The sequence below is a fragment of the Xyrauchen texanus genome, chromosome 36, assembly GCF_025860055.1.
Source record: "Xyrauchen texanus isolate HMW12.3.18 chromosome 36, RBS_HiC_50CHRs, whole genome shotgun sequence".
Taxonomy (NCBI): domain Eukaryota; kingdom Metazoa; phylum Chordata; class Actinopteri; order Cypriniformes; family Catostomidae; genus Xyrauchen; species Xyrauchen texanus.
This window is the reverse complement of record NC_068311.1, coordinates 23806752-23878840: the sequence shown is the minus strand read 5'-3', so window position 1 is coordinate 23878840 and position 72089 is coordinate 23806752. Positions and strand designations below refer to the sequence as shown.

The following is a 72089-nucleotide window of genomic DNA, read 5'->3' as shown; positions in this document are numbered from 1 at the left end:
AACTAATGGCACAGCCTGGAATTTGTTGTTTGAAAAACAATGTACCTACTAGGTTCATGTTTTGTGCATGAAAGTATATTAATGACAAATGTCTTTGAAACAACAAAAAACTGAATTGCACAAATTGAAAAATAAAAGCATTGCATTAACAGTGGTTGCATTTTTGGGGATGCAATTGCACATGGTTGTATATTTAAGCTATGAATATTTAAATTTAAAAGTTTTTTTTTAATGTCATTTTTATTATTAAACAGGTAATATTTGGTTCATTATATTTTGCTTTGCAAATTGGCCTCTAAAGTTTCAGCGGTTAAAATTTAACCTTGTAGATGCCTCACTCTCAGATACTGTTGTTAAACGGAAGATGACACATATAGTAAAACTGGCATGTCAAACTGATGAAACAGTTTAAAATGACTTTATTGTTTAATGTCAAGTTGCTCTTGGTCTTCATCAACACCCAATTTCATGACCTAGCAGGGAAGGCTATAGATAAGAGTAAAGATTGTGTATTGGCACAGAATTTAAAGACAATGAAAACTAAATGACTTGCGGATATATACTTCTTACCATCATTGGTTCACTACAATTATCTACATTACATAACCTTGAAATTCCCAGAAAAGTAATTAATATTTTATTCACTATGACCTGCTTGATAAGCAGCAGGCTGGTGTATGTGGCTATGAAGAAACTGTCTGCAGATGAAAGGACATTTGAGATTTTAGTGGATAATTAAAGAAAACGGGCAAGTGTATTTTAGCATGTGGCTTTTTAGAATGCAGACATACTGTATTCATTTATTTCATATTTAGATTCCCAATTTGTGGTACCTCTCCAAAGTATTCTATAAACCTGACAAGCTTGATCACAAACAGAGGTCACTGAGGTAACAGATACTGTGCAATATACTGGTTTTCTGCTTGTCATTTTGTAGGACTTGCTTTAAATTATGTACTCAGTTTTAAGTTTATGATGTGTACAATAGCCAATTTACCTGTTGTCAAATGAGCTATTTAGAACAGAGAACATGATCAGGGTTTCCCCATTATAAAATATATATATTCTCAACCACTTGATAACAATCAGGCTGCATTTTAAATGTATTTAAATGAGTGATTTCTCATGAAAGCAGTCCCTTTGCTCAATTGACTTGATATTGGTAAATGTTTAACTAACAGGTTTACTTGTCAGTCACAAAACACTGATAAAACAACTTATACAAACAATGCACCCAACATGGTAAACATTAATGTGCCTTCCTGGTGTCATATTTTCCAAGGTGGGCACTGCTTATCTGTCCAATTGCTAGTTTATCATATCGCTGATACTTTAGCAAATTACAGTGCACAGTTATCGCATGCCTATGAGAGTATGGAATTGTTTAAGGCTACTTGATGTACTTGCTGCTACTAATCAATGAAATTATATAATATAGTAACATTGCATTGAGCAAACATCAAAAACAAGTTCTTCATTCAAGAAACATGATGTTTGCCATGTTTCTTGAATGATTTGCTCACCACCTTAGACCTTATAATTAACCTGTGGTTTGGGTAGGAGGCCTGCTTCCAGTGAACACTCAACTGTATTGACTGAATGGGAGAAACAATATCCATCTAGTGATGGTATAAAAACTCACCAGGGATCCTTTCTGTGCCTGGCAGCTTTTCAGTGCATGCTGATTTTGAAAAACAAGGACTGGGTGATAAAGACCATTAGTAAGTGCTCTTTGCAGACTGGAAATACAATGGCCACCAGCCTACAATAAGCATTTACAGAAGCTAGAGCAGAATCATTGGTAATCATTCCATGGCATTTATTAATGAAACCATCATTGTAACATTGTTCTGCCGCAGTACTTCTTTGTAAAAGAGCAACTGTTGTAACTGTGGCCATTTTGCTGAAAATAGTGTTTAAAATGATTTATCATCTGCTCTAAGATGAACTCTCAGCTTGTCCAAGCTTCTGCTTAGCTGGTTTAGCTTGTCAGCTAGCTGGTATCCAAGCCTGACCAGCTGACATATGACCCAAACCTCTGTAAAAGCAGCCAAAAGACTCGGTTTAAGCTGGTTCCAGCAGGGATAACCATGCTGTTTTACCAGGAACATTGAATGATCAGCAGATCAGTTGCCTGCTGGGGACAAACCAGTTTCTTAGCATTCAACACATAATACTGTCTCATAAAGATGCACTGAGATGGTTGTTAAAGCTTGTGAAAATGTATTAATGCTCACAAGTTTTTATCATCATGTGAATGTAGGATAAAATCAGGTGTTTGTATGTAAGTTCTTGATATGCATATTGTGACTGTTGTATCTCTTCTCAGACTTAGTCTATAACACATAGCTAACATTAGATGGCAGAATAGCGACAGAATTCATTTGGCAGTAGACCTTGGTATGAAACAAGATTTTTTTCAGATTCATTTAAAGTACATTAAGAGCTAGACCCAATATTAAAATGATTTTGACCGATTATTCTCATCATAAAACAGTGGTTAAATGAAAACTAAAACAATTTTGAAAGAAATCACAAAAACAATTGACACACCTGACTGCAGTTGAAATATTTTGCACTTCATACATTTGATTTTTATCTATTGTCCTGAAAAGGAAAACTAAAACAAATTAGCTGAGATACAAATAATAAAAACACAAAACTTAAACAAGACAAAACATAAAAACCAAAACAAATGTGCTGTTGAAAATTATGATACATCTGAGTGCAATGCGCAGATCTCACAGTAACGCAATTTGCTAATCTATAATTCACATACACATTTTTTAACTTATATTTATGCTTCGGTAAGACATTAAGGATTGTTCACTTAGATGCTCTGAGCTTATGAACAGTGAAATCACACAAGTTTATGTAATAAATGCATGGTTATGATTGTAAAGGTCTGGTTATGATTGTAACACTGGTTCCCTGAAAGGAGGGAATGAGACGCTGCGTCAGTAGCTGACGCTATGGTAAACTTCTACCAGGAGTGATGATCTCTGAAGCCCTATAAAATCACATCAATCTATTAGCAGATGACGCTTGAGGCTTCACCCCCGATGCACGCATCATTGCAAGTATATAAACCAGAGCATAGTGCCATTTCATTAGGATGTTTCAACTAAAGGGAAGTAGAAAAAAAGTTGGTAGAAAATGTTTTAGTGCAGCAAATGCACGTCACGCATTCTTCCCCACTTTCAGGAGCCAAGGGGTCACTTCAATGCTCTGTCACACTTCATGAAAAGAGTAAAATCTGGAAAATCCCATTTAACTTCAAGTTTGTCAGATGTATTAGGGAAAAAATGGACACAAGTAACATGTAACCGTTAATGTTTACAAAAAGCCACATACCTCAATTCAGCAGACATGTTAAACTAAACACCATGAAATTAAAAACTGTTAACCAAGCAGTGGTGATTTGTAAAATTTTTGACAGGCATTACAGAAAAAAACTATTATTTTAAAAAGAGATTTATTTTTGTTTATGTACATTTTTAACACCTACATGTGCTGACATAATAGTTCATTTAAATGGCTAATAGATCATTCATAATAACTGCCTAAAGACTTTGGTCAGTAGCCATGATCACTTGGTCAAGAAATGTCAACCAAACTAAAGATACTGAATGCAAACAATTGAATCTGTTCAATTAAATATATTTACTGCATGGAACAGTAGTAAAACAAAATTAAGAAGTTAATAAAATAATTAAAAATTTTTAAAAACAAACAAAAAAATCCAAAATTATAAAATTTCTGTTGTTAAAAAGATTCTCTAATGTGGCCATAAATTTTTTTTTTAAACTTTAGGAATCATAGAGTCCTAAATCTCAACCATTGTGCACAGTGGTATTCCTACTAACACCTTCTCTTTTGTCTGGCTTAACAGCACAGATGAATTAAGTACACATCTGCCACAGGTAAACAAAATGACCAGCAGAGTCTGCAGAGTCAGTCTGTGAGCCCTGCATTCTCCATACCTCCTAGGGCTCCCAAAAAATTGTCTGTCTGGGTGAGGGTGCAACCAAATTACCTTTACAACAACATGCTCTTATTGCAATGTGTGCTGCAACATGTGTCTTTTTCCTGGGCAATAACGTGAAGGGTTCAATACATTGTTTTGCAGCTAACCCTGCTAAAAAAAACAGCTTAACCATTATGTCAGCAATTCCCATGCTGGCCTAGGCTGGTTATGCTGATTTGGTGTTGTGTGTGGACCAGCATATGGGGCTTTTCCACTGCACGGTACAACTCGACTCAACTTGACTCTGCTCCCTTTTTTGGGGTTTTCCACTGTAGATATTTCCTGGTTCCTGATACTTTTTTAGTACCACCTCAGTGGAGGTTCCAAGCGAGCCGAGCCGATACTAAATGTAAAGTCAAAATCCTGCAGATCACTGATTGGTCAGGGAGAATCGTCACTACCAGCATCACTGGATTTCCAACACGTGACATCAACCCACTAGTTTTAAAGTTAGCAACAGCGATAACAGCATAATTTGTTCATGCAACTTTCGAATTGTGAAAAAAGAAACGGCTGTGCGCAAAACCACGGCGTGGTCAATAAACGAGGTGCAGATGGTCCCCTCGTTATCGATGAGCAGGCGCGAATTAACGCACAGGCTTGCGAAGGCTGCAGCCTAGGGGCCCCACGTATGCAGGGGCCCTGGATTGGCCAGACTCTTATTTATTTTAAATAAACTTACTAAAAATAAACTTTACTTCAGCATGAACAAAAAAGACCCTCATTGGCCCATAAGAAACATAAAAAAAAAAAAAGCAGGTGATTGGATAGATGGGATTTGGGTGACTTCAGGTTTTGCACTAAGGAGCCGAGAATGAGGTTCGGCCATAACAGTGGCTCGGTTCAGCGTCGTGGCCGGGAGGACACAACGTCTCGTTCCCTCCATTAGGGAACGGAGGTTACAACAGTAATCTAGATGTTCCCCGTCTGTCACTCACTTCAACGTTGTGTCGAGGAAGCAACACTAGGGGTCCCTATTCAATCACGCCATGCGCTGAACCATGTAAGTACACTACTGATGCAGGTGCAGGCAGGCAGTTGCGTGCCAAAGCGACAGGCTCCGTCAGACTGCACGTACCCTTCCCCAACGCCCCATAAAATCTTCATAAATCGTCATAAACTTTTTAGGTTCCTGGCACCTCAAAGGGGGAACAAAACGGCGTGCCAAACATGGGAGCCAGCCACGCCTTTTCTCTCTCTATGTTTCTCGCATAGAGTCAAAGCGGCTGGGGCCATCTTAACGCTATCACACGCATCGGGGAAGGCATTCTTTTCCAACGCCTATTCTTTCAGGAGGAAAAGACCCCGCGGAGACCACCACCTGCCCAGGCTGGGGGGAAGTAAAGAGTGGCAGAATATGTCACATGGGTTTTCAGGCCACATGTGGGAATGGCGTGGTGGTAGATCCTACCTGCTGCAAGGGAGGAGTTGCTACAAACACGGCGACCAGGGGGCAGTGGAGACTGCACAAGGGAGACACGGGTCAGCCTGTAGGGGGACCATACCATGGAAAATACACATAGAGGGGTCTGGTCAGGGAATTCCTCCGCTGAATTTGCGGACCAGAGGGCTAGGGAAGACTCAACTCATCATTTTATATTATAATAAATTTACATTCAAACACATCAGTTCTACCAAGGAGGTCTATAATACCTGGAAAAATCTATCTAATTATTATTGCAATCTTTTAAGCATCCTGCAAGAATTATAATAAGACTATGAGGATGACGTTTTCCTACCTTCATCCCGGGAAAGGCAGAGCTGATAGACTTGATCAAGATTGTTGCAAAGAGAGCAAAGAGTAAGATCTATTATAGATTTAAAATCTATTATCTATTAAGTGTGTGTTTTCAGCGGTTAAATGACTGTTATGTTTTGCAGTTGCTGGAGACCAGGTCAAAAAATTTTGAGAAGCTCTGTTCCAGGAGCTAGAGAAGAGACTTGACCACAAATGTCTGACTGTTCCCTCGCAGAGGCTGAAGCTTGACCATTCAGAACTAACATACCAATTTGAGAACCCCTGATCTAATACAATGAAATTCATTCATACAAAAGTGTCTAAATACTTTTTGGGGCCATTGTAACAATAATGGAGCAAGCAAGCCAAAAGACGTGTTACAGTCCCTCTCCCCCTTCTTTAGACTGTTTAGATTGTTTATCAGACACTTTATTACACTATAAATTATATTTCCATTTCCATATTTTACCCATAACAATGTTTCAATTCAATGGATGCTACAAAATTTGGTTGAAACGATATTAAAAAGTAATTCAAAAGAACAATTATTGTTGTAAAACAATTACAGTAATCTTTGCATCTGTTCTAATTTTGCTGCATTAGTGAAGAATTAAGATAATTATCTCATCTTAAGTGTTAAATATTAAAATTTTGGCCTAAAGCAAAATTGATTTCTCATGATGATATCTCTTGGGCGGCTTGCATGGGTAATTGAGGACCTCACTACAGCAGAACTTGTTTCAGTAATGCTCACTGTGAGTCCATTCACATCTGGATATGGACATGACACATTTAGAGTTGTCTATTGATTCAGGGTTATATTATTCTCCTCAAGCACTCTGTGTTGCTTACATTTCTATTATATTAAAGGAGAAGAGGTATTGTCTGGACTGTAATTTACAGTGGGGCTCTGTAGCCACCAGGGGCCATATAAATCCACTTAGAGTACATTTCTAGTCATAAGTGTGTCAAAATTCTAAGAATGACACAATTTTACTCTCATTCCTGGACTTAATGGAATAATTGTGATTCACAAAGGTTCACAAGTTTTAAGATTTGGTCTCAACTCCTAAATTGTTTAAGAGTGCTGGATACCGTATTAGGAGTAGCACAATGACTGAGTTCCAAAGAGATAACACACTCTAAAACAAAGAAAGAATGTGTGTGTGTTGAACTCAGTGGCAGGGCGTACATTTTAAGTCTAGGCCTTCAGTGTGATTCATGCCATTAAGAAAACACAGTTTCACAATGAATAAGACACCCTATGCCTTTAGGCATTGTACATTATGTCGCAGCTAACTAGTAATAACAGTTGACCTTTTAAAAACACGTCCACGAACAAAAGCCAGAATTTGAAATGACACTTAATGCTCAAGCAAGCCTAATTTTGACTGTTTTGTGAAATAAACATCTCCTGAACAGACATTCAAAAAGCATAGTTTTTCATATGAATCTACCAAAGAAGTCTATAATACCTGGAAAAATCTATCTAATTATAATTGCGATTTAAATGTTGCAATAAATGTCGTTTCGTCAGGGTACACGGTTATGCTGCGTTCCATTCATGTTGGATGTGGGATATTCATAAATGCATTCCATTCCCCGATATTCGGAACTGCAACGCTCCCATTAGCTTAGCATGTCTTAGATGTCTCCTAGCAACCCAATGCTGCAGCGATAGCATTTGTGCTTCAGGTATACGATTATCAAAAGAGATTATAATGTTTTATACAACTGTTTCTGCAGGTGTTTATTAAACAAGCTTTAATATCATGTAATGTGGAAACAAACTCATTCATCGATATTACTTAATAAAGTGAATGTTTATCACTTTGTACAGTTGAGAATTTATGCACAAGCCTAAACGCTTCTAAAATTCTGAATTAAAGATGCATTTCATTGCACATTTCCTAGTAGGAATTGTAAAATCAGACTTTCTGAGTTGAATGGAACGCAGCACTACTTTTCAAAACTTGATCCGACGCTGAATGCTCATTATATTAAATCATGAATGACTGAATGAATGAAGTCTTACCAGCTGAGACATATTAACCTTGCAGGCACATTATAGGCTGATTCAGTGTTTAAGGTCAGCCATTTTGGGTCAACATCATTGTAGTCCTATTTTACAGCATTTCATAGCCTTTGCTTTAAGTTGCTTTTAGCATCTTTATAAAAAGTTCCAACTCTTACACAAGTTCTACTCTTTGCTAAGATTTTTTTGACACTTAAGTCAAAGCTTAAGACTATTCTTAAGTGCATTTCTCAGAAGTTTTACATACAGCCCCAGGACTCGTTTATGAGTAGAGCATGATGCTAGCAGCGCAAAGGTCATGGCATCAATTCTCCAGACTCATGCCAGTTTGCCAGAATCAGAGCCTTGAATTTGATACGTGCATCAACCGGCAGCCAGTGACGAGAGACATTAAGTGGTGTAACATGCGCTCTATTTGGTTCATTAAAGACCAGACGTGCTGCTGCATTTTGGATCATTTGCAGGGGCCTAATTGAGCATGCAGAGAGGCCTGCAATGAGAGCGTTACTGTCGTCCAGTCTAGTTATGACAAATGACTGAACAAGAAGTTGTGTGGCATGTTCAGAGGAAGGGTCTTATTTTCCTGATATTGTAGAGTGTAAATCTACTTGATCATGATGTCTTTGAGATGTGGTCTGTGATATTGAGTTGGTTATATCGATGGTTACCCCTAGATTTCCGGAGTGGTGGTGGCGTAGTGGCTAAAGCACAGGGCTGTTAATCAGATGGTCACTGGTTCTAACCCCATGGCCACCACCATTGTGTCCTTGAGCAAGGCACTTAACTCCAGGTTGTTCCAGGGGGATTGTCCCTGTAATAATTGCACTGTAAGTCGCTTTGGATAAAAGCGTCTGCCAAATGCATAAATGTAAATGTAGATTTCTGACCATTTTGGAAGGTGTTATTGCAGTTGAACCAAGCTGAACATTGTGTTCAACAGCAGGGTTGGCTGGAAAGACGACGAGCTCAGTCTTCTCTAGGTTAAGGTGCAGGTGGTGTTACTTCCTCCAGGCAGAGATGTCTGCCAAACAGGCCAAGATTTGAGCAGTCTCGGTGTCGAGCACTGTGGTGTCGTTGGGCTGGAAAGACAAGTAGATTTGTGTGTCATCGACGTAACAGTGGTTAGAGAACCCATGTGATGTTGTGGTTTCTTCTATCTGTTAGGTGTGTGCGCATATAATGATTTCAACCATATTTAGCTAACTTGGGTTTCATCTAGCTAAGGCCACAATTAATTCACCAACACCTTACAACAAAATGTATAGATGGTTGTGTTCCCAATACAGAAATTAATGCTAATCTTCTTTTATTGATTTTGGAAGTTGTTTCTACAATAGAAAGATGGGATCTTAGTCCATGGCACATCACAAATCCTTGGCATTCAGTTTTATACAATGGTACTGTCTATGTGTTATTGAATGTTCTTCTTGTATCTTTCTCCTGATTAAATTTCAAATGTGAACACCCTTGAGGGGCAGAGAGAGATATATTACATACTATTTAATTGGAAATTAATTGTCCTTGTTTCTCATATCAAATCATGAAGTATGAATTTAATTAAACATCAAATATGTTACATTATTTATAACAGAAATAAATATTGCTGCAAATACATATTACAAGATAATCTACACTGACCAATCCTCTGCTACATAAGGTTATCTGAACAATTTAACCAGGGCAAATGTATTAAAATATTCCATGCCATATCTTGCATCCGATCAGAATGCAGCAGAAAATGGTGGCTTGCTCCTTGTGTCTACAGGAGTCTCAATGTGAATACATGCATGGAGACATGCATGTATTCACATTGAATTTTAATGGTTTCTCTGATGTTCTGATGTTTATCTCTTTGCAGGTTGTTCTAGATGTCTGACCTGTGCCAATAGGAAAGGGGATGTTTTCCTCCAGCCATAGCAACATGCACTGGATTGGTGGATAATATGACAGTGCACTGTGCCTGCTATTGGCTGTTATTGTGGAACATTTTGAGCTGAGAAATTCATCTCTTGCTCTACTGGGTGTGGGTTGGTGAAGGATGCTGCAGAAGAATGCTGAGGGATCTAGCATTTCATGGTTTACATTCGTAAGATGCTGTCCAATCTCTTAAATATGGAATAAAAAGAATAGCTAATAAAACAATAATGCAAACTGTAGCTTCAGATGTTCTACATACAATGTTTAATAACATATCACATTTATTTAGAAAGATCTGATTTGAGTTTAGCACTGGTAAGACAATTAGGCTATTCAAATTAGTCATGCTGATAATGAATTTGAATGAATACTGCATGTTTAAAGGCAAACAGATTTGTTATGTGACCTTCAAATGATGAAAGTCAGCTATTTCTTTGTGCAGTTGTAATTTCTTTTCTAAACATGAAATAATGATTCTGAGTCAATAATTTTCATCCTTATTGAGGCATATTCATCTGTCAAGCACTTTATTATGTTGTGGAAAGCAGGTGAGCTCTGCAATGCAGTGGTGAACACTAATCACGGATACTAGGTGTGCTGCATAGAAAGATAATTTGGTCTTCTTAAATTTAGTTGTGGATTAAACACTGGGTGTTTTAACCTGTTGACATTTTGGCTGCAACACTCTGCTTTTAAAGAAACACTGGTGGGTAATAGTAAATCTGCATTGGGATTTGGAGGCTGGATGACAAGGTGCAATTAAAACAGCAAATGGTAACACTTTACACAAATGGTAACACACAATATTTTTTACAGCATTTATTAATCCTGTCCATTGCTATTATACTGTTCATTGTTGTTACAGTTCATAATGCATTAACTAATGTGGCAACAATTTACAATAAGGTCAAATTTGTTAACTTTAGTAAATGCATAAGGTCTCATAAATTAACAATAAACCTTGTTAATTAATTTTGCATGAACTAATAGTAGTTGTAAAATGTTAGCGATACAATGCCAAAAAAGACAGGACTTCGGTTTTATCACACATTGCAAATATTGAATGAACTTTAGTTTAATTATGTATTTTCTTTGTTGAATAATTGTATTTTTTTAGATAAGCCAAAAATTAAGAACAATACAAATTAGCTAAATTGACAAGATGCATCTACAGTATCGAGGCCTATCTTCTTTTTTTGTCTTTTTATTGTTATTATATTTATTGTTATTCTTTTGGCTCTTGTGCAACTGCAACATAATAATTCCCATTCAAGATATTTGTGACCCAGGAGACAGCTAAAAGTCAAACAAGAAGAAAAGAAAAAAGAAAGAAAGAAAGGGCAATTAGATTAATTAAAAAACACTGCCAAATATTCTGAATCGGTCACGGAAACACTGATTCTGTAACTTCACTGTTGTTTAAACCACACATGTTCGATGTGCATAATGTGACAAGAAGAGCACTCATATATTGTTCAGAGAGCAAAACATTGCACAACGTCATGGTAATAGTTAACCAAGAAAAACACTGGTACAATTAAGTGATCAGTAGTGTTTTCCGAAAGTCAGCCTATAGCTAAAGAAATAAACATTCCATGTCACCACGGCAACGGCCATAACAGATCAATTTATTGTTAACAATCACAATTTTGGAATAGCAAATCAAAACAAAAACTAATAAATTATAAATAAACAATATGAAGCCAGTTTACTTTTCAATTATAGGAATACATAACATCTAAGATATAAGTTAATAAAGTCAAGCTATTGTATAAATACATCACCAGCATGCACAATATTGAATCACTGATAGTATCATTGTAATTATATTACACTGACAAAACAGTATAATTGGCAAGTGCAAAAATAAGTTAAACACAGAAGTAAACCACAAACTTTGAAGCTGCAATATTTTCTCGTTTTCTTTTCTTTTCTTATTTTTTTATTTAATTTAAATCAGACCAGTCTGTCTTCTTCCTAACCTGTCCTTCAAAATAAAGTGAATGGTTCCAGTAGTATCACACTGCAATGATTATATGGCAATGATTTTTGTTAATTTTTATGCATTCAAAGAATACTTAATTTCATTCATCACACTTCCATTTAACAGCTAAATGACAATGGGAGATAAGCCTTAGTATATAGATTTATGTTTGTTTAATTACTGCATACAGGACAACTCTTAACAAATCAACTCATGACTTATACTGGAACCATTTAAAACACCATTTCTCCTTCAAATGCCGTTGCTCCAAACCCTCTATTTGAAATGCTTTACTACTACCCAAAAGATAAATAAGCAGCATTCCTTTGAAATGCATCAGTCCATTTGCCAGTGTGAGGCTGCCATTCCAAACCAACAACGACCACTGCCGGCTCATTGACTGACATTTCAGTGGTTTTGGCAAACGTCAAGGAGAACCAAGAAGAGGGAGGCCCATTCAACTATATATATTTCTGTATATATTCAAACTAGGACTTAAGCCCCCCAAACCCCCTTTGATATTTTTTCTTTTAACTCGTGGAAAAATAAAGAACTGCTGCTGCAGAGGAAACCATGGCAAAAGCTGCTGCCAAAGTCCACCAGCCATTTTTTGTTTCTACATAGGGAGGTCTACTTTTAATTGTTGCCCTCCCCAGCCTCATCATCTTGCTGGTCACTCGTCCACAGTGTTAAGTTGTCTCGGAGGAGCTGCATGATGAGGGTTGAGTCTTTGTAGGAGTCCTCATTAAGCGTGTCGAGCTCGGCGATAGCGTCATCGAAGGCAGTCTTGGCCAGATGACAGGCTTGTTCCGGAGCATTCTGGATCTCGTAGTAGAACACTGAGTAGTTGAGGGCCAATCCCAGTCGGATGGGATGGGTGGGCTGCATGTGCTCTTTGCTGATCTCATGAGCCTCGTTGTAGGCCTTCTCCGAAGATTCCACCACAGTGGACTTCTTCTCACCGGTGGCCACCTCGGCCAAGTAGCGGTAGTAGTCTCCCTTCATCTTCAGGAAGAAGACCTTGCTCTCGTGCTGGGTGTCGTTGCAGTTCTTGATAAGGAAGTTATCCAACAGGTTGAGAACATCTTGGCACACTGCCTCAAGCTCTTTTTCGATCTTCTCACGGTAGGCCCTCACCATCTCGATCTTCTTCTCGTTGCCATCTGCAGAAGTCTTCTGCTCAATGCTAGAGATGACTCTCCAAGATGAACGGCGTGCGCCTACAACATTCTTATAAGCAACGGACAAGAGATTCCTCTCTTCATTCGACAAGGCCTCGTTCAGCTCAGTTACCTATAAAAGAGACAAGGCAAGTAGAATGCAAGTTGAAGGAAAGGACAGAACACTGATCAAGAAAATTACAAATATGATTTCCCCTTTAAGACCAATTTATACTTACTGGGCAAACAGGATTTTTTTTTCACCTAAAAATTAAGACAAAATTAACTGATGCTTTTGTTCTGCTAAGATGTTAATTTGGTGATATTTCTCCTATTCATGCACATCCCTTAAATTCTTGACCTAGAACACTAAGCTAGTCAAAAAACATTGGTGACTGGTTATGGTGATTGGTTAAAACTTATCATGGTTGTGGTTTGGAAGTGATGTTCTTTTTTATTTTCCTAAACAAACTAATGGTAAAACAATGCATATCATAAAGGCAGGATTCGTTCGCCTAGGGTGCTTAAGTACATTCAGGACAAAATGTTTATCTTCTTCCATTGTATAAATTAGGCTCTACTTTGTCAAACTATAGACAGATATTGGTGGAAACTTGTGGACTGTGCAAGTGACACGTTGAGCTGTGGTTCCCCTGGGGGACATAGATTAGAGTCCAGCCTGGGTTATGTCCTATCAACCTGTCTCACTCTTAATACTTTGTTTAGCAATATATAAAATGGAGCAAATCTGCCACATCTATAAAAAAAATAAATAATTAAATACAAAGAATATACAATGGAGATGACTTGCTTTCTAAGCCTTACTTTTTTCAGTTGCATAATGCTAATATCCACACAGAACTCCATCAGCTGGCTGAATGCATTGTGCAGCCATGGGGATGAGCAAGAGCTATATGCCAAGTGCAGTTTCCATGGCAATCATCTCATTTTGTACATGAGTCCAAATCTATCTACCACTGCTACTGTGCGGCAGACTAACAGAGCACTGCTACACAATACACAAGTGCAGAAATCACTTCAGCGATACTGAGGGTGGGGGCAGGGTAAAGGGGGCGGGAGGCAAAATGTTCCCACATACCCCCCAGGGCAGCTGCAGTGTAAGTTAAGACGATCTCTGTGCAGCAGTTCATGTGTTACAGTGGCCTTCTCTGTGACCTTTCTCTCTTGCCAAGTTGGAAAGATCATACTACACATTTGCTTATCTTTAAAGAAATTACATTTTGATTCCATATTTTATATATTAGATATAAAAAGATATTAGAGATAGCTCGTGGTCTTCGCTTTGGTTTTTAAGGCCACAATGTCAACCCCTCCTTGTGGTGTGATTACATAATGTCAGAGGTTACTATGTTTTTTATGCAATTGGTCATGATATCAAATAAACTATATGTACCCCTGTGCAATTACAATGCTGTCATAAACACTTTACAGACCACAGCTGCTATGTGCCTCGGATCAAGAATTCTGATTTTAGATTTTGGTCACAAAAGCTAGATGTATTGCATCAGTTGGTGAAATAAAGCCCCTATCTCCTGAGAATACCAAAGGCAAGCTGATTCGAAGATAGCTTAGAAAGATCAATAAAGATCAGAGTTGAAAAGTGGAACACTGGTAGAAATCCCAGAACAGAAAAAGGGTAAGTTTATTAAAAAGAGGGAATACTGAACTCATGACAATTTATGACCGGATTCACTGGTGTTAGTTATGTCTAACACTGATTGGCACTCCATTTGAGACGGAAAGTGACAGTGGTGGTGGGTACTGAAACCTTGTTACATTGATAGTCATGTCAAGTCATTTTTATTTGTATAGCGCTTTTCACAACACAAATTGTTTCAAAGCAGCTTTACAGAAAATAATGCATTAACAGAAAATTAAACTGTAATGTATATAAAGTCTTAGAGTCATCATTGTGTAGTTTGATTAAATATGATTGTAATTTGTGTATAAAAATAAATAATTTAATTATAATTGTATTTAGAACCCCAGTGAGCAAGCCGAAGGCGACAAAACAAAAAACACAAAACTCCATAAGATGTTGGTTAATGGAGAAAATGGATAGCCATGTTGCAATTAGATGCAAATATTTAAAGATTGTTTAAGGCTTACCTCACCTATAGAGCCCTTAACATTTATTGACACGCATTGTAACTAGCTTGATGATGTCGATCCATTCTGAAGTTTTCAGTTTGGACAATGGCTGCTTGTCTCTTTGGACAAACACATCAATAATGGAGGGGCTTTTATCTATGAAACCGAAGCAACTTTAGAGTCAAACTGCTTTTAAATCTCCCCCACTGATCCATGAAGCTAAAAGGGCCTGTTAAGCATTTAGATATAAAACAATCCCCACAAATATGTGTACTTTACCTTCTGTGAACAGTCAGTTGGGATTTAGACCAAGGTAATATGGATGTAACATAATACATCCATTTCAGCTAAATTGATCTTGTGGATTATGTCTGTCACTACACTTATTAATTTTAATGAAACTTTCCAATCAATACACCGAAAAAAAATCTTGTGTCAGAGTGCTTTTTAATTTGCGGCCCTCCATTGAAACAGTCATTTTGTCAGGAAATAAATGGTTAATCCCAGCTAACACATCAGCTCCACATTATAAATGACTAATCTATGTCATTTACACCAATGTACACCATGTATGTTACAGTTTATCTGACTGAAAACAACTAGATAACCGTGATTTATTTCCATTTTTATATATATATATATATATATTTCCAGTTACTTGATTATTGCTTAATCCATTTAAAAGTATATTGTATTAAGGCGAGCATGTCAACTTGTCATTTGTAATAAAGTCAGCGAGGTATGCCATGTGTAAAAAACATTAAATCAAACAAGACATAAGAGAAGAGTAAGATGACACCCATCCAGAGCAAAAAAGTGTTACGTCAACACTTGACAAAGCAAAAATGGAGGGGCCCTCCTTAATCTCCCTAAGCCTGGGCTGGAGCCTCCTTAATGCCTACAGTGAAGGTGCAATGGAGCTTTAGATGCAGATATTTTCCTAGAGGCCTTGAATGATTTCATAACGTTGTCCTGTATGTCCAATCCTGGAATACTGTTCAACTGGAATATTCAAAGTAATACACACTATATATATAAACCCTACAGTACATCCTTTAAAAATACATAAGGTTTAGAGTTTAAAGCCAGAGAGCAATATCCAGTCTGAATCCTGGACCTTACTGCAATATGACAAGGATGGAAGTTTCTGGAAGGAATTCTGCTGCCTCTAACGTTGGTTTAGAGGAAACATCTGAATAACTCAGAAGGACAAGGAATATGGTTAATAAGTAAATTATGAGGATGCGTGAGAGAAAATAGAGACAGCTGAATTAACATATAGCTACTGATAAATAAAAAATGGACATTAATGCATTTACGACAATACACCATGGTTGTGTAATGAACAGTAGCGATAAAACGCGTATTTATAGTATTCAGACTCAAATATTAGAATACAGATTGAATTTGTGAGATTTAGTATGTAATGTGTTTTGCAAAGCAACGATTTAATCAAAGAATAAATAGCATTTTTATTCATTTAATGGAAATCAATGGTGAATAGCGATGCTGAAACAGATTTTGATGACTTATAATGTCGTCTCATTCATTTCAGTGCTGGTTCGGGAAAGACATGAGGCACCGCCCAAGATCCAGACAGTCTGCATTCTCATTAATAAAGCACTGATTTATTACAGATCAACACCACAAAAAAAATCCATTATACGACACTATATAAACATATTCGACCAGTTCTTTGCCCTATTATACCACAAATCAACCTATGATCAGTCACTATTTCACTTTCAAGCTGCATAGATGATCTAGTCTGCATAATAAAACACTTCTCAATTTAAATAATTATTTTAGCGATAGCTGGTCAAACTATAATATTCCACAAATGAAATAAAATGAAATCATTGTAAAGAATGACTTACCGATTTCATGGCTGCTGCCATATCGTCATATCTCTCTGCTTGCTCTGCCAGCCTGGCTTTTTGAACCAGCTGCTCGCGGTCAACCATGTTGGATGGTTATGGTTTGTACGATATAATTTGTTTTGTTTTGTTTTCGGGGGGAATAGTTATATTGTATGAGCTATGCTGTGCAATTCAATGAACGAGAGCTTCTCTGCAGCTGTTCCTCGCTGTCTGCGCTCGTGCCGACGGGCCACCCTCACCCCTCCTCACGAGCTACAGGGCTACGTCACTTTTCTATAAACGTGGGTGCCTCATTTATGATGTAACAAACCTTATAAGAGAGTCCAGAGGCCCAGATTTCAGGGAAGATGATGGCACATATCAGTGGTCTTTAAAGAACAAATACAATGTGGGAGAATGAGTCACCCCTATAACTGCTTCTCTCACTACTGTATGTAGGGGTGACTTTTGGGGGGCTTCATAGTTATGTTAACATTTTAGGATTATGCTTATGTTTTGTCCATGTTCTGGGTAGCTCTGTTCATGCTCATGATGGCTAATTTAGCCATTCTTAGAAAGGTTAAATTACCCATGATACTATAATAAACAACTTGAATGTTGTTATGGGCCATTCTACAAAATGGGTACGAGTTTGAAAGGCTCATTATAGGCTACAGACAATCCAGATAGCACACGTACATCTCCGAGATGTCTCTTTTAGATCTTTTTATCTGGAAAGCATCACAATCAAATTAACATCCGCTAAACATCTTAAAAGTATAGTTCACACCAAAATGAAAATTCTCTCATCATTTACTCACCCTCATGCCATCCCAGATTTGTATGACTTTCTCTCTTCTGCTGAACGCAAAAAAAAAAAAAAAAACATTTAGAAGACAATTTCAGCTCTGTAAGTCCGTACAATGCAAGTGAATGCTGGCCAGAACTTTGAAGGTCTAAAAAGCACATAAAGGCAGCATAAAAGTAATCTATATAACTCCAGTGGTTTAATCCATGTCTTCAGAAGAGATATGATAAGTGTGTGTGAGAAACAGATCAATATTTAAGTTATTTTTACTATAAAGCTCCACTTTCACATTCTTCTTTTGTTTTTGGTGATTCACATTCTGTGAGGATATTGCCACCTACTGGGCAGGGGGAGAATATTTAGTAAAAAGGACCAATAAATATTGATCTGCTTCTCACCCAAAACTATTTTATACTGTATCTTCTGAAGATATATGTTTAACCACTGGAGTCGTATGGATTACTTTTGTGCTGTCTTTATTTGCTTTTTGGACATTCAAAGTTCTGGTCACCATTCACTTGCATTGTTAGGACCTACAGAGCTGAAATATTCTTCTAAAAAGCTTTGTTTTCATTCAGCTGAAGAAAGAAAGTCATTCACATTTGGGATGGCATGAGGGTGAGTAAATTATGAGATAATTTTCATATTTGGGTGAAAATAAAGATCACATTTTCAAACATTACAAATCATAAACATCTCGAAGACATCTGCTGAACGTCTTATTGACATGCGAGACACACTTATTGACAAACACTGTATAGATGTATTGCATATGAGCAAACAACTTTAAAAAAAAAAAACATCTTCTAGATGTAAACACACATCAAATAGACTTCTGGGTGATGTACATGTGCTACTGTATCAGGGAATGGCTCCAAAAAGAGTTTGGACATTTAAAGGGATAATTCACCCACAATTAAATGCTAATTCTGTAATTCTTTGCTCACTCTTATAATGATTCGAAACAGTATAGTTTCTTACTTCAGTGGAATGCCATTAACTTTCATTGAATGGAAAAAACATATATGCAATGAATAGAGACTGATTCTGCTTAAACTCCAACATAATGGTGAATAATTGATAATAGAAGTTTCTATCATTAACTATCCCTTTAACTGTGCTCTTAATCATTTTCGTGTTTATGTCATCTTGGATTTACACTGACACCTGGTGGATTGGATGCAGCGTCATTCAAACACAATAGTTTTCAGTTACCAATGCCATTGTAGAAATACACTATTTACAGTCAGCCATAAGTAATTTAATCCATGAGTGACAGTGTCAAATAACAGGGTGGTCACTGAGATTAAGCGAGTAGATTTGGCTGGTCGTGTGGTCCCCATGAGGGGACCCTCACCATGTAGTAATAAAACTGCCTTTATATGGTGACTGATATGACTGGAATCTTCATTTCATGTGTGTGGTCATGATTTTATACATATGTTTCAAAATTACAATTCACTTCTTTAGGAGTCAAACAATTTTATTGAGTAAAAAAATGACAAAAAGTCACAATTACAATGTATTAATGTTTTTGCATTAGCATAATGGCAAACCAAATTACAATAGGTGTCAAATTATTAAACAATTTATTGTTCAAAAGTATTTGGACTCTTTCTGGTTGTCAAATGTTAGTTGTGATGAACTACACAGTGAAGTTTTGTTTTTAAAGTACCAAAAGCAACTGGTATGCCTGGCAAACATACAGTATATGATTTTATGACACAATACAATAAGATTACAGGATTAATTTGTACATAGTTGCTGTTTTACCTGACCAATCAATAGCAGAATAATGAGTCATGACTCTCCCATGATGTCCAAGACATCTTGTTTATACAGCCACAAACATGGTTCTCCTTGCACCCTGCTGCAAAACCTTTGTTGTCCACAATTGACTGTCCTGAAAAGGCATAAAGGGCATACAAGGAGTAATCCATGATGGTAGTGCAGTTAACAGCAAGCTCTACTTGGCACAGTTCAGAACGGATGGCTCAGTTTATCGGTAGAACTGGGCCAAATCCAATATCAGAATATTATTCCTTCTCCTCGATGTTTGTTTAAAGCCACTCCTGTATCACCAAATCTTGTCCATAATGTGGAATTTGTCTACTTACTAAAGATATTTGTGGACCATTAATTAAAACTAAATTTTTTGACACGTCGAGTTTCTAGATGGGCACACGTCTTTGATTATCCATTTCCTTCAAGAGGATTAGTCCAAGGCAAATTAGCTTGTTTACCTCTCTTTGTGCAAAAGCTGTACAGTGAGCATACAGTGTTTGCTAACCTCCTGTCTGCTTACTTAAGAGATATCAGTTGGAACTCGGACCGTCAAGACATAAAGGAAGACAACAGGAATGATTGGGCTTGATGTGTATCTATATCCAGATGGTCTTAGGGTTGCTACACTGGAAGAAATAAGGAGGTGGGAATCCAAGCGGGAAATATATGGCTCAAATATGCGCCTCTTTGTGGCAGTAAATAATAAGTAAATAGCGCAGTAAAAGTACAGTTACAGCACTTAAAGTATACTCAAGTAAAAGTAAAAGTATAAAATTTTTAAACAACTTTAAAAAAGTACAATTCTAGGTAAAAGTAGTTAATTACAGTAACGTGAGTATTTTTTATTCGTTACTTTACTCCCCTGGCAATACACTAGCATCTATCAAAGTCCCTTTCAAAGCAAGACAGTCCACTCGTTGGCCATCTTAAGAACGCTCCCTGGCAGCTATTTTCCAAGGATACAAGCAGAGACTATTTAGCAGTGATGAATGGGAGAAAATTAATGGGAGAAATTGGAATGCCCAGTGGTCAATGGATGTAGAAAATACTGCCTTACAGGTAAAAGAGCAGATAACTTTTATATACAGACAGCGCCTGTCAATCAACTCGAGAACGTGCAATACAATACAAGCTATACAAGCTGGGAAAATGTCATATTAGCGTTGAAAATGAAGTCCCATCTTACAGGTAAAAGAGCCATTCAACACCTTGATGGAGACATCAGCTGTCAGTTAAAGATGCTGTAAGTGATTTTAGCCATTCTAACTTCCACAAGACTGAGCAGTTGATTTAGCCCCACATACTCTTTCCAAAACACTGCACCGATACCATTGAGACAAACACAAAGCATGCTCCCACAGTTTTCAAACACAACAGTAACTCATCTGAAAAAATATGGATCAAAATATGGCATTAAGCCTCAATAATGTGCTGCAACTACAACAGTATTAGAACGCGCAAAATGATTGACAGGCAGAAATCGTTAGAGACCACGGCCCGCGGTCACATTTTTGTTTACCGTTTACACAGTCTAGTAATGTAACAGAGACCAGTGAGATATCTCACAACACTTATTTCAGTTATATCATTCAGGGAGAAGGAAAATCTTTTGCATATCTTTCCATGCAAAAAAGAAAGAAAACAAAACAAAACGCTTACAGCACCTTTAACTTTAAAATGTCCATGCGCCTGCCATTTGTCTGCATGATCTGAGCTAAAGAAGCACAATTTATAAAACCAATGTTGTCAGATTGAAGTGGAGATTTAGGTCTTTTCCCATTCAAGTAGATCAGAGCTGCACTTTCATGACTGGTAATAACTTCCTAGGATTGCCGCCGTTGGACTGACTTGCAAGAAAGACTTTGATACAAGCGACATACAAGAACAGCTCCTATCTGCTTGAATGTGGAAAGAATTTAGATAAAATAACATTTTTCAACATAAATCAGCAGTTAAATCTGACAACAACTGTAGAATAATCTGTGCTTCTTTAGCTCAGATCATGCCAAAAAATGGCTGGTCCAGCGCATGGACATTCTTGAGTTAACTGACAGCTGATGTCTCTATCAAACAGTTGATTGGCTTTTTTTACCTGTAAGGCGGGACTTCCTTTTCAACAATCACCATATTAGGCGTTCCAATTTCTCAAATTCATTTGAATACAAGTGCTCTGTCTCAGGTTTAACATTCTCTGGCAGCCAACCGAAACACCCTAGCAAACGCATACCACTTTCTTCAGAAAATTTTAAAATCTTGATTTTATTGTCCCTATTACTATACAAAAATAATAACTGGTTAATTGCAATACCTGTATTGCATACAATACCGTTTGTACCATTTACGTATCTTTATGTATCATATCAAATGGTGAATTGTTGCCATTGAATCATTGCTGAAATCTCCTGAAGGATGAGATTCCCTTCTGCACTAGAGACTTTATATATGTTTTTGGAGACATAGACAGTGATGGATTTTATTATGTAAGTATTAATTTATGACTCATAGTAACACGCATGCATGTTGTGAATTGTGAGTTCAGCTCAGGAATGAAAGAATTCATGTCTTGTGTTGATTCCAAGGAGATCTTCGCGGTTATCGTGCCATCAAAATGTTTATAACCACTGCCTTGGGATTAAAGGAAATGTGTAATCAGGTCCTGGGACCTCACTGAATCGAGTTCTCACTTGTACATTTCTATTTCTTCTTCTACTTCTTTTTTATATTAAATTAAGTGTCTTGTTGCCTGTAATATGACATGACAGTTGTTTGCTCCTCTTTTAAATGTATGTTTTATTACCGTACATACTGTATTGCTTTTTATGATTTTAAGCTATTTTGTAGTGACTTCCTATGTGCATTTACTGCATTGGTATTATTTTAACAATTTTGTATCACTTATTTTGAAATAACTTTTATGAGAATAGCTAAAAACAGTTATAAGCATTCCACTCTATGACCTTTTCATGTTCTTTACACTTATTTCTATTTCCTTTCATTTTAATGTCAAGATATTACACCTATGTCATGATTTAAGAGTTGTTCAATATACATTAAAGTTGACATTTATATACTGTGCATGCAGGTTAACATAAAAAACATTACAATCACTGCAGTTTCACAATCTTTATTAATATTTTATGCAGTAAATGGGACATTTCAAGTACATATTCAGCATCAGTGGAGCTCCACAAGATCATGATTGTCCATCGCAGTCAACAGTACACTCATCCATAAAGTAGGAAACACTACACCGTGTAAAAACCTTTAGTAGTGCTGTCTACTTTATGAGTGACTGCACTGTACCTCTGAAGTTCCCGCCTCATCTCTTTGTGCTCTAATCTTACTTCCTCTCTCTCCATGTGGTCCAAATGTTCATTTTCCTGCAATTTGTTCAACCTGTTTTTTGAAGAAAAGCAATTGAATTGGTGTTAGTTCAAAAGTCAAGTCATGTTTAAATATGATTGGATGTCCAACTGCATGAGCTTCAAACATTTTCAACTTGTTCAAAGTGCGTCACAGTCGACCACGATGAAGTTTAGAATCACCCAAGTTTTATTGTCTGGAAGTAGGTAAAAGTTAAACATTACATCTGAATTGTCTATTCTGCTGTAACTGAACCTGGAATAATGTCATTTACCTCAAATGTGTTGTTCCCAATCAAGAATGATGCATTTAACATGGATAAGAAGAATAAAAGACAAGATGAATGGAAAAATTTACATTTGATTGTGCAATATTTATATATATAACTTTTAATTTGTATTCTAGCAAATTCAACCAAGGTTATATCATACAGTATACTAAGCAACTCATATTAATAAAGAATATCAGTAAATAGTAATATTAGTGCAATATTTGAGATTAAACCGAAGAGCAGTGACTTACCAGTTCTCTGCCTACTTGATCCCGGAAACAACAGAGAAATGACAAAGAAGTTGTGGCCTTTTAACACTTTTTACACCACATGGTGCAAACCACAGGAAGAGGCCTTGCAGTCTCTGTCTTAAAGTAGCAAAAATGCATGCCTATTGGACTACAGCAGGTTTCGTTCTAAGACAGGCCGAAAGCAATTCCTTTTAAGGGCAACCTAACTGATAAAAAGCTACATCAGAAATGACAGAATATCCCTCTTGGTCTTTCATAAAAAAGCATTCATAAAAATCAGACAGAAAAATAAAGAGGAAGTCTAGTAAACATGTGATCAGGTTGCATCAGGCTTTCACATACTGTAGACTGACATTGGGTCTGTTAACATTTCCTTTGCTTACAAAACAGCTAAACAGAGCTTTAAGAAAATCCCATCAATTACAGATGTTAAATATTTTTTTTACGGATTAGTTTCATCACATTTGCTAAAATTGATGTAACACATTTATGTTGGCCCCACTTGATGAGCTCTTTAGTTCCAGGGAGGGGGAGGGGTGGTTGCTATGTTGTGCAAAACCACAGTTTCATCAGCACATTAGGTGTACTTTTTGTCAAATATGAGAGTGTAGTGTGCTACTAATGTGTGCATATGATTTTTATATTCACGTTTATACTGTGTCATTTAAATGAGAGCTAAGTTCCCATTGCTTTATTGGTTAAAGGTATGATCCAGGTTTAAAACCAGTTAAGCTCAGATAACAGCATTTGTAGCATATGTTGATATCCACAGAACATAATTTTGAGTCCCTCTTTTACTTACAAAAAAGCAAAAATCACACTTACAGTGAGATGCTTACAATGGAAGTGAATGTGAAAGTGAAAGTTAATGGGGCCAGTGCATAAATGCTAAAATACACATAGTTTCAAAAGTATGGCCACAAGATGTTAAAGTTAACATGATTTTAGTGTAATACAATCACTTACTAACTTTATCTGGGTAAAGTTATATCCAATATTACAGCTTAATTATCATCAACAAAACCCTGTAATTACAGTATTACTTATAACTTTATAAGGCTATGTAATTGGTTTTATCATACTAAAATCATGTTAACATGTATAATGTTTACCTATTTTGGCTAGTGTGTAGAGTGTTTTAGTGTTTATCGACTAACCACATTCATTTCCAAAGTAAGTGCCTTACTATAACTAAATAAGTTTTGTGGCAATCAATATTATGCCAAAAATGCTGTTGATTGAGCTTTACTTGTATTAAACCTGGAATATTAATGCTCCGGGCTCAATACAAGTAACGCTCAATCAACAGCATTGTGGCATAATATTTATCACCACAAAAAATAATTTTGACTGGCCCTTCCTTTTCTTTAAAAAGATGCAGAAATCTGGGTTCCAGTGAGGCACTAACAATGGCCTTGAATGGTGCCAATCTATAAACATTAAAATATTAATTGTTTAAAAAATATAGGCACATGACATAAACAATATATGTGTTAACATGATTTTAGTGTGATAAAATCACTGACTAACATTTTCTGTGTGAAGTTCTAGCCAATTTTATTATGATTACAATGTAATAAACTAATTTAACAACTAATTTAGAAATGAAGAAATTAAAATTTTGTAAAGATATAGATCATGTCAAATTATGAGTCTTTTAGCCTAAGAAACAGCTGAAAAATCACCAAAACCCTGAGACAAAAATGTCCTTTTTTCTTATTTTTATGATTTTACATTATATCTCAGGGTGTAAATGAGGTAGCTCCAAAAAACTGCTTTTGTTTTGTTTCCAATAATGTCAACTGTATCTGAGTAAAACTTTGCATTGGTACGACAAATCAATATAAGTTATAGCATTACAAAAATGATTTATACTAGTGTCCAAAAATGTCTCCAAGTGTCCAAAAGCCTCTCCAAACAAATAAAACATAATAATTGTACAGAAAACATGCAAATACAACAATGACTAAAGGTATGCTCTCTCTCCAAAGCATGCAGGCTTGAGTAATGAGATATCATTCAGTTCCATTCTGTGTCATTTGAGTCATCATTGAGTCTGTGTCATGTACTTGACACACTCTCCTTGTGGCCATATGCAATTCGAGTGAATGATCCTCTCTGCCCATATTTGGATGACTTACACCTCTGGTTGCAGAGATCTGAATCCTAATACAGTTGGTTTTGCATTCCATGACGCTGGACAACGTACTACATCATTTCCAATGAAGTCATCTGATCCAGGAAAGATAACATGTTTTTAACCAGATAGCACATTGTGTGGTGTGTGTGTACAATGTGCTTTTTGTGGATTATCTAATGATCTATGCATTTGATTATGTTGTTTGTGGGCTCGTTTTAACGGGAATCCCCTCCTCTAAGTAATAGTATGAAATATTTAAAATATAATTTTCTTGAAATTTTAAGCACAAATGTGGCTTATAAGCAACACCTGTTTACATGTATTATGTATGTCAAAGACATACATATAGATACTGTATTACTTGCTACATGTTTGTCTGTGAGTTAAAATTTTTTTGTTGTATTCTACCCTTTGAGAGCTTTCCAACAAATATAACACATAGCTATTTGATCAGTTTGATCACTTATTCAGTTTTTGTAATATGACCTACATGCATTGTAAAGTACGTCTTCTAAGATGTAAAATAATAACTATTTTGAGTTGGTCAAGACTGTTTTGATAATTATTGTTTTCTCGTTGGGCCCGCCGGCTGGCCCAAATTACAGACCTTTTAAAGCATTAATACATTTATTTACATTTCTGCAGATGCTTTTATCCAAAGCGACTTACAGTTCACTTATTACAGGGACAATCCCCCCAGAGCAACCTGGAGATAAGTGCCTTACTCAAGGACACAACGGTGGTGGCTGTGGGGATCGAACCAGCAACCTCTGATTATCAGTTATGTGCTTTAGCTCACTACACCACCACCACTCGCGTATTGCACTGAACCTATCAACTGTGAAATCCAATGTTTATCAAAATGCAATTAAAGACAAGCTGAGAAAAAAACTCTCTTTTTTGGTCCTACTTTTGTTAGAAGCTAGAATTCAGACACTTGTCAGACTCCCCTGAGTTTATGGGACTTTGATAAACAGGAGGTGACTGTCTCGTCTCAGCAGAATTTCCCCGAACACGATGTACACTAAATGGTTGTCTAGACAACACAAATCTCAAACTCTTGTTTGTCAAACAGAAAAGGAAGTTGGGGCTGTGGGGAGACATCTCTGTGATGTACAAAGATAATCTTCTTAGAAAAAATACTTAAGCAAGTCAAACATCATTTATGGACATCCTAACAAGAATCTTAACTAGGTAAATTAATAACTTTGTATCAAAGCGTCAGTAAAGTCTACATTTGCATATTCGTCAAATGTATCTGATGCATGGCGTCAGAGCTTGTGGAAGATGGAGGTTTTATCTAAAGGTCAAATCTAAAGGAGATTTTTGCTTCCTTTTAATCAAAGACACAAAACCCTCATTGAGTAATACACTGATGTAAAATAATTTGTTATCAGCTCTAACATGAACTTTATTGTCCTTTACAACTGTGTCGGTGTCAGACCTGTAAAACCTTTTCTCACACTTCAACCAATGAAGCATAAGGGAGGGGTTGAGTCTGGACTTGTGTAATAGGCCTACACCTATTTATGCACAACATTGGATCAAATCCTGAAATAAACACACTAGAAATGATGGGTATTATCCAGCCATGTTTAGATTAGTGTCAATTCGATTATCTTATTTTGCTTTAAGATGCAGGAGGAACTGATTAAACACTTTTATTGTTCCTAAATCACATTCTAGAGACATCAAAACAAATTGTGCCAGCATAATGGAAAATATACACACATTTGAAGGATAAAGAACATATTTTATGATCTTTTTTTGTCTTCAACCATTGTCAACATATGATTTCATTTATTTGAATGATATATTTGCTTTTGTATTTATTATATAATCTCTTTTGTAGCAGCATGTTCAGATTTGTTTTAAGTTGTGTGACCACTAGATATTTTAACCTAGAGTTACCACTAGGTGGCACAACTTTTGTAACTAACAACTATGATACTTACTGTTACTAACTGTAAATTGGACAGATTAGAGACTAAAACTGTCCCATCTCATATATGGAAAGATAACCTACAAGTGCACTCAAAAAATATTTTAGCCAACTTTTAAGATTTACTCATTTAAATTTCATAACAAAATTCAATTGTGTAATTTTTAAATAAAATAAAATGAATAAAACATAAAATATGTCATTTTTTAATTGTATATTATTAAAGATTACTGAAACAGAAATGCGTAAATCTTACATGTATTTTTTGAGTGTGTATTTCTGTTACATTATGCTGCATATCTATGTATCAATACATTTATGAAGGCATAAGTGTATAAATGTAACTTTGTTTACTACATTTTCGTTAACATTTTACAATAATGTTCTATTTGTTAACATTAGTTAATGCATTAGATATCATTAACTAAGAATGGACAATATTTTTTGTCAGCATTTATTAATCTTTGTTAATGTTAGTTTTTAAAAAATACAATTGTTCATTGTTAGTTCATGTTAACTAATGTTAACAAATGGAACCTTATTGTAAATTTTACCAAATTTTATATTTATTTTGACTGTTTTCAATGTTTACTTTTACCATGTTGGCAACGATGTTAACCATTAAGATGGAAGATGTTAGCTGAAAAAAAAAAAAACGTTTGCTCTGGGTGGAGATCTTTTTAATAATATGTACTAGATTAAAGTATTCCAGAGTGACACATTAACTTTTATAACATAGATATAACAAATTATATTAGCAAGATATATATATATATTTATCTTATCTTATATATATCTTACACTCCTCACATAGTGTTTTAACATGGTGTTTACATGGGGTTTTGCATTTGAATAATGCCAGCTCAGTAATATGTTTACCATGACCAGTGGGTCTAGGATGCTCATAAAGGTTACAGGTTGGTTCCCAGACATCATATCTCAAGAAGGGGTATATCAACTATTATATTTTTTAATATATAATCAATATGTAATCAGTAGTAATGCCTTAATGTGTCCCACACCACTTATCACATTGTTCCTACACCCTGAAACAAGTTTTGCGTTTATGTATATAAAAATACAAAGCATAGGCTAGGGTAAGTTCAACCAAAGTGAGACAATTGGTAAAAGTTTGTGTTTAATATTTCTTCCTTTTCCCTCTGTACACAGTATTGTGTGAGTAAATTCTATGTAGCTAATGTTCTGTGATTTTTAACCTGACTTATATATTTCCATGAATACATTGAAAACACAATTAACCAATATCTGCAAGCACATTCTTATACAAACATAAGTTCAATGATCACCAGGTTTTAAGCGCCATTGCATTTGTCTATAAAATGTGAAAGGAGGGGTCACTGAGTAAGTGCTGTTATGAAATGTGCCACCAAGGTATACAATCATAAAATACATTCCCGTGTTTTTCAGCTGAACTAGTGATAAGTCCGGTGGAATATTTCATTGCAAATAAACCGTTAAGGATGAACATGTTCTGTTTTTCCATTCTACTCCTTATTTTTGGCAGCGTTGATACAAGTGTAGGTAGGTGGACAAAATATTTTGCTTAAAATGTTGCATTGTTTCAAATGAGAAACACAGATTTACTGTTATTAAGCCTTTTACTGTTGAAGTAGATCAAATCCCTGTCCTGAGAGCACAACATGCAAATTTTAGCAAACATTGCTTTTAGTCTTTCAAATGATCTGTGGCTGCACTAAAAAACATCTTTATCTTAATCAGAATTATATATATGTGTGATCAAAGGTCTTTATTAACAGTGCTGGGTAATTAACACTAAAAAAGTCATTAATAACTAATGACATCTTCTACAGTGTAATTCGATTACTGTACTTATTACTTAAAAGTATTTGCATTACTTATACTAATTACTTTCTAAAAAGCTTAACAACCTTGACCAGATGAAAACTACAGACGTGAAACTGTTCTTTTAATTCTTTCAAATAAATAATATAAAATCAATTCAATCTTTTGCCAAAGAAATTAAGGGGGCAGCATTAAATTAGAAAACATACATTTTAACATTAGATGTTAAATTTCGATTTTAAATTCACTTTTGTTTTATATAGAATTGTTCTATAGTCTATACAGTATTTATGGCAATTACATCAGAAGTAACTGTAATTAAATTACTGAACAATTCAGAGTAATCCCTTACTTGAATTTTTTCAATGAAAAAGTAATTTTATTACAGTAATTAATTACTTAGTAATGCATTACACCTAACACTGTTTATTAATAATGCATTGTGACAACAAATTAGAGTTTCCAGTTAGTAACTTGGTCATATACTTGTTTTCAGACTGGTGCTATCAATCTCAGGTAGCTTGCAACAACACATGCAAAGGTATGTATTGTGCATCATTTAATACAATATACAATATACAGTATACAAAATTACATGAAAAATATGATGCACGCAGAAATAACATAAACATTTTGTTGTATAGGACCGGATGAATGGGCAGACGTAATTATAACCTGTGGAGAGAAAAAACAGTCACCCATTAACATTGTAACAAAACAAGTTCTCCCAGACAATCGCCTGACCCCAGTTCAGTTTACAGGCTACCAACAGGCATTCAGTGGAACCATTAAGAACAATGGGCATACATGTAAGTTGACTAATGCTCAATATGATGCTGTTCCATACTAAAACTATGCCTGGTAAAGGACATTTAACCATTTGGGAAGCTGGATATTAATAGACATGTAATGTAATTTTATAGACAATATTTTCAAGTTTTTGTTTTTTTTGTAGAGCAGTGTTATGAAGTTTAAGCATGATTTACTAACTTTAGTGCAAGGTGATCTGCCAATCACTGCAATAATCACTGAGGCCGACTTAGGAACTGCTTACAAAGCCCTGCAATTTCACCTGCACTGGGGCAAGAATGGTGGACCTGGATCAGAACATACTTTAGATGGAGAGCAATATCCTATGGAGGTATTAGACCACTGTATTAGAGATTCTGACAGGTTATACAGTATTCAATTGTGTATCAATAAGGAGCTAAGCATGCATCTAACTTTCACAGCTTCACATTGTCCATATAAAAGAACAGTTTAATTCTCTGCAAGAGGCAATTGGGGACCCTTTTGGAGTGGCTGTTCTTGGATTTTTTTACAAGGTAAAAACAAATTCAACATACACTCATTGAGCACTTTATTAGGACCATTAAAGTTTCAACGTGTTGTGCATTCTGAGATGCTATTCTGCCATCTCATCAACAAGGCATTTCGATCTGCAGAACTGCCACTCATTGGATGTTTTTAGTTTTTGGCAACATTCTGAGTAAATTCTAGATACTGTTGTGCGTGAAAATCCAAGAAGATCAGCAGTTACACAAATACTCAAACCAGGCCGCCGGGCACTACGGAATCACTGAGATCACATTTTTCCCCATTCTGATGGTTGATGTGAACATTAACTGATGCTCCTGACCAGTATCTGAATGATTTTATGCATTGCATTGCTACAACACAATTGGCTGATTAGATCATTGCATGAATAAAATAAGTGAAAGAACACAGTTTGCATAAGCACATAACTGTAGTTCCGGTTTCAGCCACTAGGGGCACTTCGGCCATTCAAAAAGCAAAGACCATTGGCTTAATTTCTAATAAAAGTAATTCATTACAAATTACTAATCACTTCTTTAAAATTGTAAGCAGATTACAAAACGTATTGTCTATGGGAAAAGTAATCACATTACTTTTGCGTTACTTTTTAAACTAAAAAGTAACGCAAGCTTTGCTAAACTAATAAAAAATATCTATATTTTGTCCTCGTTCATAGTTGCACTCAAGTCATATTCTTAGAACCACACATTTAAACCAATACCTTTTTAGTGACATCAGTTCACAGAAAAGCAAACAGACATAAATATGAGCAGAATTCTTATTTTCCATGTATTCTTCTTAAATAATATTGTGAAAGGGCGGAGGGCGGGGCTGGGTCGTGATTATACACACCCGGTCCCTTATCAGGCTAATTAAGCCTCAGAGAGGGATAAAGGCCGACTGCGGAGGATGGTGCGGGAGAGAGAGATCATTACGGACATGTCCGTCATGTGTTTGTGTTTGTCTTTTGTTTTATATTATATTTATTGTTTTATATTAGCAAGCCGGTTCTCGCCTCCTCCTTTCCATTGAACTGCGTTACAAATATTATTTAGGAAATGTGTAACCCAAGTACTTAAACGCAATTAACTTAATTGAAAGTCAGAAACTGTAATATGATTAAACAAATTTAAAAAGCAATGACTTACATTTCTGTTTGAATAAAAAGTAATAAGATAACTTATTACTTTGTAATCAGGTTACACCCAACACTGATAAACACGCACAGACACGTACAATTATTTTATTATTAAATTGCATGTTCAGTTTGATACAGCTACAACCGCTTCTCATTGTTTGGTCATATTTTACAGGAATCAGAAAGTGCCAATAAGAAATATGACTCCATCATAAATTCTCTTATCAGTATTAAACTCCCTGGTAAGACTTTTATTTACCTACATACAAAGGTTAATACATTTTTTATTTGATTAGTTCTGGGTAAAGTTTATTTTATGATATAAAACAGTGCTAAATATAGTCAAACAGGTCATTATATGTCTAATAAATGGGAGGACAAGTTATATGATGTAATATTACCCAGACAGGCTATTTAGACAGACTGTGTTAGAGAATGGGAACTTTATAACAAACTATGAAAACTCTATTTTCAGGCACCAATGCAACAATTGATGCAATGTCATTAGACATGTTGATTCCCTCTCATGATACCTTGGGGCGGTACTTTCGCTACCAGGGATCCCTCACCACACCAAACTGTTCTGAAGCTGTTGTCTGGACTATATTTGAAGAAACCATACCACTCAGCAAGGATCAGGTAGTTTATGATACGAACAAAGGATTGAAAAACATATTGAGCATGCAAGAATATCACACAGTCGGCCAAATGTGTTGTCTCATTTTTGTCTTACAGCTAACTGCATTTTCAAGTCTGCAGTTTGACAATGAAACTGCCATGGTGGACACGTACCGACCCGTTCAGCCCCGGAATGGACGTGAGGTGTATTACTCCATGAGTGTTGTTGTTTGTGTTAGCACTACCTTATTGGTCAGCTCTGTTTTCACAACCCTCTCTGTTCTCACAGTCTGATTGATGGAGTATGCATCAGTTATCTATTGGGAAATTTGCTCAGAAGCATTTTTATATATAATTCATTAATAAATTAAGTTAAGTCGAATAAAATTGTTCAATCATTGTGTACAGTGCATCCGGAAAATATTCACAGTGCTTCACTTTTTCCACATTTTGTTATGTTACAGCCTTATTCCAAAATAGATTACATTCATTATTTTCCTCAAAATTCTACAAAAATAAAAAAACAACCATAATGACAACTTGAAAGAACTTTGTTTGAAATCTTTGCAAATTTATTAAAAATAAAAAAATTTATGTACATGTACATAAGTATTCATAAGACATGTACAGTATTCACAGCCTTTGCCATGACACTCAAAATTGAGCTCAGGTGCATCCTGTTTCCACTGATCATCCTTGAGATGTTTCTACAACTTGAGTCCACCTGTGGTAAATTCAGTTGATTGGACATGATTTGGAAAGGCACACACCTGTCTATATAAGGTCCCACAGTAAACAGTGCATGTCAGAGCACAAACCAAGCCATGAAGTCCAAGGAATTGTCTGTAGACCATCCGAGACAGAGACGTACAGAGACGTACAGAGACGTACAGAGACGTACAGAGACGTACAGAGACGTACAGAGACGTACAGAGACGTACAGAGACGTACAGAGACGTACAGAGACGTACAGAGACGTACAGAGACGTACAGAGACGAAAACCTGCTCCATCCATGCTGACACAATAAAATTGATTCAACCAATGGCGTGAGTTGGGGACAGCACTATCTGTTTGTTTGTTCACAACAAGACAGGGGATATATTCAGATTTTCTTTTTTAAACAAATGGTTATTTTTGCAATTCCGTTCAGTGGTGCAATTTCACACTTCAGTTTTTGTATTTCTTTAAGAATGAACAAAGTAACGTTGAGTTCTCAGGTAAGTGTATGAAACTGGTCTAACTGTGCAAACTGAATGATTAGAAATGGTGACGTTGATTATGAAATGTATCTGTATGTAGCCTTGAATATGCCTTTCATTCAAGCATTCAAACCACAAAAAGTCATACTTGTACCTAAATACATTGTATAGGCTCCATTAAAGATACTTATACAAAATATATAATCCAGGAATGACAATAGTAAATAATCTGTCCTTTAATAACGATTTGGGTTGCATTTAATGGAAAACAAATGCGTTTTTATGACCTTACTTGGTTTTTTCCCCAAAAAATTACATTTACGTGTTCATTGAACTGCTGTATATAAGCAATTTCACACTCGCAATCGTGCTATATGGCCCTACATCAGCACTGCTGTAATTACCTACGGCCAAATCACAACAGTACTGTGCTTGTGTGATATTACTTAAATAATCATCAGGAAAATCCTCTGATTATCGATACATGAAAACGGCATCGATCCCAAGCCAATTATAATTGTTGCATTGTTACATTAACTTTTGAGTCTGCATTCATTATTCATACTAACAACTGTTTCTACTCACAACAGCCTCTAAATTAATGTTGAGCAAATGGGGACATACAATTTTAGAATACTACATGTCTGCCCATGGAAAAATTATTAAAAGCAAAAATTACCAACTGGTTACCAACAAATAACTATTGATCCACAACATTGCCACAACGTCGTTATGACAGACTGGCACCATTCCAAAGTTACAACATATCCAGGAAATTCCCTTTTCCGGTTGTCACAATATAATCAGTCACATTGCCATGAAGAAAGTTTGCACACAAAAACACCATACATTTAGGTGAAACCTGTGGATATTGGAAGACCCTTAATTAATTTGGTATAAAAAATTTCTGCCTAAGAGAATGCAAGAAAAATATATATATATATGAAAAAAATATTAAGATAATTAAAATGCTTTACATTCCTGTAGCAGAAGAGTTAATCATTGATAAGACAATACAAAAAGCGGCTTTAGAATACAATGTATTGTTTACTACCATATTATTGATCATAAGTCAATCATTGGCTTTCAGTTCACAGCAATCCATTTCACAAGTGAATTTGTCAATCAGTTGGAGATTTATTATGAGGGCTTGTTTAAGGACCCGTCAATTTACATCTGCATCAGACGTCTCGGGTGTGTTGTGTCATAAACATAAAATGTTTAGGTCACTGTGTCAAGTTAAATATAGTTTAATACTCAATCTTTAAACACATCTTGAAATCCATAAGATTGCATTTGCGCTCTTTCGAGTGTTTTAAACGCAAGAACATAACGAATGTTTGTGTTGTTCTGCCTACTGAAGTGTTTTCTTCACTGTATAAACTGAGCGTTGCTCATACAGCTGAAATTTCACTTACTGCCCTCTGGAGTAAACAGGTGGTACTACAAGCTTGCATTTCTCAGGAATCTTCCTTATACGGGGGCATGCGATTAATTGAGCAAATGTTTTTAATGCGTTATTTTTTGTAAAATTAATCGCACTGAATTAACGAGTTAAATAGACAGCCCTACTAAAAACACAAATGAGGATTGAATAATTAGGTCTGTTACATGGTGTGATATTTAAACCTGATATGGCCATATACGAACAAATACAATTAGAGTTCATAGATTTGAGCATTCATGTACTCATTTAAATACCACAAGTGTTTAAAAAAAACATGTTACATATATGAAAATGGTAATTTTTGTCATATTCTGTATATTACATACATCTGCAAAATTGACATTTTTATATCAGTTTGACAGGATGGAGGGCAGGGCCGGGTCGTGATTCCGCACACCCAGCCCCTAATCAGGCTAATCAAGCCTCAGAGAGGGATAAAGGCTGACCAGAAGAGAGAGAGATTTATGGACAGCTGTCCAACACCTTTGTGTGTTTGTCTTTTTGTTTCAGTTTTATATTAAACTATTATTTATATTGTCAAGCCGGTTCTCAAAACCTCCTCCTTTCCATTAGTCCCTAATCATTTATGAACATTTACTTTCAGCATACAAGTGTTCAGCATATATTGCCATTTTCAGATTCATAGCCTACTGTATTAATAGCACTTCAAATTCTATAAGGAACTTCCTGTTTCACATTTGTGCCATTCAGTTATTTATTATTTATTAAATAAAATGCACATTCAATCCAAAATGGCCAACTTCCTGTTGGGTGGAGCAAACAACTTTAATATTGAAAGTTGTCCAGCTTGATATATGAAGCAAGGTGACCGTAGAAGAAACTAACCCCACCACTTTTGTCAAACAGAGGCTACAGAGGTCCCCAGCCATGCTCAAGTGTTAACTTTTGCCCAGGCCTAATGCCCACCACTCTGATGTGTGTGCAAAATATCATGAAAATTCAAGCATGCCAAGTACTTCAAAAACATGTGAATATACATAAAAAGAAATAGTAACATTTCATGCATTGCCATGGCAACACTATTTAAGATATCAAGAATCCCTTAATAATTTTAAATATGCACTGTCTTGACATTATTCAAATTTTTTGAAGCAATTCAGGAAACATAAGAGGGATATTTCAAAGTCTGTTAAAAGTGACACACTTCCATCTTCCAGTTGGTGGCACTACGACCGTGACCCACAATGTGATCAATGCGCAAGGCCAAACATTTGGCTCAATTTTGTTGTAAATCACATGATGCACGCAGAATATATGAGACACTTACTTTTTTCCCATTTTTTGACATTAATTTATCGCATAGCCATGGCAACACTGTTCAGTACATATAAAATCTGTTCGCTATTTAGCATCGTCAATGTCTTGGCATGATGTCACCCACATTTGGTTCCTGTAACAAGAAATACCTAGGAGAAGTATTTAAAATTCCAGAGCATGCAATTTTCAAACAATCCAAAATGACAACTCCCTGTTGGGTGGAGCTTATATGTACAAAGTTTGGTGCATGCAGCTCAAAAGGGATGTGCTACAGAGCCCTCCGAACATGCCCATCTTCTAGGTGGTGCTACTGAGCTACAGGGGTATGGGTTCGTGTAGGTTGTCTTTGGGACCCTAAATAAACACAATAAACACACTGCAGTAATGCCACACTGTATGTATGTACTTAATTAGGAGTGTAAATATAAAAAACACTATTTGCATTTAGAGAGATATAAATGCAACTTTAAACAAAAATTGTTGGTCTTTACACTTGCAAATAGCCTCTGCCATATTTTTTTTTTTGTGCAGCTCCCCTGTGCTTTTACTTTGCATACTCTCTCAATGCTATTGTTGTCTACACCATATAAATGGCAGCACTCATTAATGTACACCCAGCAGTGTGTAGAATAAAGCAGCTTTTTTTTCTTCATCTGATGTTAGTGTTCATTATTTCACACATATTCCAAAAAATATAAATTTCTTTCTGTTGAAAAGTTTGACCAAAAGCCAAAAAATAAATAAATAAATAAAATACAAAATAACTGAGTGCACCTTTAATCAATTTAAATTATTATACTTAGTTAGTTAATGTGCAAATGTCTACAAAAAGACCCCAAATGACCTGAGATTAGAATGTGGCTCAATGCAGGATTTTTTGAGGAGGAGATAATATCCATGTTTGCCTCAATCAAAGTTCAACATCAGGGCATTGATGTGTGCATCAATAATGGTGGTTTGGCTCTCCAAGCTCCCATATTATGTGGAAAAAACAGTGGCTAGAGGACTATGATACTGTAGATGTAAGTAAATCACAGAAAACACAACAAGCTTCCAGTTTATGCATCTATAACACTGACAGCGATTTTATCACAGGAGGTTGTCTGGTCGCTTCTGCTACTGAAAGTCCTAATGTTAATTGTTGGCTGCACAACTGTCTTATCACTTTTAGAAATCTTTTTGAAATCACTAATGACATGTATTGCATGTAAACAATAAAGATGTCCTTAAAAATTTTCAAGGAATTAGTTCTTATACTTCTTAAAATTTACATTCTAGATTGGAAATGTTGCTCACAGTTACAATAACAAGTAACATTATCTCACCATTGCTCAGTGTAATGTTCTGGTTATGAGTGTAAACTTGGTTCCCTGAAAGGAGGGAATGAGAGGGAACCTCCTCCCAGGAGTGACAATTTCTGAAGCGCTATAAAATAACGTCAATCTTTTGGCAGATGGTATTTGACACTCTGCCTCATCGTGGCATATAAACTGGAGCACAGCGTAATTTCATCAGGATTCTTTGAGTGAAGGGAGTTTGCATCTCTTGGTCTCTAAACAACAAGAAATAAGTAGTGTGACACGCTTACACAGAATATTTTCCCCTCCTTTCAGGTTTCCTATGTACGACTTAAACCCCCATGTGTCAGCATTCTGACACAGCGCCAACAACTGTAAAACAGGGACTGAAAGTGACCTGCATCATGCCGCCCAATCGTTCAGACTCGCAATAGTGGGGAAAGCGAGAGGACTGCATTGGAGACACATATGTATTTTTTTTTCTACCCAGTTTCCCTAGAGGGTCTTATGTCGTTGTGTTGCAAAATGTCAGTCTTGTGGCACTTGTGGCTAACAACAGCAAGTGACCAGTAATGAAGTGACCAGTCTCATGGTGCAAACTCGTTACTGGTTTGTGACAGTGAGGAAAGTGAGAGAGTTGCTAGGTAACATGTAGGGACCTTCAATTTCTGTGTTGTGACATGCCAGTTCCCTGGAATGCTGTGAACAACAGTAAAAGCAAGGCGAAACCTCAGAGGAGATGACACGCTCTCGTTCCTGGCTCACAATGGTGGGGGACGCGAGAAGCGGATTCCTTGAGAATTTAATCCGTGCATAACCCTGCCAATTTCCTGAGCAGGTGCCTGAACTCTCACTGAATAGAGAGAATGTGAAGTCATAATAAGCTGCTCGTACATCTTTGGAAAGAATGGCACCGGCCGCAAAATTTAGTTCTCTCAGGCAGGGGAGCCCCCGGCATGACGTACACCTCCCCCCCCCCCCTTTCCCTGGGGAGGGGCGTGCCTTTCGCCCCGTCTGCCGGCAGGTCATCCCCGTCTACCTGGATGAGGGAGGGGACAAGGGGAGGGAAACAGAAATAATATAAATGCTTCCTGTAACAGTGTAGTACCCCCATAAAACACTGTTGAATTTAGACGAGAGGGAAAAGGCCAACGTGGTGAGAGAGAGAGAGGAGAGAGAGATGAAAAAAAAACACTTACTCGCCAGTTTTCCGATACGCTGTAGCTTGTTCCTCGGCCACTCCTCCACCCTCTAACGGACGACAGACGCGCCTCTCCGGGCGGATCGGAGGCAGTCCTCCAGCCCCTGGCAGACGGAACGCCCCGCCACGTTCTCGGGGAACAGAAGGGGTCTCCCCCGCCCCTGGCAGCGGTTCTCCCGCTCCAGGCGGTCGGCAGCGAGCCCCACCCTGCTCGCGGTCAATGGTCTCATACCCCGCCACTTTTCAGCGGCTGGTAGGGGACTCCTCCGCCCCTGGCAGTGGCCCTGACCACTCCTGGCGGTCGGTTAGGAGCCCCTTCTCTCCTCGCGGTCGGCGGCCGTTCCTCCGCTTCCAGGCAGCCGGGCTCCTCGTCTCCCTACAAATGGCCGCGGCTGCTCCGTTGGGGTGGACGGTAGTGGCGAGAACTCTACTACGGAGTATCCCTCCTCCTTCCCGGATTTCGGCACCAGTGTAGCTCAGCGGTTAAGGCTCTGGGTTACTGACTGAAAGGTCGGGGGTTCAAGCCCCAGCACCGTCAAGATACCACTGTTGGGCCCTTGAGCAAGGCCCTTGACCCTGTCTGCTCCAGGGGTGCTGTTTTTTATGGCTGACCCTACGCTCTGACCCCAGCTTAGTTGGGATATGCGAAAAACTGCATTTCATTGGCCCTGTACTCTGCACAATGACATTAAAGTTGAATCTTAAACAAAAGACAAACACACACACGGACATGTCCGTAAACGATCTCTCTCTCCCACACCATCCTCCGCAGTCGGCCTTTATCCCTCTCGGAGGCTTGATTAGCCTGATAAGGGACCGGGTGTGTAGAATCATGACCCGGCCCAGCCCTCTGCCCTGCCACATGTACATATATTAACATTTGACACAGTAAATTAATAAAATACCAGGGAGTTTAAATATGCATGAGATAAATGCACAATATTGTCAAAAATGTCACATTTTGCAGGTGAATGTCATTGTCCATGATGAACTGACATGTTGATGATGGCCATATCATTAATATTAGATGTTTATTATGTTTATTGGACATTTTTACCTGGATTCATATTCCTGCCTGTGACCAGGCACCAAAGCAGTCAATACATTAAATTATGTGTTTTAGCACATGTGGACACAGAGTCTTGCACAATGCTGATATGCACTTTTACACTACTACCAAATATGCTGTGACTGCTCTCACAGAGGGCTTAAATTTTATTTAAGTAATATGATTATTTATGGTAAAACATGTCCAAAAGACTATTATTGCACTAAGAATGCTCTTTCTGTAATAGTGAATATCTTCTGGATTTGTGGAGATGCTGTTTGCCTACCGACTCCTTCGTCATAACCCAGAAAGGGCTACTGCCACCTATTAAAGTATTAACGTATGGACACATAGTGATTTTTCTTCTTCTATAGAACATAAAAATATTTAAATGTCCTATTTATGGTGCCTACAAGCAGACGACATTGCCAACACAGTGTTGTATGTCCTAAGTGCTCCTCACATCCAGGTAATTTATTTAAGAAATTGGTTTTTGTTCGTGTTTAAATTAATTTAGTTAATTTGAGCTGTACTTGGAATTTTCTGAAGTGTATTTTTCTAGATAGTGTCGTGGTAGATTTCTTCAAAACAGCAATCGAAGTGCAGTCGAGTCAAAGATTTCTGGAGAAGCAAAGTTCTGATTACAAAAGTATTTATTCGTACCACCTAGCCGGGGGAAAAGCTCCTGTGGCTTCTTCCCTCCTTAATTTATGACAGGCTTATATAGGATGTACATATGTATAGTTCCTTTGTTTACATGTGTTTTTCTTCTCAGCAGATTTCCATGTGATATCAGCAAAATATCTTTTGTCATATGATCAGATGCATGCTGTAAAGGGATTAATGGAAAGGAGGAGGCGAGAACCGGTTTGATAATATAAATAATATTTTAATTATAAACTTAACCAAAAAGACAAACACACACACACACAGGTGTCGGACAGCTGTCTGTAAATCAATCAATCAATCAATCAATCAATCAATCAATCAATCAATCAATCAATCAATCAATCAATCAATCTCTCTTATCTCTTGGTGGATGCTGGGAGGTTTTGGGTGCGGGTGAGTTTTTTGTTTGTTTGTTTTTTCTGCTTTAAATTTTCAAATTTCAGTTTTCATTTTCTATTAATTGTTTTGTTTGTTAGTAGAAAATTCTTTCAGATTTTTTATTTTTTATTTTTTTGGTTGTTCTCTGTGACGGTAGAATGGTATCTCCCCCTGCGGGGGGAGCATCACCTATATCGCTTCGTCACGGAATTAGGTGTGCTGCACAAGATGTGCTACTTGTGGTAGGAGAGCAAGTTGGATTTAACAACATTTCCTCAGCATCTAGAATGAACAAGGCAGTGGTGTTTTTTCTCAAGGAGGAAAGTCTAGTTAACCGTTTGATTAGCGAGGGAATCACGGTAAATGGAGAATTTGTTATCGTTTCACCGCTTGTTAATCCAACTACGAGAATAACTGTTTCCAATGTACCCCCTTTCATTCATAATGATGAGATTGAACGGGGCCTGGCCAGAAATGGAAAGTTGGCAAGTGAGATAAAAATGATACCATTAAGATGCAAAAGTGAAGCTTTGAAACATGTCATGTCGTTCAGGAGGCAAGTGTTTATGTTTTTGAAAGGCACGGAGCTGAATATATCAGAGTTCAGCATGAAGGAAAAGCGTATATGGTTTATGCAAATACTGGCAGCATGAGATGCTTTGAATGTGGTGACATAGGGCATTAGGATCAGGTTAGAGAGGAGGTCGCTGGGCCTAGTTCTGCTGCTGTGACGGTGGAGTCTGATAAAAATGAGTCTTTTCAGAGGAATCACAAGCTCAGGTCACTGAGCAAAGAAACAATGTTGAATTGATTGGAAGTGTCACTGATGATCAAAGTAAAGATACTGATCAAACGTTGAAACCTAGTGAAGATGAAGATGCATTACAAGTAAATGATAATGGAGTAATGATTGATGATGATAGAAGGAATAGTGTTGAAATGATTCTTGTTGAAAATGTTGTAATGTCAGAAAGTGTAGAAATGGTTGCTGGAACTGAGATTAGAGATGATGATACATTATCTGATATCTCTGATTTTGGGTCACAAATTATGGATGATGGATATACACTGCAAGAGATAAATGATTTCTTAGATGTAACTTTTGGGAAAGCTGTTGAAGTGAAAGATTTTTTTCCAGACACAGAAAAATTAATGGTGTCAGTGTTGATGTTATAGAAGACAGTTAGCTATTATTAGTTAGCTATTAAGTAGGCAAAAAAGGTTCAGACTGAAGATGATCGTTACAAATTTAAGAAAAGAGAAGGCACTTCACAAAAGTAATGGTTAAATCACATAGGGTGTCTGTTTCCCTTTGCTTTATTCTGCTTCTGTCCTCTCTATTTCTCTGTTTTTTAATGGAGGTTTTAAGGGTTGGATCCTTAAATATAAATGGGGGAAGGGACAGGAGTAAGTTAGCAATGGTATCAGAGTTGATTATAATAAAAAAGATTAATATAACTTTTATGCAAGAGACACATACTGATATTGATAATGAAATTGAATGAGGTATGAGGTGGGAAGGAAAATCTATTCTAAGACATGGGACAAACAATAGTGCTGGTATTGTCATTTTATTTTCAAAAAACAGTAATATAAATATTGTATCCTCAGAAGAGATTGTAAAAGGCAGAATATTATTAACTCAGATAGAGTTTATGGGTACCAGTTTTGTACTTGTAAATATTTATGCACATGTTGGTCCTGAGCGAATAGAAGTTTTTAAAAAGTTGGAAAAAGCAATTCAGAAATTTGATAAAAATAATGTATGTTTTATTATTGTAGGTGATTGGAACTGTACCATTGATTTTACGATTGATAGAAATGGGGAGGAGCCACATAATGAATCAAGTACATCCATCGATCCAACCAGCTTATCCTGTGTACAGGGTCGCAGGGGGCTGGAGCCTATCCCAGCTAACATTGGGCGAAAGGCGGGGGACACCCTGGACAGGTCGCCAGTCCATCGCAGGGCCACACATAGACAGACATACACTCACACTCACCTCCACATCCGCATCTAGGGCAATTTTTTTGGAGACACCAATTAACCTAGCCTGCATGTCTTTTGGATGGTGGGAGGAAGCCAGAGTACCCGGAGAGAACCCACGCAGACACAGGGAGAACATGCAAACTCCACACAGAAAGGCCAGGGCAACCAGGGTTTGAACCCACAACCTTCTTGCTGTGAGGCGACAGTGCTAACCGCTGCACCACCGTGCCGCCCCGTGAATCAAGTACAGTGTTGTCAAAACTTAACTGATATGATAGATAGAGAAGTAGAAATATACGAGTAAAACAATACACGTGGCTTAAAATCTCTGATAGTAGGATAAGTGGGGCAAGGTTAAATAGATTTTATTTGGATAAGATGTGGAATAGTAGAGTGATGAATGTTTTTATTTCACCCAGTGGGGTTTCAGACCATCATCTGATTTTAATTTAAAGAAATGTTCAAAACCAAATTACTATTGGTATCTTAATCTTAAGTTATTGCAAGATGCCTCATTTTGTGAAAAATTTAAGTTTTTTGGGAATATTTGGAAATTAAAAAAGAATTCCACATCCCACCACATCCCACCATGTAAAGCAAATATAAAAATGTTTTGTTACAACTACAATTCACATAATACATCAATGGTGCAAGCGAAAGTGAAAAATCTTCAGAGAGACATTGAAATGCTGGAGAGTGTGTTTTTAATAACAATGGAACTGAACAGAAAGAACCTTTACAAAAAAAGAGGAATGAACTTAGATTCTTTCTACAAGAGCAAGTAAAGGGAGCATTAATAAGGGCAAGGGGTTGCTCTATTAAGGATATGGATGCTCCTACAACTTTCTTTTTCAACCTTGAAAGAATGTGTCCAGCAAAAGCAAATGTACCACCTTAGTCGTAATGATGGGACTCTTACATCAGATCCTGCAGAAATAAAGAAGCTGGCAGCAGATTTTTATAGAGACTTATATGATGCTGAGTGTTGTGATTCTGGGAATGGTTCTGATTTACTAAATTAATTACCCAAATTAGGGAATGAGCAGAAAATATCCTTGGGCAAACCAATTACATTGCTGGAGCTCACAGAGGCAATGCAACAAATGTCTACCGGTCGATCCCCAGGTATTGATGGACTACCTACAGAGTTTTATAAACAATTTTGGGAGATTCTTGGTCAAGACGTATATGACGTACTTTTAGAAAGCATTGAAAACAAGTCAATTCCTATAAGTTGTCGACGTGCAGTACTATCTTTAATCCCAAAGAAAGGGGATCTTGGACTTCTGTAAAATTGGAGACCAGTATCTTTGTTGTGTCTGGACTACAAAATATTCACAAAATGTCTAGCAAACAGACTCAAGTGTTACTTGGAATCATTAGCTACAGGGAAATAGCTACAGACAGACATATGGCACACCTAAATCCAGCAGTAGGTGAGGAATGTAGGTTTTGTGGGAGGGTTGAAAATTTAGAACATTTGTTTTTAAGATGTGAAAGATTAGTAGGCCTTTTGAAGATTCTTATGAATTGGTTTCAAGCTTTTAATGAGGCGTTATCAGAGAAAATCTTTATTGGAGGAGTGAAGTATAGTTTTTCTATCAGAAGGAAAGCATGTTTATTAAATTATTTGATAGGAACAGCAAAACTAGTGATTTGGAAAACAAGGAAAAATAAGGGATGTTTAGGAATATGATTGCAGGAAGGCTTAAAGTTGAATTTGCTTATTATACTCTTATCAATGATGAGATGAGGTTTTCTGAAATTTGGGGAGTTAATGGAATTTTATGTACAATTGATGACAATGACACTCATTTAGACTAATTCAAGAGTGCTACTTCATAATTTAGTCCCTTCTCTTATTACTTTCTATTGACCAATTTATGTTACACAGTATTTCTAACTAATGACCAGATCATGGAGCAGCACTCCTGTGGAGAATCAGGACCGATGGAGGATGGTACATTTTGCTTGTCGATCAAGAATGATTTGATCAATGGTAACACACAACAGAATATTATTCCTCCCACAAGTTTTGTTATTCCAATCATTATACAATTTTTTTACACACCATTTCTTAAACAATTCTATTTAAATATTTTTTAAACAAACAAGACAAGTAATCATAATCTTTTTCCCCCATTCTTCATTAATATTAGAATGTATCTGAGTTCAATAAAAGCATAAGAAAAATGTATTATTCATCATACAAGCCTTCCCAGGTTTGTTTAATACTACTTTCAAGTTATTAAACAAGTATTTTAAGTCAGACACTCATTTGTCTGCAACGGTTTTCAAAACTTTACCCCCAAAATCATTCTATAAATAATCTTCTGGACTGGGTATGATCCCCTGATGGCACAGTGACAGACTGCTTGGTATTTAACACTGTGATAAGCTGTTTTAATAAAGTAGTTTTTAAAATGCAGTTGGGTTTAGTGGAACTCACAATTTTCAGGCAGGTTTCTTCTAGATCTCCCTTTTGATGTTTCTGACGTAAAAGCATCCATCCACTTCCTTAAACCCATCTAACCCCTTCTTGGGCAGGCTTTAAGGGTGGTGATGCCCTGCCTTAGGTTGCCCCCCCCCCCTTCCCCCTTCCCCCTTCCCCCTTTTTTTTGCCATTGGAGAGTCTTACCCAGTCTTCATCACCTCTTACCACTGGTCTAGATACCTCTCATTCCTATTAGCCAATCCTTAATAATTTGGTATCAGTAAACAGATCTTTTCTTTATCACAAGAGAACCATCACAGCCAATGGAACTATCTACAACTGCTTAAATATGGAGACTTTGGTTAAATTCACAAAGCATTTTTCTAAATTCAACAATCTATTAAAATTGTCCAAATTAAAAGTAAAAATGCTACAACTGAACTCATACAATTGATCACAGATCATTAATTACCATTCAAGTTGTATTTCTGCAACTTTAGCTAACTTAAAAAAAAACATGTATCACAGTGGGGACTAACATCAAAACAAAACAAAATAAAGGGTAGCCTCTGTCAATAGTCTAGGAAGCTTAATTTAAAAACATCACCTTCAATAATAGTCTCTAGATTGTTTTGAGCCTACATTTATACTTTAAGATGAACATTCAACTGAATCTCTAATATTTAGTATAAACAACTTTAAATTGCCCTCTGAATATATACAATCTTTAATCATCATGAGGAAAGCTGTTTGAACCTCTCCTTCATATCACTGTATCCAACATTATTGTCAAGTCACATCACTTTCCATATAAAAGATCGAAACAAAACAAGTCAGAGATGTGCTTTCAGCACATTTCAAATTTTTCTTGACTTTCACTGATCTTGTGTTTCAAGCAGACACTTATCAAACTTATGGGACTTTTCCACTGCCCGGTACGGCTCAACTCAACTCAGCTCGCTTTTTTGGGGTATTCCACTGTGGATAGTACCTGGTACCTGATACCTTTTTTAGTACCACCTTGGTGGAGGTTCCAAGCGAGCCGGGCCGATACTAAATGTGACGTCAAAATCCTGCAGATCACTGATTGGTCAGGGAGAATCGTCACTACCAGCATCATCGAATTTCCGCCATGCGACATCAACCCGCTAGTTTAAAAGTTAGGCTGTGCACAAAACCGCGCCTTGGTCAATAAACGAGGTGCAGATTGTCCACTCGTTAGTAATGAGTTAAATGAAAAAGTCTCTCAGGAAGTGTATGAGCTGTTGGCCACACACGGCTACCACTGGACCTACCAACAGTGTAGGGAAAAGTAAAAAAAAAAACTTAAAAGTGAAAGAAATCCAGGAAAAGTGGAAGTGGTTCGACCAAATGTACACTAACTAAACCTGCGAGCAATGGGAAGGAGAGTGCCCTGGACTCAGCCACGATGGAGGATGGTACATTTTGTTACGTTAACTCTATATTCTGCTTGAAAGCTTCACTTTATTTAGTTGACCAGCTACTGGAAGCTTGCTTCTAAAACAACCAGGCCAATTTAACTGTTACACATGTGTAAAATCACCATACCACAACTGCTTTATGCAGCACAATGAGCTAGTAGCTAACAGCTAGTGGTCATGTTATTGTTTTGGTCAGTTTGTGTCATGTTTAAGATGATGTCACGGCAGTAGAGGCGGTGCAACTATAACAATCAGCCTAAAATCCCACCCACGTAGAGGTGGCACTAAACTGCAATGGAAATTGTCTACTAATTGAGTAGAGTTGAGGCGAGTTGAACCGTAACGTGCACTGGAAAAGTGCCATTAGAGACTGAGAGAGTGAGAGAGAGTAGGGGAAGAAATTTGGAGGGGGAAATTCCACTTTTTCATAATTTTTTATATCTCACAATAATATATTTAAGTTATTCTTCAACAATGAAAATAGTGATAATTACAATAAATCATTATATTAACTGCTTTTCTCACATATCATCTCCAAAGGTTTCTTTCAAACTTTCCCATCTTAAGCCATCTTCAAGAAACCTCTTCCAGAACTTTCAACCTGCTTCTATCATCCCCTACTTTCTTTACTACCATTTTCCCCTATTTTTGTTAACTTTCCATTTTTGTAATTAAAGTAAAATGCTAAATTATAATTGTATTGCAAAATACAATATTTGTGTAATTTATTTTGCTTGACATTAAAAGTGAACAAAATACGAGTGATGAGAAAATGTGAGGCTTCTTCTTTACATTAGCTAATGTCACTTTCCATTACATTACACTTTATTTTGTTTTTAACCATTTTTATTGATTCCATATAACAAATAAAAATAAAAAAAAGGAAATTTGGAATCAAATTATATACATTTACAACCCTTCCCCCCAAACATTAACCCCTCGACCCCCATCCGACACAAACAGGCATCCCAGTGGTCAAATGCCAGATGACAATGACACACAAACAGACATTAAAAATTTTTGAAACAGTTGCAGTTAAAATGGTTAGGTAAAAGGTTGCAACAAGCACATTTAAAACAACAAGTCAACCTCCACTGCCCCTCTGTGAGAGCCCTCCAAAAAGGCTAAATAGCTGCCCCAGTTCCCAATGAACAAATCTATGTTGTCTAGGCTTCTCCACACAACAACTCCTCATATGCCTCCACCCTGCCCATCTCCGTGTACAACTCAAGAAACGAGGGCACCCCAGCCGACTTCCATCCCCTAAGGATGACCTGTCTATTGATCATAACACCAGCCAGGAACCAATTCTTCATGCATTTATCCCTACATCAATGATAGCCCCGTCACCTAAAATAGAGAGTCTGGGGCAAAATGTAATTTGAGTACCCAATACATCACACATAAAACTCTGAACCCTCAACCAAAATTCTTGGATCTTAACACACCACCAAAAAACATGTGTTGTGTCCCCATCTTCTGATTGGCATTGCCAGCAGGTGGGTGTGTCTTTAAGACCAAGCCTATACAATCTAGAGAGGGTCCAATAAAATCTATGTAAAATCTTAAATTGCATAAGGCAATTGCATCTCTTGATGTAGACTTGATGTTTTTAGAATCCTAGCCCACACTCCCTCCTCCAATACCAAGTTTAATCTTTCTCCCATAATGTCTTGAGAGAAGTTGAAGCTCTATCCCCCAGACTCTGAATTAGCAGGGAGTAATACACTGATCACTCATGGCCTTTTACTAAATCAATAATCACCACTTCCAGAGTATCTGGCGCTTTAGGGGAGAGTATGCTACTCCCAAAAATTTTACAAAGCACGTGGCACAGTTGTAAATACCTAAAGAATTGAGACCTGGGAATCCCAAAATGTTGAACCATATTTTCAAAGGATCTCAACACTCCACTCTCATATAGGTCACAGAGCATATTAACCTCTCTCACAATCCACTCTGATCAGCAGAAAGGGGACTTATTAATACATAACTTTGGGTTCAGCCATATGCTCGAAGCAACATTTAAATAAATGTCCGAATTAAACACTCTAGACACTTTTGTCCATACCGCGTGCAAATGTGAGATAATGGGGTGCAACTTACCTTCTCCGGTTAGTTTGATAGAAAGTTAAAATAGCAAAATAGGGGCAAGAACTTCCTGTTCAATACAAAACCAGGGAGGGGCTCTCTCAGGTGGCCAAGCAACCAGTGAGCCAAATGTCTAAAACTGAATGATTAATTTTAAAACAAAATCTTAGGTAGGCCTAGCCCACCTTTTTCAATCGGCCAATGCAACTTAATTAAATGTAATCTGGGATGATTACCATTCCAAATTAAGGACTTTGTTGTGCTATCAAATTGCTTGAAATAATAGAGGGGGACATCTATATCTAGAGATTCATTTTAATAACATTAACCTTCTCAATCATAGATAAATGTAATGAAGCCCACCTGCCTCATCGATCAAAAACTTTTTTTAATAAAGGATAAAAATGAACTAAATCACACAAATTTGCTGTAAATAAAATACCCAAATACTTAATGCCCTGTTTGGGCCACTGGAAGGCGCCCGGCTGAAAAGCTGTTACTGGGCAGTACGCTGTCAGAGCCAAAGCTTCGGATTTAGACCAGTTAACTCTGTATACTGATAACTTTAATTAGTAATTAATAATTCTGTGGAGGCAAGGCATAGATCAAGTAGGATCGGAGACAAATTATAAAATATCATCTGCTTAAAGCAAAAGCTTATGCGCCACACCTCCCGAAATCACCCCTGGAAAATCATCCTCCTTTCTTATCGTGGCAGCTAATGGTTCCAGGGCAAAAGGACAACACTTATTTTACTCTATCCAGAGTAAAATAATCTGAAATTAATCCATTAGTTTGTACAGACACTACCGGTTGTCTATAAAGTAACTTAATCTACCCAATAAAAGTATTCCCAAATCTGTTGATTTCCAAAATCTTTAAAAGATAATCCCATTCTACCATATCAAATGCACTTTCTGAGTCAATCGAGATGGCAGCGACCGGAGTCTAATTGTTCGCCACTGCCTACATGACATTAATGAAATGCCTAATGTTATCAGAAGAGTTACAGCCCCGAATAAACCCCACCTGATCTATATGTATAAGAGATGTCATAACTTTACCCAATCGGTTAGCCAAAATTTTTGACAATATTTTAACATCTTGATGTATTAGGGAAATTGGACGGTAACTCTTACATTTGCTTGGATCTTTGTCCTTTTTAAGTATCAGACTGATCCGGGCTTGTGTCATGATTGGCGGAAGCTTTCCATTCTTTAATGATTCCATATAAACTTCTAGCAAATGTGGAGCCAGTTCTGAAGCACAAGATCTAAAAAAATTCAGCGGCAAAGCCATCTGGCGCCGGAGCTTTGCCTGTAAGCAAGGCCTTAATAACCTCACCAACCTCCTCCAAGGTTATCTCAGAATCAAGAGAATTTTTTTGCTCAGCCGAGAGTTTAGGAATATCTAATGGTTTCACTAAGTTTCTAATATCCTCTTCAGTAGATGAAGATGTGGAACTATAAAGATCAAGATAGAATTCTTTAAAAGCATTATTAATATCAGTGGCTGAGGTAAATATTTCACCACCAGCAGATTTCATTGAGGGAATGGTAGAAAAAGACTCTATCTGTTTTATATATCTAGCCAGAAGCTTCCCCAATTTGTCCCCCAACTCAAAGTATGACTGTCTTGCCCTGAATAGCCAAAGCTCCTCCTTCCGCAACAAAATAGTATTATATCTGTATTTCAATTGGGTTAATTATTTGAGGCCATTAGACGACATTCGGTGGTTCAGCTCTGCCTCTGCACTTTTAATATTCCCTTACAACTTCCACGAGGGAGGGTAGAGTCACATGGGGTAACCTCCTCATTGTTGCTATAATGTGGTTCTCGCGCTCTCAGTGGGGCACGTGGTGAATTGTGAGTGGATGCCGCGGAGAGTAGCATGCAGTCTCTGTGGTAATGCACTCAAGCCACGTGATTAGATGTGCAAGTCATTACGCCACCATGAGGACTTAGCGTGCATTGTGATTTGGGCATACCAAATTGGGGAGAAAATGGGAGGCATTTTTTTTTTGGGAGGCACCCACAGGGCAGAGACAGGGCCAGGATGCCAGGTAGGTGACCACAGGACAGGTACTACGGTAGGGACTGGGTCAGGAGGTCTGGAAGGTGGCCACAAGGTAGGGACAGGGTCAGAAGGCCTGGGAGGCAGCCACAGGGCCAGCACCAGTTCAGGAGGCCTTGGAAGCAGCCACCGGGCAGGGACCGGGTCAGGATGCCTGGGAAGTGGCCACAGGGCAGGGACCGTATCAGGGGGCCAGGGAGGTGACCGCAGGGCAGGGACTGGGTCAGGAGGCCTGGGAGGCGGCCACAAGGTAGGGACTGGGTCAGGAGGCCTGGGAGGCGGCCACAAGGTAGGAACATGGTCAGGAGGCCTGGGAGGCAGCCACAGGGCCGGGACCAGGTCAGGAGGCCTAGGTGCCAGCCACAGGGCAGGGACCCTGAGGGTGGAGTCACCATAGTCAGGAGCACTGGCAACATCTGGGAAACAGCCTTTGTACAGGACAGGGTCAGGAGACCTGGGAGACAGACACAATGAAGGGACCAGATCAGGAGGTCTGGGAGGCGGCCTCAGGGCCAGGATGCCTGGGAGGTGCCCAAAGGACCAGGACTGGGTCAGGTGACCTGGGAGGCAGCCACAGGGCAGGGACCAGGTCTGGAGGCCTGAGAGGTGGCCACAGGTCAGGAACCGGAGCAGGAGGCCTCAGTGGTGACCACAGGACAGGGACTAGGGCAGGGACTGGGTCAGGAGGCCTGGGAGGCAGCCACAAGGTAGGAACAGGGTCAGGAGGCCTGGGAGGCAGCTACAGGGCCGGGGCTGGGCTAGGAGGCCTGGGGGGCAGCCACAGGGCCGGGACTCTGAGGGCAGAGTCACCAGAGTCAGGAGCACTGGCAGCGTCTGGGAAATGGCTTCTGCAGCAATTCCCCATCCCCATGGGCACTGGAAGTGATAGGGGAACAACCTCTGTGGTTGTGAGCATGGGCAGTGCCTAGGGAATAGGAGCCCTTCTTCCCTTTCGCTTCCGGACGGACATGAGCACAGCTGTGGAGACTCAGAAGGCAGAGCTGTGGGAGGCTCGTTGAAGGAAGGCAGAGCCATGGGAGGCTCGAGGGGTGGAGCCATGTGAGGCTTGAAGGGCAGAGGCACTGAAAACAACGAGGTAAGCTCCGTGGCCGTCACGGCAGAGAAACGGCCTTCATGGCTGAGAGAACTGGAAGGGTAGGAGCACTGGGTTCATCCTTACATGAAGAGAAAAACTCTCCAGATTGATGTCGATATATTCCCTCCGTGTGAGTTATCCCATCTCTGGTAAGTCTACATTGCGGTGGTAATACAAACCAATCCAAAACATTTATTTTAAGTATGAATCACTATAGTTCAATCAGATCGCAATACCCCAAAAGCAAGCACTGTAATCCACAAAAGAAAGGTCAGCCTGAGACAGTAAATAAAATCAGCTGCTACATTCAATTTGGGTCAGTCTTTCTGTAACGAGGCAGGCGAGGGTTGAAGACCCAAATGCAGCTTTTAATCAAACAATAGGGTAAATAAAGTAACTCAAAGAATATAAAGAACAAGGCACAGAGCATAACGGAACACATGCAAAGACTGACCAAGAAACCAGGGGAAACAAGGGCTAAAAGACACAAGGGAAAACAAGGGAATGAGGAACACCTGGGGAAACAATCAGGGTAAACCCATAATAAAATGAAACTACAAAGGACTTCAAAACTAACTGAGGAAATAGTAATGGGGAACTAAGCAATAAGAATTTTAACATGAAAGTCTAGGCACAAATAGGGAATACATGACACCTTCATAGAAACAGCCCAAACTTCCTTTACTAGTTTGCTTATTGGAGTAGAAAAAATGTGCCTGTGAAAATGGGCGAGCAATCTAAAAAAACATTTTTCATGATCATAACGTGGGTTCTTTTCACAGAATTCATCATAAAATACAATAACAGAGCGTAAAAGGTGCATTTTATGGCCATGTATAATAAGGGTTAATGAAGTGATGCTCATTTTGTCCTGACCTATTAAAAAATGCAATTCACACAATATATTTACTTGAAAACACCTTCTCTATGATGATCATATTTCCAATTTCTGAGTTTAAAATCAGATTGATATTTCTTCTGGGGCTTAAATTAAAAAATGTCATGTGGTGTCCAGAGACAATAAAAAAAAAGTCAAATGTCTCATTAAAAGCTAAAATAAATGTTGGCATGACTAGTGCAGAATAATCTGTTATTGTTATTTAAAAAAAAAAAAAAATAAATTGTGTCTAAAATAGAATTAATATTTAAAAATGCTTTTGTCCACCAAATCAAAGTAATTGGGTGAAAACAACATGGTAGCCATTTTGTTGTTAACCATAAAAAACAAAACAGAGCAGAAACCTTTAGACCCTCAAGACTGTGTGAAGTTTAAAAAACATCTGATATTTCTTTTTTACATTTGAATGAAAAGGGACATTTTGTTTAAGTCATGTGGTGGAGCCCTGAAAAACATCTTGATATTCTTGACTCAGAAATTCACAATATTTATAAACAATATTTTGTTAACTTGAAAAATGTGTTTGAAAACTTTTTTGAAATTAATTATTAAGTTGATTATACTCTCATGTATTCAAGGTGCATTGAAAGCATTATAATATTTGTATTTGATGGTTACAGCAAGGCAATTTAAAGGTTTTTTTTTTTTTTTTTTAGAAAATGTTATAAAGTTTTTCAAAAATATATGAAACCAAATTGGACACAAAGACTACATTTCTGAGAAAATGTTTTAAAGTGTTTTAAACTATATTTTTTAATTAGTCTCATTTTAACACATTGGGCATCCTTATTTGTCAGTGACACATACATATTAGACACCATCCCCTTTTTTTTTTTTTTTTTTTACAAATTTACCAATGTTTATACTCTATGGCAAAATATGCGCATTTCAATGTATTGTGACGAATCCCATGATGAATCACGGGATACACAGGAAGTGCGCTCTCATTGGCTAGAGTCTCACTGGTGATTGAGTCTCATTGGCGAGATTATTCATTGACAGAGAAGAGCTCGCAGTGCTGATATATTATTGCAAAGTGAAAAGTTAAGCCCCGTTACAAGACGGTCAGCTGTCTAACTTACATTATGGATCGTTGGAAAGGCAGAGTTGCTCTTGTCACTGGTGCTTCAGTGGGAATCGGGGCTGCAATCGCAAAGTCTCTTGTCCAGCATGGTATGAAAGTGGTCGGCTGTGCCAGAAACCTGCAACAAATAGAGGTGATGTACCGTGTCTCTGAAAGATTTGTATTTTTTTTTAAGTGGGGGTTTGGGTTACATGCTGTATATAAATTGTTTAATTTACCACGTCTTCTTTTCGTTTTGCTGTTATACTTTGTTATTCATAACTTTCCTGTAATTCTCAAATAGATCAGAAAGGCACATTAGTGATTTTTTTCCCCCTTTCAGGGATAAAGTGAAGACTATATATTTTTATAATATAATAAATAATTGTATAAATGTCTTTTCCTCACACAACACATTCATAGTGCCTCTGAAGACTAGAATAGGGCACACAAATCAAGACGAATGCTTTTGTACAAATTATTACTTCCATTTCTGTCGGTGCCTCAAACAACACTATGCATTATAGTGCAAGTTGTGTGGACCACCTTTTGATGCGCTATCTCTTAAAAAACTAAAGCCACAATTTGTCTGTATGAGCTTCTGTTTACCAAAGTTTAAGGAGCAGCTTGAATTCAGTATGATGATGACAAGATCAGGTTTCAGTGAAGTACCCAACATTTTATATATAGATATGACACATTTGACTCTTTTTCTCAGATTAACCTCATTTGTAAATTGCTTTGAAAAAAACATATGCTCATGAAGAAATGTTAATGTATCTTGTTAATATAGCAGTGAACAAATCTGTGAAGCAAAGTGCCAGTAATACGTCATCGTGAGGGTGGAGTTCTTAATATTGGCCAAAAATCTGTAGAATATAGAAAAATCTGTATTCTATTCTGTGAACTTAGTCACAGGAAACTTTTTTTTTTTAATTGAATAAGTTAAAGCAAGAACTAAATTCAACATACAAACCTGTAAAATGTAATGCTAGCTTAAAAGTAAATATTGTTTATGATTGTTTGTTATTTTCACATGTCATCATGTATTAATCCTAATGTAGAAAACCTTGTCATATTTATTTGCTAATTTGAGTAAAATTCACATGTAAATAAAATAAGCAAATTTTACTTAACTTTTCGAAGCTGGTGTTCCCAGCATGCACTGGGCTTGCATAATCAATGAGCTTGTGTGGTTTCATTGTTTGCAAGTTTATTTGCACAGTTTTTATATGCTTATTTTTGTTGTTACATTTGGTAACTTCTTGTTTTGTGCAGTCTTAAGTTAATTTTCTACTCAAAATGACCCATTTATTATCAAAACAATTATCTGTTGAGTGTTCGGTCATCGTCACTGTCATGGTGTTTGGTCTGCAAGTGTTGAGGTCTGTGTGCGCAGCTTTATGTCTTGTTTTTAATGCCAGTAAATCAGGTTCATGTTGTCTTTTGGAGTGCATCGCAATCCAAAGAGATATTTCAACCTAAAATGAAAATAATCTCGTCATTTAATCACCCTCATGCCATCCCAGATATGTATGACTTTCTTTTGCTGAACACATATGAAGATTTTTAGAAGAATATCTCAGATCTATAGGTCCATACAATGCAAGTGAATGGTGAGCAGGCCTTTGAAGCTCCAAAAAGGAGATAAAGTCAACATAAAATCCATAATACTCCAGTGGTTTAATCCATGTCTTCTGAAGTGATCCAGTTGGTTTTGGGTGAGAACAGACCCAAAATTTTACTCCTTTTCTCTGTTTGGCGATCATGATTTCAAGCTCGATTATAGTTTCTATTGCGCCATCTTGCGCTCTGTGCATTCGTCAAGCACTAAGAATTGTAATCGAGCTTGAAATTACGATCATGCCTAGAAACTACAATGGCAAGATGCTAGGAACAATATTTGTGGTCTGTTCACACCCAAAACCAAGTGGATTACTTCAGAAGGCATGGATTAAACCACTGGAGTTTTATGGATTATTTTTATACTGACTTTATTTGCTTTATGGAGCTTCAAAGTTTTGGTCACCATTGACTTGCATTGTATGGACCTACAGAGCTGAAATGTTCTTGAAAATGATGAGATCATTTTCATTTTTGGATAAACTGTCCCTTTAAGCTTCCCTGTGGGAGGCGTCTGTGTGTCATGTACTACATGATTAAACCTATGTTTGAAAAGAAAATTCAAAACGTGTCATCTTTAAATAAGACGTTTATTGAAATTGTACTACATGCATATCATATTTGTAACTGAAAGTTACTGAATTTTCCCTAAGCCTAAATTCAACTGACTAACTTTAATCAATATAATGTAATAAAGTTAAGTAGTTTTTAATTAGTTTTATACCATTAAGATTTACTTAGAAAAACAGTGTACAAATCTTACTGTAATTTTTTCAGTTGCAAGATTATTTATTAGTTTGTTGTAATGTTACATTACTTAATCTCTGACTGGTTAACATGGCTTTAGATCCTTTTGTTTATTATTGGTATAAACTCCACAGTGATTTTGTGTGCTGACAAATCTATTTCACACATTTTCTTGCATGCTTGTTATTGTGTGCTATCCCTTTGCCAGTAGTTTTGAGCTTTGTATTCTTCAGGTTATATCAATCTCAAAGTACTCTTTTGCAGAAATTAGCGACTGAATGCATCAGTGGTGGATTCAGTGGAACTCTGATTCCATACAAATGTGATCTGTCTGAAGAGGAGCAAATCTTAGCCATGGTCACCTGGATCAAAGCACAACATCAGGGCATTGACGTGTGCATCAATAACGCTGGCTTGGCTCTACCAGAGCCCATATTAAGTGGTAAAACCAGTGGCTGGAGGACTATGATGGATGTAAGTAACTCACAGAACAAAAAAAGCAGTTATTTTTGATCAGCCAACATCCAAAAAGAGAATGATGGTGGTCACCTAAAGATTTCCTATATTACAGGTGAATGTCATTGGACTGTCAGTGTGCACCCGTGAGGCTTACCAGTCCATGAAAGAGAGAAATGTAGATGATGGCCATATCATTAATATAAACAGGTACAGAAACATTTTATTGGGCATTTTATCTGCATTCACATTCCTACCTATGCGGGCAGCAAAGCATTCGATATCTTAAAATGTGTGTTTTAGCTTGTGTGGACACAGAGTTTGGAACGTCGCTGATATACACTTCTACACGGCAACCAAATATGCTGTAACCGCCCTCACAGAGGGCTTACGTCAAGAGTTACTGGAGTCCAAGACACACATACGTGCCACAGTAAGAGCAGGCTAATCGGTTACAATATTGAGAGATTATATGTAGCCATAACCAAACATGAACAGCTGAGAATGACTTTTATTGAAGCAATATGATTATTTGCACTGAGAATGTTGTTTCTTTGACAGAGTATATCCCCTGGCATTGTGGAGACAGAGTTTACCTACCGACTCTTTAGTCACGTACCAGGAAAGGCTGCTGCTACCTTTAAAAGTATAAAGGTATTGTATAAAACCAACATATACCAACATATCAAATGAAGTATATAGAGCAAATTAAAGGTCCTTGTTAACACATCTAAATGTTTACAGTGCCTGGAAGCAGATGACATTGCTATTGCAGTGATGTATGTCCTAAGTGCTCCCCCTCATGTCCAGGTATGTATGGTCTAGCAAAGACTATTGCTATGCTCTTTATGTTTGCGGCCTCTCAGACATTGGCCTAGTTATGAGGTAAATTGAATATTTTGGTAATATGAAATGAGCATTAGTGTCTTGGCCAAAAAAATAAGAAACACAACATAAGAATCAAATCTGTATTCTTGTTTCGTTAATTATATAGGATCTATATAATGTTCTTATTTTTCTAGATTGAAAATTTATTTAATGCTTAAATAGTATTATTTATTTTATTTTGTCTTCCCATTTGTAGATTGGAGAACTTCAGATGCTACCTGTGGAACAGATGTTATAGATGCATGAACAGATTGACAGGGCAAACTGTCCCTAACATCATGACCATCATCTTAAATGTAAAAAAATATTTGAAAATGCATGAGAATATTTGAAAATGTTTATGGAGATGAGACATGTAGTAATCCATCCATCCATCCATCCATCGTCAACCGCTTATCCTGTGTACAGGGTCGCGGGGGGCTGGAGCCTATCCCAGCTAACATTGGGCGAAAGGCGGGGGACACCCTGGACAGGTCGCCAGTCTATCGCAGGGCACATGTAGTGATATCATTTGAAATAATAACATTTATAAATCTTGTGTAATGCATTTACAATTGTATAATTATTATACCGGTTAATGTTGAAATGTTAGTAGGAAGGACTGAAATTAGAATTTGAACAGTTGACATAAATGCTTTTGCTAACTTAATGCCTTTTTTAAATCAAAACTTCAGAATGCACAAACAGTTTTAAGTAAATCTGAGGTTTCTTGTTTAAATCCTTTTTGACTTCACGTGCCTCATAACTGTTACATTTAGCTTTATCTCTTTTATTGTACATAGACATAGTTTAATTTTGAAAAAGGATCGACAGTGCAGTTATATCCATGACAATGAATGTAATTTTTATAAGTCATTATAGCCCTGATAATGACCCAGTTTGTGCGTTTAAAATAACTCTAAATTTAAAACTCTACATGTTCTTTCTTCTTAAAGTGTATGTGATGAAATTATCAAAAATCTTCTTACCTGTTCTAGTTTTCTTTGAAATCAAGAGTGAAAACTGTTGAATAAAGTAATGAAAGTACCGCTAGCATTGAAAGCTGTGGACAGAAAAATGTGTTCATTTATTTTTTACTCTATTTTATAAAAACTACACTCACTGAGCACTTTATTTGGAACACTATGGTCCTATTAAAGTGCCCGACGTGGTACTCTAATGTTATAGACCATCCGCCTCAAGGTTCGACATGTTGTGCATTCTGAAATGTTATTTGGCTCACTACAATTGTAAAGAGTGGTTATCTGAGTTACTGTAGCCTTTCTGTCAGCTCGAACCAATCTGGCCATTCTCCATCGACCTCTCTCATCAACAAGGCATTTCCTTCTGCAGAACTGCCGCTCACTGTTGTTTTTTAAACTCTAGAGACTCACATTTTTCCCCATTCCGATGGTTGATGTGAACATTAACATCATAATGTCATGTTTACCCCAAATGCACAATTGGCATCTCAACAAAAATGACCTAGCAACCAGAAGTGTTTCAAAAATGTTTTTGAGGGCAGTGAGAGAAGCATGAAGTACCCATTGTTTTGGTGTAGCAGTGTGTCAAGAGAAAATATGACTATCAACGGGAGGCACAGTATCATTATCATACCCTTCACTTTAAAACAAACGTTGCTAGAAGAGTTCAATTATTCAGGACATACCTACTAGACCCCCTTTAGGTGTTTTTAACAAAGAATCTAGTTGTCCTTACACACACACAAAAGTATTCGATCGAATGCACTCAAAGTGCATATATTACATACTGAGCTTCACATGAATAGCACATCTGTATTTACAGTTGACGTACCTAATCTCAAAGTAGCAATTGTGACTCTCATGAGTTTCACAGAATAGCATATTTTACAATAAATAAATTACTCCATAATAGATATATATATTATATATATATATATATATATATATATATATATATATATATATATATATATATATTAAATACACAAGGGAATGAGGAACACCTGGGGAAACAATCAGGGTAAACCCATAATAAAATGAAAAAGAGGAAATAGTAATGGGGAACTAAGCAATAAGAATTTTAACATGAAAGTCTAGGCACAAATAGGGAATACATGACACCTTCATAGAAACAGCCCAAACTTCCTTTACTAGTTTGCTTATTGGAGTAGAAAAAATGTGCCTGTGAAAATGGGCGAGCAATCTAAAAAAACATTTTTCATGATCATAACGTGGGTTCTTTTCACAGAATTCATCATAAAATACAATAACAGAGCGTAAAAGGTGCATTTTATGGCCATGTATAATAAGGGTTAATGAAGTGATGCTCATTTTGTCCTGACCTATTAAAAAATGCAATTTACACAATATATTTACTTGAAAACACCTTCTCTATGATGATCATATTTCCAATTTCTGAGTTTAAAATCAGATTGATATTTCTTCTGGGGCTTAAATTAAAAAATGTCATGTGGTATCCAGAGACAATAAAAAAAAAAGTCAAATGTCTCATTAAAAGCTAAAATAAATGTTGGCATGACTAGTGCAGAATAATCTGTTATTGTTATTTAAAAAAAATAAAAATAAATTGTGTCTAAAATATAATTAATATTTAAAAATGCTTTTGTCCACCAAATCAAAGTAATTGGGTGAAAACAACATGGTAGCCATTTTGTTGTTAACCATAAAAAACAAAACAGAGCAGAAACCTTTAGACCCTCAAGACTGTGTGAAGTTTAAAAAACATCTGATATTTCTTTTTTACATTTGAATGAAAAGGGACATTTTGTTTAAGTCATGTGGTGGAGCCCTGAAAAACATCTTGATATTCTTGACTCAAAAATTCACAATATTTATAAACAATATTTTGTTAACTTGAAAAATGTGTTTGAAAACTTTTTTGAAATTAATTATTAAGTTGATTATAATCTCATGTATTCAAGGTGCATTGAAAGCATTATAATATTTGTATTTGATGGTAACAGCAAGGCAATTTTAAAAGTTTATTTATTTATTTTTTAGAAAATGTTATAAAGTTTTTCAAAAATATATGAAACCAAATTGGACACAAAGACTACATTTCTGAGAATTGTTTTTAAACTGTTTTAAACTATATTTTTAAAATTAGTCTAATTTGAACACATTGGGCATCCCCTTATTTGTCAGTGACACATATATATTAGACACCATCCCCTTGAAAAAAAAAAAACATTTGTAATTTTTTTTTTTACAAATTGACCAATGTTACTCTATGGCAAAATATGCATTTCAATGTATTGTGACGAATCCCATGATGAATCATGGGATAACAGGAAGTGCGCTCTCATTGGCTAGATTCTCACTAGTGATTGAGTCTCATTGGCGAGATTATTCATTGACAGAGAAGAGCTCGCAGTGCTGATATATTACTGCAAAGTGAAAAGTTAAGCCCCATTACAAGACGGTCATTATGGATCGTTGGAAAGGCAGAGTTGCTCTTGTCACTGGTGCTTCAGTGGGAATCGGGGCTGCAATCGCAAAGTCTCTTGTCCAGCATGGTATGAAAGTGGTCGGCTGTGCCAGAAACCTGCAACAAATAGAGGTAATGTACCGTGCAGCAAACAAACTGACAAAAAAGTTAGCTAAGCAGCTAAAGCAGAGAAATAAAACTTAGTGTATAATGATGCATATAACCAGCCTGTGAGAAATATATCGTAAATATACAGTATATCCATAGACAAGTAGATGAAGAGTGAAATATATGGGCAGGAGAGTAAACAGAAAGTGCTCAATGGTGGTGCATTTAAACAAGCCTTGAAATCTCAAAAGTATTCTTTTGTGTTGTAGAAATTATCAGCAGAATGTGTCAGTGGTGGATTCAGTGGAACTCTGATTCCATACAAATGCGATCTGTCGGTAGAGGAGGAGATACAAGCCATGTTCGCCTCGATCAAAGTTCAACATCAGGGCATTGACGTGTGCATCAATAACGCTGGCTTGGCTCTTCCAGAGCCCATATTAAGTGGTAAAACCAGTGGCTGGAGGACTATGATGGATGTAAGTAACTCACGGAATACACAACAAGCTTCCAGTTTACGCCTCATTCACACTGCAACTTTGCTGCTGGACTTTGCCTGGTTCTAGTTTGTTTGTTGCCGCTGGATATCTTGACGTATTGGTGGACTGCTCATCTGTCCTTAGCTTTTTCAAATCTGATCACAAATTACATGTATAAAGTGATTCAGTGTCTAACTACTTTTTCAACAGCCTTGGTTCCGGAAGTATTTTTCCCATTCATTTATTTTTCCAATAGGCATTTCTTAAAAGCCCTCATAAGAGTTCTAAAGCCCAGTTCACACTGCGATTTTTCTTACGATTCTGCTGCCTGAGACAAATTTGAGGAATCCTAATGTATTTGTCATCGTAGGGCAGAATCTTAAAATATTTGGAAATATTATGTAATCCGGGTAGTTTTATGAATACTAAAGATTTGGACATTCTACTCCCATGGCATACTGTTTTTGGCATACTATATAGAAGGGGAAGTATGGATATTTGGACGCAGTGTGTGAGTTGGCGCTCTCATTTAGCGCACTTTCTCTGTTGGTGGCGATTCTCCTATTGGTGGATCATTCTCTGCATGATCTTGGGTAGTGTAGTTCTTCATCAGGAAATCTGCACTATTAAACACAAATTCTAAAAATGAAGTTTAAATAACGCAGACTAATATGGCTTCAACAGAAGCCTATACCATCGATTAACAATTTAGCAATTCACTGTAGATATGTCTTTAAAGGTTTGGGTTAGTTATACGTTAACAGAACAGTAATATCTCTCACACTATACATTAACTTCTTTGTTTCCCCTTCTGTCGCTCTCTCCACGTTGTGTCGGAGAAGCGACACTAGGGGTCTCTCTTGAGCCACCGAATATACCTCTGATCTATGAAAAAAGGCCAATGAGAAGTTGGCAGCTAGTATTTGCATACCCCGCCCCCGGACATACGGGTACAAAGGCGAGGCAAATACTAGAGTTCATTCAGAAATTTTCTTCGGAGCCGATGGTCTTGTATGCTGTCTGCTACGAGTTACACACACCCGTGTATTCCTCTGACGATCTGCATGCTGTTGGATTTGACGGCGCATAACAGCGGCTTTCTCCTATCCTGTGCACGGCTGTGCATTGTTGCCCTGGGCGCTTCAACAGTGCAGAAGCGCAAACTCTAAAGAGTTGTTTAAAAGAGCAATACACAGCGGCGTTGAACGTCCTTTTCAGGACGCGTCTTTTTAAAGACTGGTTTCCACCTCTGTGTAGTTTCTGGATGCGGTTGATTTCTCCCCACCTCCGATGGTCATAAAAACTGCCTGGCGTACCTGGGTTGCGATTACACGCAGGCAGCGTTTTTTATGAATGGTCTATGTTTTCAGTGCGAGAACATAGCCATAACAGCATTGTGGTCACCGGCTTTCTTTTGTCACGAGAGAAAGCCACTTCAGCCGCCCGCCTCGCCTCTTTCCCACGGGATTGAGGCAGGCGCCGCGGGCGATGAAGACTATTTGGGGACAATGACGGGCCTGTTCGCCGGGTAAATCCCCATGAACCACCCGCCTCCCTAGCACGCTTGCTTGCTCCTATTTGCTCGGGATGAGTGCGGCCCGCTTCACGGCTGGCCTGCCGGTCCCTAGAGCTCCCAGGATTGGATGACGATAATCACCACTGCATCGGAGAGCATTACAGCGGCGTCTGATGTTGATGACTCGTCTGCGCCGCCACCTCCGTGTCTGCGCGGCCAGTCTGAGCCTGATGCACAGAGGTCCAATATGCTTCCCCGGGTACCGCGAGCGTGAGGTTGGACCGGAGAAATCCCCTCCCCCTCACGACTATTTGATTGGTTCCATGGGCATGTGCGCCGCTCACAGCCTCGCACCCCCCCCCCGGTTCCTTTCTTCCCGGACGTGCACGACGAGCTGAGCAAGCCAAGCTTCCTCGCTCCTCCACTCTCACTACCATCGGCGGTAGAGTGGTCGCAGACCACTCCCCCCTGCACGCCATGGCCCCCTCCTGCAAGTCCACTGGGCCAAGGCACTCCAAAATTTGCACTTGGGTAGTCCTGTTCTTGACGTGCTGCAGGAACTGCACTCGAACAGGCGATGGCCACCCTCGTGGTCCGGAAACGCATGGACTGGACCTGGTCGCAGTAGAGGAGGTAGACAAAGCACGCTTTCTCAAACTCTGCCGCAAACACCTGCCGCCAGGGTCCATGCCCTGTCTGCTCGCCGAGGGCGTCCTCCTGCGGCTTTCAAGAAAGAAAGGCGGTGCTCCGCCTCAACAAACATGGGTCACCTGGCCCGCAAATACCGTTCTCACGGCACTTTTCCGCCAGGCCTCAACAGTCCGGCATGCTGGACGCGGCCACAGTCCGACTTCAGCCCCACGACTGTCCCCCGGCCGGCCGGTTCTGACAAGTCTAGAGGACGCCTACAACCAGACCTCCTCCTCCAGTCACGAACCCGCCCCCTGCCGGGCGCGGAGCAACCAAGTTCTCAGCATCAAAGCCTCGGGACGCACCCTTGCCTCCCGACGCCACACTACCTGCTTCACCCTGCTGCGAAGCCCCTGCCGGGTACGTCCAAAATACTCGTCCCCTTGGTACCCCCAGCACGGAGTTTGGAGGCTTGGCTTTCACTGCCCAACCCGTCACGCTGGCTGTACCGGACCATTCGACTCGGTTACGCAATTCAGTTTGCCAGGCCCCACCCCCCCTCTTCGCGGGCATAGAAACAAACAATGCGATTTCCGCAGTAGACGGTGAACATGCCAAATCCCTGCGCAAAGACGTGATAGGGCCTGTCCCCCCAACCGAAATGGAGAAGGGTCTCTACAGACCTTACTTCGTTGTACCCAAGAAAGGCGGCGGCTTACGACCAATCTTGGACTTGCGAGTTTTTTCAGCCGAGCACTGCTCAAACTCCCATTCAAAATGCCCACGCAAAAGTGTATCTTAACATGCGTCCAGCACCTAGAGTGGTTCGCATCGGTAGACCTGAAGGACGCGTACTTCCACGTCTCAATTCTGCCGCAACACCAACCCTTCCTACGGTTCGCGTTCGACGGCCAGGCGTTTCAGTACAAAGTCCTCCCCTTCGGCATGTCTCTGTCCCCTTGCGTCTTCACGGAAGTCGCAGAGGCAGCCCTTGCCCTGCTCCGAGAAGCCGGCATCCGCATACTCAACTACCTTGACGACTGCCTCATACTGGCCCACTCCCGAGAGTTACTATGTGCTCACAGAGACCAGGTGCTCAAACACCTCAGCCGCTTGGGGCTTCAGGTCAACCGCGAAAAGAGCAAGCTCACTCCGGTTCAGAGCATCTCCTTTCTCGGCATGGAGTTAGACTCAGTCTCAATGTCTGCACGTCTCACCAACGAGCGTGCACAGTCGGTGCTGAAATGCCTCGCAAAGTTCAAGCCAGGCACAACGGTCCCTCTAAAACTCTTCCAGAGGCTCCTGGAGCATATAGCATCCTCCGCCGCAGTCACGCCGCTGGGGTTGATGCATATGAGACCGCTTCAGCACTGGCTTCAGACTCGAGTCCCGAGACGAGCACGGTGCCACGGCACGCACCGTGTGATAATCACCCCCGCATGCCGCAAAACACTCAAACCCTGGACAGACCTCTGCTTTCCTGCAACAGGTGTCCCGACACGTTCTGGTCACTACCGACGCCTCCAAATCGGGTTGGGGCACCGTTTGCAACGGGCACCGTTTGCAACGGGCACGCAGCTGCGGGCCTTTGGAGAGGGGCCCCGCTGCGCTGTCATATCAATTACCTAGAGTTGTTGACAGTTTTCTTTGCCCTGTGACAGTTTCTCCCGTTAAATCGAGACAAACATGTCCTAATCAGGTCAGACAGCACCACTGCGGTAGCGTACATAAATCGGCAAGGCGGCGTACGCTCCCGCCACATGTCACGACTCGCCCGTCGTCTCCTCCTTTGGAGCCAGCAGCGACTCCGGACGCTGCGTGCCACTCACATCCCCGGCAAACTCAATGTGGTAGCGGACGCGCTGTCACGACAACGCTTGCCCAGTGGAGAGTGGAGGCTTCACCCCCAGTCGGTTCAGCTGATTTGGGAACGATTCGGCAAGGCCCAGGTAGACCTGCTTGCCTCCCGAGAGACCTCCCACTGCCCGCTCTGGTATGGCCGGACAGAGGCTCCCCTCGGGGCAGACGCAGCTGGCACACAGCTGGCCCACGGGGCTGCACAAGTACGCATTTCCCCCAGTGAGCCTTCTTGCACAGGTGCTGTGCAAGGTCAGGGAGGATGAGGAGCAAGTCACACTAGTGGCTCCATACTGGCCCAACCGGGCCTGGTTCTCGGACCTCGTACTCCTCGCTACAGCCCCTCCCTGGCGACTTCCTCAGGGGAATGATCTTCTTTCTCAGGGGCAGGGCACGCTCTGGCATCCACATCCAGACCTCTGGAAACTCCACGTCTGGTCCCTGGACGGGAAGCGGAAGATCTAGCTGGCCTACCACCTACTGTCGTAGACACGATCAACCAAGCCAGAGCCCCTTCCACCAGGCAGCTCTACGCACTGAATTGGCGCTTGTTCGCAAATTGGTGTTCTTCCCGGGCTGAAGACCCACAGAGGTGTGCAGTTAGGTCAGTGCTCCTATTCCTGCAGGAGGGGTTGGAGGGGAGGCTGTCCCCGTCCACCTTGAAGGTGTATGTTGCTGCTATCGCGGCCCACCACAACGCAGTAGATGGCAAGTCCCTTGGTAAGCACGACTTAATCATCAGGTTCTTAAGAGGCGCCCGGAGGTTAAATCCCTCCCGGCCAAGCCTGTTCCCCTCCTGGGACCTCTCGGTAGTCCTCGCGGGCCTCCAGAGACCTCCCTTTGAGCCGCTAGAATCAGTTGGACTCAGGGCCCTTTCTCTTAAGACTGCCCTGCTGATCGCGCTCGCCTCCATCAAGAGGGTCGGGGACCTGCAAGCATTCTCTGTCAGCGACACTTGCCTGGAGTTCGGTCCGGCAGACACTCATGTGATCCTAAGACCGCGACCGGGCTACGTGCCCAAGGTTCCTACCACGCCCTTCAGAGACCAGGTAGTGAACCTGCAAGCGCTGCCCCGGGAGGAGGCAGACCCAGCCCCGTCGTTGCTGTGTCCGGTACGTGCTTTGTGTACCTATCTGGACCGCACGCAGAGCTTTAGACACTCTGAGCAGCTCTTTGTATGCTTTGGGGGACAGCGGAAAGGAAACGCTGTCTCCAAACAGAGGCTTTCCCACTGGGTAGTAGATGCCATTTCTCTGGCTTATCACACTCAGGCCGTGCCCCCCCCCTTTGCGGGTCCGAGCTCACTCGACAAGGAGTGTTGCGTCCTCGTGGGCACTGGCCAGGGGTACCTCCCTGGCAGACATTTGTAGAGCAGCGGGTTGGGCGACACCCAACACCTTTACGAGATACTATAATCTCAGGGTTGAGTCAGTTTCATCCCGTGTTTTCTCAGGTCCGAGCCAGTAGAACTCGGTAACACGCTGATGGGCTGACCGGGTGAATCGCTTGCATATACGCCCTTTCCCTCGCTTGAGGTAAAACTGTGTGTCTTTTTTCCCAGGAGATTTCACTCAACTCGAATCCCTGGTCGATTCCTCCCTAGCCCTCATGGGTCCGCAGTTCGGCGGAGGAACTTGCCGACCCAATCCACTGTGGGTACTCAAATCTACCCTGTACTGGAATAGGTGCTCCACAGGGTGAGGACTCCTACGCGGACTCCCCCTGTGTGTATTTTCCGCGATACGGTCCCCTTACGAGCGGACCCGCGTTTTCCTTGGGTAAGTTCCGGCTGCCCTTCGGTCGCCGTGTGTAGCAACTCCCCCCTCGCTGAGGCTGGATCTACCACCGCGCCACTTCCACGTGTCGCCTAAAAACACATGTGATGTATTCACCACCTTACCTCCCCAGCTGGGTAGGGGTGGTCTCCGCAGGGTCTTTTCCCCCTGAAAGAATAGGAAATTGGGTAAGGCCCCCTTCCCTCAGTGCGTGTAAGGGCCCCGGCTGTCTATTGCTCTATGCGAGAAACATAGAGAGAAAAGAGGCCCAGCCAGGCTTGGCCCGTTCCCAGGTTGGCAAGCGTCGCCTTGTTCCCCTGTCAGGGTAACCAAAAGAATTCCGACGACTTTTGTGGGACATTGGGGAAGGGTACGTGTAGTCTGATACAGCTGGTCGTCTGGCACATAAAAAAACACCTGCCCGCTCCTGTGTCAGACCACGTACATGGCTCAGCGCATGGCGTAATTTAAATTGGACCCCTAGTGTCGCTTCTCCGACACAACGTGGAGAGAGCTACAGAAGGTGTACGTCTAGGTTACGAATGTAACCTCCGTTCCCCGATGGAGGGAACGAGACGTTGTGTCCTTCACGGCCACGTCGCTGAGCCGAGGTAAACACTGAGCTGAGCTGTAGTGGCCGGACCATTTCCGGCTCCTCAGAAAAATCTTGAATGAACTCTAGTATTTGCCTCGCCTTTGTACCCGTATGTCCGGGGGCGGGGTATGCAAATACTAGCTGCCAAATTCTCATTGGCCTTTTTTCATAGATCAGAGGTATATTCGGTGGCTCAAGAGAGACCCCTAGTGTCGCTTCTCCGACACAACGTCTCGTTCTCTCCATCGGGGAACGGAGGTTACATTCGTAACCTAGACGTTTGCCTGCACTCGACTACAGTATCTCACAAGAGACAGATCACATGAGCTCCACTTTCTTTATTTCCATAGATGAAGTTACTGTTTACAAACAATGCGGTTTGTGATGTTGAAACTCCTTATTTCTGAAAGATTATTGGAGATTTGGGCTTTTTGTAAAGCTGAAGAATGTAATTCCTGTAACATTAGCACCACAAAATGGAATTGAAAAAAATACAAAAATAAAATATTTACAAAACGTTCCGAACACGACCCTCGTCTGCTTTTGTTCAAACAGTCAGATAGTCTCACCCCCAACTCACCCCATTGTTTGTATAACGTTGTTGGGTCAGGTTTAAGCGGGTCACTCAACAAACACAGGAATTTTTATAGTGCCACAGAGACACAGTGTTTACAGTTTTCCATAGGGATGGGACGATATATACAGAATTTCAATTTATCGCAAACCAAAAAAATGACAAACCATATTGTGGCGCAACTCAATATTTCAAAATTTGCTACATTGTTTTCTGTCCATGTGATCATAAATGAAATGACCCGTCAAACATCACAATCTCTCTATCACTTGATTTTACCTCTACTGGGTTTTTTTCTACACTGTTTACAGGTTCACACAAGGTCCTAAAAGTGCTTGAATGCAGCTTTTAGAACTTTTAAGAACTGGAATACCTGGAAAATCGCATTGTTTGATGAAAAGTGCTTGATATTAAAGCGGATTGTAATGTGTCCATCAAAGATGAGGCGCACTCCACTTTCATTGAATAATATGTGTTAATATCCTTTCTGATAATTACAGTCAGATAAAAAGTACAAAATAAATATACATTTTAATCTCACGCAGCATGAATGTGCTAAAGAAACCCAGAGATTCTCAAGTTTGCTGAAGCGGATCACTATGAGCCGCTCGTTGACCCCTTAAAGTGACAGTAACCTTTTCAGCGTTTCTTATAAAAATGATGTTGTTTTTGCATTTATTTTGACTGCAGTAAGTAACTTGTTCAATCAAAACCAGCTGTTTAAATTTACCAGATGACACTGTACTGTAAATAAGTACAACAGGGAATACATATTTAAATGGGAGAAAATTCAAGATTCAAAAATGTCACATTTTGCAGGTGAATATCATTGGACTGTCAGTGTGCACCCGTGAGGCTTACCAGTCCATGAAAGAGAGAAATGTTGATGATGGCCATATCATTAATATAAACAGGTACAGAAATGTTTTATTGGATTTCTTTATTTTTTTTTTAACCTGCATTCATGTTTGTGCCCAGGCACCAAACAATTAAATACCTTAAAATATATATTACAGCATGTGTGGACACAGAGTCGTGCACAATGCTGATGTACACTTCTACACTGCTACCAAATATGCTGTGACTGCTCTCACAGAGGGCTTGCGGCAAGAGTTACGGGAAGCCAAGACCCACATACGTGCCACAGTAAGCGCAAAACAACAGCTGTTTTCAATTAAGACTTTAAAATAACATGATCAATATAATAAAACATGTCCAAAAGACTATTATGTCACTAATAAAGCTCCTTCTTTAATAGTGTATATCTCCTGGTTTAGTGGAGACACAGTTTGCCTTCCGGCTCCTTAGTCACGACCCAGAAAGAGCTGCTGCCACCTATAAAAGTATAAAGGTAAAGACACATAATGATTTTTCTTTTTAGAACATGTTGTGGGTTATTGTTTACTTCTTAAAATATAAAATGTTTTTATTTACAGTGTTTAGAAGCAGATGACATTGCCAGCGCTGTGGTGTATGTCCTTAGTGCTCCTCCTCACGTCCAGGTAACCATGGTCAAACAGTATTGATTTGATTCAGTATTTATTTTGTTATTTAATTGGCTGGGACAAAAAAAGATCTGTCGATTTAAATATCTAACCATGTCGGTAAGTGTTCATTTACAAAGATGTCAATTTGAGCTGCAGTGGGAATTTTCTGCCGTGTGTTTGTCCAGTTAGAAAGTTGATCATTTAATAATTACGATTGTTTTTTTTCACCTTCTGTAGGTTGGTGACATTCAGATGAGGCCTGTGGAACAGTTGACATAACCGGAGCAGAAAAACAGTATAAAGCACCTGCAGCATCTTGATCATCATTATAAAGACTCACAGGCATATTACTATATTATAAATTGAATTGTCAATAATGACAAGACTGTCTCCGTATAATCTTACTTTGTTGTAAACAATAATTATCAAGTCTAAATCTTTTGAAATGCAATTTTTAATGAAATGCAAATGGCTCATAATCAGAACACTACTGTGTATTGGCTTTTTCCAGTGTTGTAATGAATTTAAAATGCAAAATTACAATGGGAATGAAGAATCTGTAAAAATGTTTATGCTTTACATCACAAATGTTTAAATGCAAACAAAGAATGAGTGAAGTGGAAACGTGTTTCTTCTTTATACAAATGTAACATCAGCTCTGAATTTGCCTCGCAACAAACATTTTCTGAAAAAAGGATTTTCTGTTGAGGGTCACCATTGACATTGCATTTATACCCAAGGGTGTAACCAATCTGTGCCTAAAAAAACAGCTCTTCAGTAGCATAGACAGTTTAAATAGGCTTTTCTCCTTCAAGTGTATTTAATGAAACTGCTAAATAGCACTTTCTGGTTTTCTTCAAAAGTGCCAACTGTTGAATAGAGAACTGACAGTATTTATTGTAAAAAGAAAAAGATTAATAAAACAAAACCTTAATACATTTTATTACCTCACAAACACTTACGCTTATCCAGATCCTGAAGTCTTTCATAAGTATTGCACTAAGGTAAAAGTCACATACTGTAAATGGGCCGTGTGCAAATACTAAGGGTGAAATGTAGAGATGAACTTAAATTGAAACACTTTCTGACAGGGTTTACCAACTGCTGTCATGGCTGGAATAATTAGCAGAATAGGAAGTGCATCGCTGTTGGCTAGAATCTCAGTGAGTATTCATTGGCAGAGGAGGGGTTGCATAACAGATCACTGCAAACTGTTCGCTGTTGATCTGTTGGAACTGAGCGTAATTTATGGATCGTTGGAAAGGCAGAGTTGCTCTTGTCACTGGTGCTTCAGTGGGAATTGGAGCTAAAATCGCAAAGTCTCTTGTCCAGCATGGTATGAAAGTGGTCAGCTGTGCCAGAAACCTGCAACAAATAGAGGTGATGTACCGTGTCTCTGAAAGATTTGTATTTTTTTTTAAGTGGGGGTTTGGGTTACATGCTGTATATAAATTGTTTAATTTACCACGTCTTCTTTTCGTTTTGCTGTTATACTTTGTTATTCATAACTTTCCTGTAATTCTCGGAAGAAAAGAAAATTCAAAACATGTAAATGTTTTTCTTATTTTTCTAGATTGAAAATGTATTTAATGCTTAAATATTATTATTTATTTGATTTTGTCTTCGCATTTGTAGATTGGAGAACTTCAGATGCTACCTGTGGAACAGATGTTATAGATGCATGAACAGATTGACAGGGCAAACTGTCCCTAACATCATGACCATCATCTTAAATGTAAAAACATATTTGAAAATGCAGTTTATGGAGATGAGACATGTAGTAATATCATTTGAAATAATAACATTTATAAATCTTGTGTAATGCATTTACAATTGTATAATTATTATACCGGTTAATGTTGAAATGTTAGTAGGAAGGACTGAAATTAGAATTTGAACAGTTGACATAAATACTTTTGCTAACTTTGTGCCTTTTTAAATCAAAACTTCAGAATGCACAAACAGTTTTAAGTAAATCTGAGGTTTCTTGTTTAAATCCTTTTTGACTTCACGTGCCTCATAACTGTTACATTTAGCTTTATCTCT

The 72089-nt window shown here is 38.6% G+C and overlaps 5 protein-coding genes across 7 annotated transcripts in view; 4 read left to right on the top strand and 1 right to left on the bottom strand.

Moving 5' to 3' along the window:
* The window catches only part of LOC127630171 (calcium/calmodulin-dependent protein kinase kinase 1-like), a 3563-nt gene extending 3431 nt beyond the window's left edge, over window positions 1–132 (top strand). For both annotated transcript variants that reach the window (XM_052107642.1, XM_052107641.1), the window contains one exon: window positions 1–132. This exon is cut by the window's left edge and continues 1103 nt beyond it. The gene's annotated coding sequence lies outside the window, so the exon portion shown is untranslated.
* A 9895-nt stretch (window positions 133–10027) lies between these two features.
* Window positions 10028–17095, bottom strand: LOC127630174 (14-3-3 protein gamma-2-like). Its single transcript, XM_052107646.1, has 2 exons — window positions 16851–17095; window positions 10028–12994 (listed from the first exon to the last, which is right to left on the bottom strand). Exons 1-2 carry the CDS (start codon window positions 16935–16937, stop codon window positions 12338–12340), a joined length of 744 nt encoding a protein of 247 aa, XP_051963606.1. The 5' UTR covers window positions 16938–17095; the 3' UTR covers window positions 10028–12337.
* Window positions 17096–29651: 12556 nt separating this feature from the next.
* On the top strand, window positions 29652–32583 carry ca4b (carbonic anhydrase IV b). Its single transcript, XM_052106605.1, has 7 exons — window positions 29652–29757; window positions 29861–30025; window positions 30212–30357; window positions 30449–30541; window positions 31847–31913; window positions 32147–32310; window positions 32407–32583. Exons 1-7 carry the CDS (start codon window positions 29652–29654, stop codon window positions 32581–32583), a joined length of 918 nt encoding a protein of 305 aa, XP_051962565.1.
* A 21250-nt stretch (window positions 32584–53833) lies between these two features.
* Window positions 53834–58657, top strand: LOC127629436 (dehydrogenase/reductase SDR family member 11-like). Of its 2 annotated transcripts, XR_007968767.1 has the most exons (8): window positions 53834–54051; window positions 56532–56741; window positions 56839–56933; window positions 57027–57156; window positions 57285–57377; window positions 57468–57533; window positions 57808–57907; window positions 58020–58657. XR_007968767.1 is itself a non-coding variant. In XM_052106526.1 (7 exons), the coding sequence occupies exons 1-7, from the start codon at window positions 53920–53922 to the stop codon at window positions 57847–57849; spliced, it is 768 nt and encodes a 255-aa protein (XP_051962486.1). In that variant the 5' UTR covers window positions 53834–53919; the 3' UTR covers window positions 57850–58657. The 2 variants fall into 2 exon arrangements, 1 of the variants encoding a protein (XP_051962486.1); XM_052106526.1 differs by having other exon boundaries at window positions 57808–58657.
* A 2295-nt stretch (window positions 58658–60952) lies between these two features.
* LOC127629890 (dehydrogenase/reductase SDR family member 11-like) lies at window positions 60953–71823 on the top strand. The gene is made up of 8 exons (XM_052107186.1): window positions 60953–61154; window positions 61400–61609; window positions 69376–69470; window positions 69573–69702; window positions 69815–69907; window positions 69993–70058; window positions 70281–71423; window positions 71679–71823. Exons 1-7 carry the CDS (start codon window positions 61023–61025, stop codon window positions 70320–70322), a joined length of 768 nt encoding a protein of 255 aa, XP_051963146.1. The 5' UTR covers window positions 60953–61022; the 3' UTR covers window positions 70323–71423; window positions 71679–71823.
* The last annotated feature ends 266 nt before the right edge of the window (window positions 71824–72089 follow it).

Bases quoted from the DNA above. Each gene is read 5' to 3' on its own strand.
- LOC127629890 (XM_052107186.1), top strand. From the start codon at position 61,023: ATGGATCGTTGGAAAGGCAGAGTTGCTCTTGTCACTGGTGCTTCAGTG. The intron at 69,471-69,572 runs GTACAGAAATGT...TATATATTACAG, and splicing joins CATATCATTAATATAAACAG to CATGTGTGGACACAGAGTCG. The intron at 70,059-70,280 runs GTAACCATGGTC...CACCTTCTGTAG, and splicing joins GTGCTCCTCCTCACGTCCAG to GTTGGTGACATTCAGATGAG.
- LOC127630174 (XM_052107646.1), bottom strand. From the start codon at position 16,937: ATGGTTGACCGCGAGCAGCTGGTTCAAAAAGCCAGGCTGGCAGAGCAA. The intron at 12,995-16,850 runs GTAAGTCATTCT...TCTCTTTTATAG, and splicing joins TGGCAGCAGCCATGAAATCG to GTAACTGAGCTGAACGAGGC.
- LOC127629436 (XM_052106526.1), top strand. From the start codon at position 53,920: ATGGATCGTTGGAAAGGCAGAGTTGCTCTTGTCACTGGTGCTTCAGTG. The intron at 56,742-56,838 runs GTAAGTAACTCA...CCTATATTACAG, and splicing joins GCTGGAGGACTATGATGGAT to GTGAATGTCATTGGACTGTC. The intron at 57,378-57,467 runs GTATTGTATAAA...AAATGTTTACAG, and splicing joins CTACCTTTAAAAGTATAAAG to TGCCTGGAAGCAGATGACAT.
- ca4b (XM_052106605.1), top strand. From the start codon at position 29,652: ATGCATTGTGACAACAAATTAGAGTTTCCAGTTAGTAACTTGGTCATA. The intron at 30,358-30,448 runs GTATTAGACCAC...TAACTTTCACAG, and splicing joins GAGAGCAATATCCTATGGAG to CTTCACATTGTCCATATAAA. The intron at 31,914-32,146 runs GTAAGACTTTTA...CTCTATTTTCAG, and splicing joins TATCAGTATTAAACTCCCTG to GCACCAATGCAACAATTGAT.